The following is a 64,867-nucleotide window of genomic DNA, read 5'->3' on the forward strand; positions in this document are numbered from 1 at the left end:
TGAGGTCAGATCAATGCCCTCTACCCCCAACCTTCCACCAGCTGCCCCCTCCCGTTACGGCCCCGCCCCTCCTAGTCCCGCCCCAGCTCCCCAGGGCACACGGAGGCTGCCCGTTGGGTGCTGGAAGGTGTTTACCAGCTACAGGGACCAATGGCAAGCTGCAGCACCCAGCCTCTTGGGGCCAGGTGAGGCTCCTGTGCCTGGGGGAGGAGGGCTCCCCCAGTGGACGCTGGGCCCACATGTGGGACTCTGTCTCCTCTTCTGCTCCCTCCCCTTGCTGATTTCAGGAGTCCCCCCAGCAGTGGGAGCACTCTATCCCAAGTCTGCCCCCCCCACCCCACCCCGGGTCCTAGTCCCGTCCTCAGAGAGAGCCGGCTGAGAACAAAGGCCTAGTGTGCCCGGACAAAGGAGAAAGGCCCCGCCGGCCCTTGCCCCCTCCTGAAACCCTAGCCGCACCCCCTGGGGACTGCCACCATGGAAACCCCCTCCCACACTTGCTAATTGCCCCCGTGGGTGCCCGAGGTGCCTGGGACAGGAGCCATTGCCAGGACAACGGGGCTGGTTCCGAGGCAGGGTCATGTCCCTGCAAGGCTGTCTCAGTGCTCTGCCTCCTCGGGTGCCCTCCCCTGAGGGTAGAGGGTGGAGGGTGGGGGCATGGTCGGAGTTCCCGGAGAAAGGGACTGTAGTCTGGTTTAAATGGTGGAGTGTTCCATCCACCCTTCTCAATGGCTGTGCTGGAACATGTTGGCACCCTCAGACCCCTGATTCCAAATGGGCTGGTGACAAGTCCACGGCCGCAGGAAGACACTTACTCTGTGTTGTTATTGTTGTTCAGTTGCTAAGTCGTGTCGGACTCTGCAACCCAACCCCGTGACCGTAGCACGCCAGGCCTCCCTGTCCTTCACCATCTCCCGGAGCTTTCTCAAGCTCATGTCCATTGAGTCAGTGATGCCATCCAACCATCTCATCCTCTGTCGTCCCCTTCTCTTCCTGCCTTCAGTTTTTTCCCAGCATCAGGATCTATATATACTTTCCTCCTTTTAATATTTATTTATTTGGCCGCATCAGGTCTTACTTGCAGTACAAGGGATTTCTAGTTGCAGCATGTAGGATCTAGTTTCCTGACTGGGGATCAAGCCTGGGCCCTCAGCATTGGGAGAGCAGGGTCTTAGCCGCTGGGCTCACAGGGAAGTCTCTGTGTATATAGTCTTACGGCACTTACTATGTGACTGGCCCAGTCCCGGGTCCAGGGGCTGACCATCCCACTTTCAAGGAGCCTTTGGTCTGGAGGAGGGACTCACAAGGAGTCCAGACACAGAGCTAAAGTTTGCCTGGGCGGAAACTGAGTTGGCCAGGAGGAGAGGCAGCTGGGCCCGAGCTTTGCTGCCTATGGCAACCCACTCCAGTATTCTTGCCTGGAAAATCCCATGGACAGAGGAGCCTGGTGGGTTACAGTCCAGGGGGTCACAAAGAGTCAGACACAACTGAGCAACTAACTTTCTTTCTTTTGCCGCCTATGGCAGACCCTAGGCTCACCTCGCCCCCGCAGTCAGCCACCATGACTGGCTGCCCTCCGGGGGTGCTCTCTCCCCTCCTGTTCCCGCCCACTCCCCCAGTTTCACTCCAGCCCTGATTCTGAGTGTGGGGCAGCAGCTGGGCCCCTGTGAGTTAAAGAAAATTTTCTGAGCCCCTCTTCCCTCCCAAGCCCCCACCAAGGTGCTCAGTCCCTTCAGTCGGGTCCGACTCTTTGGACCCTTTCTGACTTCATGGACTGTGGCCCACCAGGCTCCTCCATCCACGGGATTCTCCAGGCACCAATACTGGAGTGGGTTGCCATGCCCTCCTCCAGGGGGTCTTCCTGACCCAGGGATCGAACCCACATCTCTGATGTCTCCTGCACTGGCAGGCGGGTTCTTTACCACTAGCACCACCTGGGAAGCACCCCCACCAGGGTACTTGAAGCTTAATAATAACGCCCTCCCCTGCAGTTCACAGACCACTTTCTCAGCCCCACCATCCACCCACACACCCTGTCTCTGCAGGTGGCACTGAGAGCCTCTGTAGAGAAAGGGGGACCCGGCCAGGTTGAGTGTCCAGCCCAGGATCACAGAGAGAGGCAGGGCCAGCTAGACCATGCCTTAGGCTTAGAGCCAGAGTCTGATGGACTCTCAGGCAGGGAAGCAGGCAGGTGGGGCCCTGCAGGGAGTTTATGGGGTCTTTGCCGATAAGTTAGGGGAGCAGGAATAGCAGCCTTGGTCCCGGGCTGAGAACCCATCCGTAAGCTGGAGGGGAGGCCACAAGGCATTCCCACGGATCCAGACCCTGGCAAGGCGGTCTCCAGCAGGGCCCCTCGAGCCGGGGCTGAGTCACGGCCTTATCTACTCAGAGAAGCATTTTCTGGGCAGTCCTTCTGCAGGTCCTGTTATCAACCTGGGAAGCCTGGGCCAAGGGGTCAGGCCAGAAGAGGACCACTCCCTCCTTGCGTGAACACTTTTACACACGCTGTTCCCACAGGGCTGCGTTACCCTTATGGCACCTGGGTGCCAGTTAGGAAAAGATGTCCCCCTCCAGGTACATGCAGCCCTTCAGGACCGCAGGGAAGTGACCACTCAGCAGAGCAACTTTGTGCAGTGAGCAACCTGCACAACCGCACGCAGCCCCAGTTCCCTACACCCCTGCCCGGAAAGGGGCTCCAAGAAGGTCCCCTGCCTTCTGGGGAACCACCCGAGAGCACTCAGCCTGTGGGAACCAAAGCTGGGCTGGCATCAGCCCAGGGGACAGGGATAGGAATGTGGGGGCAAGCAAAGAAGTGGAAGGGCAGACGGACCTCTCGTGGTTGGGGGACATGGTCTCATCTCGACCGCCACCCACCCCAAACGTCCCCCTATGCCCACACTGTCCAGAGGTCAAGCTTGGACTTCCTGTAAAGTCCTGCTCAGTGTGGAGTCCTGTCCCCAGGCCACAGAAGCAGAGCCCAGAACAAAGGTCACCTCTGAAGCTGACTGGGCCCCTTTGTAGCCATTGCCAAAAGCACCCCTGATCATCACTAAGAAGCTTCCTGACTCCTAATTTGGCAAAGATGCCCACTCCAGTAAACACCCTATGATGCCCCAAGCTAACACCCACCTTCCGGCAGGAATTTTCTTTGTCTTGAGGCTATAAAAATTGGCTATTAACCCACAAAAACTGTCGGTGTTCTCTGCTCTGTCAGGAGGTCGGCCTACTGCGCTCATAGTGTCCACTTTCTCTCTGCTCTTTGTTCTTAATAGACTCACTCCCTTCTGAAACGCTCTGTGTCTGGAAATTCTTTTCCAACCCGCGTTCGGACTGCCTCCACACATAGGAAAGGCTCACTCTCTCTGAGCCTCAATTTCCTCCTACAAATAGTGGGATAACAGCAGCTCCCACCCCAGCCCCAAGAGCACTCCGCTGCGGTCATCTTTACGGGGATTACTGTCTAGTGGAGCTGGGCAGTAGCTCAGGCATGGCCGCTCCTCACCCCACCCCTACCTGGCTCTGCTTGGCCTCGGGTGACCTCCAGGCTCTCCTGGCGTAGACAGAGCAAGACTGCCCTGCCAGCCTGCTTGCCCCCACCCCCGCCGAGTCCCAGGGCTGCCACAGCTCGACCCTGATTTTCCTCTCTGTGTCCAAAGGCAGATGCCATCGCAGCTGGTGCCCAGCCAGGGCAGTCTGGGGGTGGGCACAGAACCACGCTGCTCTGTGTGCATATGCTCTGGCAGAGGGAAGACCCCAGCCCTGCCCCTCACCAACTGTGACCCTCGGCAAATCACATCACCTCTCTGAGCCTTGATTGCCTCATCTATAAAAGGCAGAGAATCATAACTGCTATGGGGTAGGGTTAAGTGAGATACGGAACATAAAGCACTCTGTAGTGCCTAGGACAAGTCACAAAACACTTGCTAACACTATTGCCTTCTGCCAGGCGCCCCATGCCCAGCCAAGCCTGGGCTAAAGGAGGCATCATAATCCCCATTTAAGGAGGAGAAAATGGATGCTGCACTGCTTGTGTTAAAAACAAGACATCAGGAACTTCCCAGGTGGTCCAGTGGCTAAGAGTCTATGATCCCAGTGCAGGGGGCCCAGGTTTGATCCCTGGTCAGGGAACTAGATCCCACATGCCGCAACTAAGACCTGGTGGAGGCAAATGAAAAAATGTTAAAAAACAAGAACAAGACAGCAGGCACAAGATGGAGTCACTGATACTAAGCCCTCCATCACCCAACTGAGACAACTTAATTACTGGCTCTGTTGGTAAAGAACCCACCTGCAATGCGGGAGACCAGGGCTCAATCCCTGAGTCAGGAAGATTCCCTGGAGAAGGAAATGGCAACCCACTCCAGTATTCTTGCCTGGGAAATCCTGTGGACAGAGGAGCCTGGCAGGTTACACAGTCCATGGGGTCAAAAGAGACGAACACGACTTAGCAACTAAACCACCACCACCAATACAGTTCCAGCTCTCCTGGAAATTCTCTCTTTTAAAGCAGTCAATCAGGAATCACCTGACCAGCCCTAGGGAGGTCATCTACCTGATACACTCCTGCTGACCCCCCCAAAACAAAGTGACTTTGCAGGGAATTCCTTAGCAGTCTAGAGGTTTGGACTCTGCACTCTCACTGCTGAGGGCAAGGACAAAAGAATAAGGAGGAGACAGTGACCTTGCCATAACCAACCCACTTTTTTGCCTAAGTATAACTTTTGTGTCTGCTCCCTTCTGCCTATAAAAGTTTTTCATTTTGTACAGCTCCTTGGAGCTCCTTTCTGTTAGCCCGATTCATGACGCATTGGATAACGCTGACAAGATCTTTAAAATGTGCGCTGCTGAATTTTGGGTTTTAATACACGTTAAGTGGCAACGCTCATGCTCTTTGGTGATGTCCATGCCCTCATCCCTCATCCCTTCCGTGGATCTCCGTGGAGCTCAGGGTACTCACACAGCAAGAGGATGGATCTTCTAGGGCGGCTGTGCCTCATTCCAGGAGCCTGGGGCGGCCACAGGGAGGAGCAGAGTGGAGATCTGGAGCAGGGGGGCCCAGAGCAGCCCTGGAAAGCTGGGTGGGGGGCTCCAGATAAGTCGCTTCTCCCCCCAGTCCCTGCTTTGGTAGTTGGGGGTGGTCCTCACAGGCTGCTCTGCCTATAGCTGTAGAAAGGGCTCGAGGCAGCCATCTTTGCCCCCACAAGTGCCACGGGGTCATCAGTCCTTCCCCTCCAGCCCGGGAGGCTCTAGGGATCCACCAGGGGGTCTCTGGAGAGAGGGTCTGTGGGGGAAGACCTGTAACAATGGCCTCCCTGTCCTGGGCGCCCAGCACAGGGAGCTGTGATCATTTCCACCCAGTCCTGGGAGGCGGAAACACACATCATAGGAGGAGGAGATGAAAGGGGAGGTGCAGAGGTCCCGCAGCTGGATTGAGGGGGAATTCACTGAGGCGGACACACCTGAGGACAGAGTGTGAATCTCTGGGTGTGTTTTCTGGGGGTGAACATGTGAGTGTGAGCCACACTCTTGCAGTGTGCTTCTGTGGCTGTTTGGATGGGTGTGTCTGGGGGTAAGGATGTGTGTCTTGGGGAGATAGTGGGTATAACTGTGGGTGTCCAGCGGACCTGAGTGCTGATAGGCAGGGCAGATTGTGTAGATGCCCCCTTTCCTTTCCTGTGCTCAGACCCAGGGGAACTCCCAGCCTGGCCACCCCCTTCCCTCCTGGCCCCCACTAGGGCATAGGGCGTCCCAGGGAACTGCGACTGCCCTCATGGGGGCATCTTACCCAGTGGTCACTACTCTGGAGGGTCCGGAGAGGTGAGGAGGGACTCTGGGGATGTACAGGGACCCCTGTTCAAGAGAGCCTTTCTGGGCACGCTATCTGCTATGGGGCAGGATACTCCTTGGCAGACAGCTGTGGTTGGGGTTGCTTGGGGAGTTCAGGATTCCATCCAACGGTGAGGCACCAGACTGTGAGCCTCACCAGCTCTCCTGGGCACTCCACCCCTGGGGACAAGCCCTGGTACCAGTCTCTGCCAGCTTTCCCTCCCCTCCTCTCCCTCCCCCTCTATCTCTTCCACTGTGGGTCTCTATTTATCCCCCTCTGTCCTCTGTCTTTACTGTAGCCCCTAACCCTGTGACCGTCTCGGACACGCTTGCTGTCCGTTAGAACCTGGCCCTCCCTTCGACTCACTGCGGCTCTAAATGTCTCCTGTCTGTCCCCCTGTCTCTCACTCTGTCTCTCCCTGGCCTGCCCGGCGCCAGGTTGGGATGGGTGGCGGAGGTTTTGGCAAGAGGGGTGGGGCGGGTTCCCTGGCCCGAGGCCGGCGGGGCCCGGCCCCTGCGCCCCGCGCCGCCCCCGCCCGGCACTGGGCATGCCCCAGTCGCTTCTATATAAAGCGGCGCCGCCTGGGCGGGGCGCTGTGCCGCCGCCGCCGAGTCCCGCCGGGTCCGCACGGCCCCGCAGAGCCGCTACTGCGCTCCAGGTACCCCGGCTGCTGCCCGCGCCCCGGGGAGAGCCAGGGAGGGGGCTGCAGGGCAGGGGCTGCGGGGACAGTACTTTGAGCGCCCGCGACCCCCGGGAGGACCCGCGACACTACCTGCACCCCGCCACCCCTCCTCTCCCAGACAGCGCGTGCACACACGGGGGACTCGGTGCGCCCTGCCGCTGGAAGGGCTGAGTGCCAGGACCCCCAGCGCTGCCGCGCGCGACTTGGGATGTGTGAGCTCTGGGTGCGCCCCCTTGGGGTCCTGGCATCAGAAATCCCTCTGTTTCCTTGAAGTGGGGGTGGGGCAGCATTGGGCACCTCGGAGCTCAGGCAGGAGAGGCACGGTGCCTGCCACCTCTCCACCCAGAATCTTAGTGGCTGGAGGCCAGGTGGAGACCCTGGCTGCCCTGACTCCCCCTCTGTCTCTTTCCCTCAGCCTCTCCCATCAGTCTCAGCCTCTCCACCTGTACCATGGTGAGTCTCCTCTCCTCCCTCCCCACAAAGCCTGAGACCCTAACCAGAGGGAGGGCCCAGAGGGCAGCAGCGGGCACTAAAAACCTAGCCCTGGCATGGCCTGTGCAGGCAGCTCAGCCCCGAGACCAGCTGCGCCCACACCCCTTGACTCCCCCCCATGCGCCATGGGACAAGCAGCTGCTGGGGTGCCAGGCACTCCGTCTCTCCCCCATCAGCCCCGGGAGGTGGGCACTCTCCGTGCCCTTTGGCATTCATTTATTCTGCCATGTTCATTATTGCCGTGTGCCCTGCCCTAGTCTAAGTTTGGGGACACAGCAGTGAACCCAGTGTGGGCTCTCAGGGAACGCAACTTCTAAGAGGAGGCACCGAGGCTCAGAATTTGGCACCAGGAAACCAGGATTTGAGTCCAGGTTGGAGGCCCAGACCTCTGCCCTCCCAGCTGCCTGCAACAGGCTGTCTCCCGATGACCGAGGGGATTCTCTGGGTCCAAGCCATATCAGGACCCTGGGGGTGGACAGGGAGGGCACCAGGCAACCCCAAGGCCCAAGGAAACCTCATGACTTGTCCAGGGAGGCCCAGCCTTTCCCCAGAGGACGGGCCCACCTGTGCCCCCACCTGTTCACCCTGAGCCTCTGAGCAGGAGTCAGGAGTCAGCCAGCCTCAGAGGGGCAGGGTATAAGATTTCATGCAAAGAGCGCATTTCCATGACTCAGAACATCTGAAAAGAAGGACACCAGCTTTTTTCTTACTGGTGCCTGGCCCAAGACTGGCCGCATAGCAGATCCTCAGGCCTACTTGGGGAAGATGCTGGGCCGGGTTCACCTACGTATTTCGGTCTCAGCAGAACTCCATGATGGTCTGTGGGTCACTGTGGCCAGAGAGAAGAGAACAGCCCAAGAGTGATCATTGGTCTATCTGCTCATTTATTCTTCAGTCATCAAACACTCAGCAGCACGACAGTGTGCCAGGGCTGCCTTGATAAACAAAACAGGCAAAAACCTCTGCCCCTGTGAGCCACGCTGGGGCAGACCTGCGTGTGGGCCGACAGGGCAGCGTGTTGCCTTCTGCCCCCACCCCTTGGGGCACCGCACATAGAGCTTGCAAAGTGCTCCCACCTGCATGTGCCTGCCGACAGGCCTTCACCCTCCAGTCCAACTCCATCCTCTTTGCTTCCCGGGCCCGGGTCTGCCCAAGGTTAGGAGACTGGGGGGCTTAGACCCTTGGGTGACTTAATGTGGCCCTTGCCCACCCTGCCCAAGACCCACCACTTCTGCCCCCCTCAGCTCTCCCTGGATCCGCTGGGTCCCGAGTGGGACTTCCCCCTGGGCTCCAAGGACCTGGAGGAAGAGGAAGGCCCGTGGGGCGGGGGCTCTGGCCTGCCGCCTCTGGGCTGCTTCCCTGGTTCCTGGCGCCACGACGTGGGCCTGGACTGCAAGGGCGCCCCTGAGGGGGCGGACGCCCAGGCCTGGACTGTGTACTACTACAGCCTCCTGCAGAGCTGTCTGCAGCAAGCGGGCCTCCCGGAGACCCAGGACCGCAGCCAGGTGCCCCGCACAGGTGCCCGAGGGCTCCAGGGAGGTGGGGGGCAACCTGGGGGGAGGGGGGTACCCTCAGCCCAGCCTGCTTTCCATCTCTGTCAAGGTCAGCCCCTTCCCCCCAGGCTCAGGCTCGGTCTGAAGCCAGGGAGGTGAGGTCAGTCAAACTCCGGCAGGCAGGCGTTTCAAAGGGCAATTGGCACCAGTCAAGTCAGAGATCAAGGCTCCCCTCCCACCCCCAGAAGATCCAGCCCTGGGATTTGCAATCCACGTTCAGTGGAGCCAGCGCTTCTGTCGAAGTGTCTCGGGAGTTGCCGTGGAGGCAGCTAGCAGCTGGGACCCAGGACTTCTCCCTTGCTTTATCTGTTTTCTGTATCAGGCAGCCACAGAAGAGTCTGTGGACAGAGACTTTACAGCTAGAATTGGTGAACATCACAGACTTGGTCTCAGCGTAACAGACTGGGAAACGGGTGCAGCGACTCCTCACCCTGCTGCACAGGGACCAAGGGTCACACAGAAAGCGGCAGAGCTCAGGATAGAACCCAGGTCTCTAGGCACCCAACCTCCAGCGTCTTCTGGACCAGCTGCGGAGAGAAGAGGGCAACCTCACAGAGCAGGGGTGGGCAGGCAGCCTCCCTTCCCTCTCCAGCCTCCTCTGTCCCCTTTACTGTTCTTATCCGATAACTGGGAAGGACCTGGGAGGCCCAAGGGTGAGGCCAGGGGCATGGGAGCAGGAAAAGGTGGGCAGAAAGACAGCAAGGGGAGCCCCTGGTGAGCTGGGCGTCATTTTCTTCTCTCTCAAGGCTGCCCTGGGGCGGAGGTGACCTTGTGCATTCTGGGGTCCCCCAGCACCTTTCTGTCCGTGCTGCTGGAGGCTGGGGTCCAAACCCCGGGTGAGTGCGTGCCCAAGTTCCCCCACCCCCTCCTACGGAAAGGGCAGCCCTGCCCTGGCCCGGCCACATCCCAAAATACCCGCCGACCCTGGCAACAGCCTGCATTCCACTGGACCAGCTGCCCTGCTCCGGAGGCGGGGTGGGGGGGTGGGTTCTGAGAGCAGCTGCCCCCTACAACCCAGGGGCCCAGGTGGGAGGTGGAGGGCATGGGGGCATCAAGCCTTCCCTGGCCAGTAACCCTCCTCTCTCTGCCCACAGGAAACATGCTCCTTTGCCTGTCCCCTGCTTGGCTGACAAAGGTGCCAGCCCCAGGGCAGCCGGGTGAGGCGGCCCTGCTGGTCTCCAAGGCCGTGAGCTTCCACCCGGGGGGCTTGACATTCCTGGATGACTTTGTCCCCCCTCGTCGGGCCACCTACTTCCTGGCTGGCCTGGGGCTGGGGCCTGGCTGGGGTCGAGAGGCGGCTGAGCTCGCCCGCGACCTGACCTGCCCCACCGGAGCCTCAGCCGAGCTGGCCCGGCTGCTGGAGGACCGGCTGCTGACGAGGCGGCTGCTGGCTCAGCAGGGCAACGTGGCCGTGCCAGCTACCCTGGCTTTCACCTACAAGCCACCAGCACTGCTGCGGGGAGGGGATACCAGCCCGGGACTACGGATGGTGGAGCTGAATGGCAAAGAGGGCCAGGAGACACTGGTGAAGGAGGAAGTGGGGGCCTTTCTGCATTCTGAGGCCCTGGGTGATGCCCTGCAGGTAACCAGCTCTTGCCCATGAGCTTGTGCAGATGCCAATGGGAGGGGACCCCCTGGATGATTACAGGTCATGCCAGGAAGCTGTCCCCAGCTTTGAGCCCCCACCACTGCCCCATTTCTGTGATAACCGCCTGCCTTCCTACCTCTGTGTCCTCACTGGCTCTTATGATATGAGTGTCCCACCCTGCAGAGGCCTGGGTAGTGAGGGGGCCGCCTTCCCCTCCCTGTTGCAGGTAGCCGTGAAGCTAAGCGGGTGGCGCTGGCGGGGGCGGCAGGCCTTGCATCTATATCCACGAGCTGAGCAGGGGCCAGTGGTGGACACAGTGCTGGCGTTGCTGGAGAAACTGGAAGAGGAGGAGAGTGTCCTGGTGGAGGCTGTCTGCCCACCTGCCCAGCTCCCCTTCCCAGGTGAGGGCCGCCTGGACCAGCCCAGGGTGGAGCTTGGCTTGGCCTCCCGGCTGCTCTGTGCTCAGGCCTCACTGCCTCTCCCCAGGCAGCCCTCCTCCCGGCCCTGAGCTGGCCCTGCGTATCTGTGCGGTGGTGTGTCGGACACAGGGTGACAGGCCCCTGCTGAGCAAGGTGAGCCTGGCTTGGATTCAGGTCACGGTCCTGCTGCCGCACCCCAGCTTATTTCCACTGAGCTTCCGACGACCCTTTGGCAGGGAGGACAAAATCTAGGGGGTGGGGACTTTGGTTGCCTCTGGAAGGCCTCCTGGTCTGACACCCTTCTCTCCTCTCCCACCCATTAGGTACCCCTCCCACTACAGGAGCCCTACCTCGTATGCCATGCTGGCTACCAGGGCCTAGGGCTGAATCCTGTTCCCCTGGAGCTCTTGCCCACAGAAGAGACTGACCCAGGGTCCACGATATGCTTTAGGAGGGGTCTCCAAGCTGGGGATATCAGGGAGGCTTAGGGATCCTCCTAGGTACACAGCTCTGGGCCAAACTGAGAAGAAGAGATTCAGCCTTGCCCTTAGGGAGCTTTAGGATTGGACCCACCAGGCTGGCACAGCACCCCCCCCTCCGCCCCCCCAGCACAGGAGCTGAGGACCTAGGAGCAAGCATACTTGGCACCCTTAGGGAACAGAGACCCCCAGCTGGGCCTGGACCCCTGGGGAGAATCCCCCAGGTGGACCAGATGAGCAGTGAGAGGGGAGGGTGGTTTGTGCAGTTTAAGTCACACTGGAGGACAGGACTTGTTGAATGTCCAGGGAGGAGTGTGGCCGGGATCGTGGCATGGGGGAGGTGTGCTGGGGGCCGGGGATGGTCCCCGGAGGCACCAGCCCCCTGAAGTCTCCTCTCTGCGCAGGTAGTATGCAGCGTGGGCCGTGGGGACCGGCCTCTGCGACACCAGAGCTCCTTGCCCCGGACCCTGGAGGCGGCGCTGGCCCAGTGCGGCCTGGCGGAGGCCTCGCAGGTGGCAATCGTGCGGCACCGCGTCAAGGAGGCGGCCGAGGCCGCGCTAGCCGCCGTGCTGACCCTGGAGGCCGGCCTGAGCGCTGAGCAGCGCGGCGGACGCCAGGTCCACACTGACTTCCTCGGTGAGTGCGGGGCCTCCGGGGATGAAGACGGGCGGAGTTTGGGGGGGACCTCCCCGGAGGCCCGAAGGCGGCCTGCACTGAGCCCACGCGCCCTCCTGCCCGGCCAGGGGTGGACTTCGCCCTGACGGTGGCCGGTCGTGCGCTGACCCCCGTGGCCCTGGAGCTGAACGGAGGCCTGTGTCTGGAAGCGTGCGGCGCTCTCGAGGGGCTGTGGGCCGCGCAGCGCCCAGGCCTGGCGGCCGAGGAGGCGGCGGCTGCGCCGCTGGTGGAAACGATGCTGCGGCGCTCGGCGCGCTGCCTCATGGAGGGAAAGCAGCTGCTGCTGCTCGGCGCCGGCGGTGTCAGCAAGAAGTTCGTGTGGGAGGCGGCTCGCGACTACGGGCTCAAGGTGGGCGGGGCTTTGAGTCCCGGTGGGCGTGGCGAAGGCGGGGCCCGGGAGGTGTTGGCCTCGGGGCGGGGCCTATGCAGGGCGGTCCAGCTTGGGCTTCCCAGGTGGAGCTAGTGCTTAAAGAACCCGCCTGCCGATGCAAGAGATGTTAAGAAACCAGGGTTCCGATCCCTGGGTCGGGAAGGTCCCCTGGAGGAGGGCACGGTACCCACTCCAGTATTCTTGCCTGGACAACCCCCACAGACAAGGGAGCCTGGCAGGCTAGGGTCCATAGGGTCGCGAAGAGTCTGACACGGCTGAACCGACTTAGCACAGAGCCTCAGCGTAGGGGCAGGGCCTATTGCCCCGCCCAGGTTAGAAGTCTCAACTTTTTTTTTGGCCCCTAGCTGAATTTTGTTCCCGCCGGGAGTACAGGCTCCCCTCTCGGGCCACCAGGCCACCAGTCCCAAGCCCTAACCCTGTTGGTTTCCCTACAAACCCAGGACAGACTGCCTGCCAGTAGGAGTCGACCAACCCTTTCTGACACCCTCTCCCACCTAGATCACTACCCCCAACCACCTCCCTCCTGCAACTATCTTTCCCCGGGCTAAATCTTATCGGGCTTCCCTGGAGGCTCAGACGGTAAAGAATCCATCTGCAATGCAGGAGACCTAGATTCAATCCCTGGGTTGGGAAGATCCCCTGGAGGAGGGCATGGCAGCCCACTCCAGTGTTCTTGCCTGGAGAATCCCACGGACAGAGGAGCCTGGTGGGCTACAGTCCCTAGGGTCGCACAGAGTCAGACACGACTGAGCGACTAAGCACACAGCAAATCTTACCCAGCTCCCAGTTTAAGCACTGCCTCCTCTAGGTTGCCTTCCCTCCCCTTTAGGCTGCATTAGGCATCTCACCTCTGCACTTTTCACTCAATCTTCATCAAACACGCTTTGAGCGCCTGGCACTGGTGAACCCTTCTCCCTCAAGGGCTAGGACCATATTCCAGGCCCCATCCCACTGCCCAGTGCCCCATACAAGCTGATCTCGGCCTGTTGCCTTCCTGTGCTTTCTGCAGCTACACCTAGTGGAGTCAGACCCGAACCACTTTGCGTCCCAGCTGGTGCAGACCTTCATCCACTTCAACGTCACAGAGCACCGGCGGGATGAGGAGAATGCCCGGGTGCTGGCGGAGCTGGTGCGGGCACGCGGCCTGCAGCTCGATGGCTGCTTTTCCTACTGGGATGACTGCCTGGTGCTCACAGCCTTGCTCTGCCAGGAGCTGGGCCTGCCCTGCAACCCGCCGGCCGCCATGCGCCTGGCCAAGCAGAAGAGCCGCACTCAGCTGCACCTGTTGTGCTGCCGTGGCCCACCCTGGCCCGCGCCCTCCCTCTATGCCGTGCCCTGCTGTCCACTGGAGAGTGAGGCCGATGTGGACAGGGCTGTCTGCCAGGTGCCCCTACCAGGCGTCATGAAGCTGGAGTTCGGGGCCGGCGCGGTGGGTGTGCGGCTGGTGAAGGATGCCTCACAGTGCCGCGAGCACTTTTCCCGGATCGCCCGAGACTTGCAGGGCGAGGCTGACCACCCGGGCATTGGGCTGGGCTGGGGCAATGCCATGCTGCTGATGGAGTTCATCGAGGGCACGGAACATGATGTGGATCTGGTGTTGTTTGGCGGGCGGCTGCTGGCTGCCTTCGTCTCTGACAATGGCCCCACGCGGCTGCCTGGCTTCACTGAGACCGCAGCCTGCATGCCCACTGGGCTGGCCCCGGAGCAGGAGGCGCAGCTGGTGCAGGCCGCCTTCCGCTGTTGCCTGGGCTGCGGGCTGCTGGACGGGGTCTTCAACGTGGAGCTCAAGCTGACCGGGGCTGGGCCGCGGCTCATTGAGATCAACCCCCGCATGGGCGGCTTCTACCTGCGAGACTGGATCCTGGAGCTTTACGGTGTGGACCTGCTGCTGGCTGCAGCTATGGTGGCCTGTGGCCTGCGACCTGCCCTGCCCGCCCACCCCCGTGCCCGGGGCCACCTGGTGGGTGTCATGTGCCTGGTGTCCCAGCACCTGAAGGCACTGAGTTCCACCGCCAGCCCCGAGACCCTGCAGGCTCTTCACGAGCAGGGCTTGCTGCGCCTCAATCTGCTGGAGGAGGCCCTGGTTCCTGGTGAATACGAGGAGCCCTACTGCAGTGTGGCCTGTGCTGGGTCCAGCCCGGCCGAGGCCCGTCACCGCCTGCTGGGCCTCTGCCAGGGCCTGGGCATTGACGGGCCCCACTACCCCGTTGCCTACTTCTTGTCCCACTTCAAATAGCGCTGGGGCCAGAGGGCAGGGGCAAAGTGCTGGAGGGGGCGCTGTGGCACTCTCTGCTCCCTGGAGCTCTCCCTGCTTCTCTTCCCACGGCCCCGCCCCACCCTGGGCTGGTCCACTCCAAGGCCCCAGGTCTTTCCAGAGCCCAGGGCTCTTTCAACACCAAGGCCTCCTGGACTTGAGGGCCACAAAAGAAAGTATCTGGTGAGCCGCCGTGGGGCCTTCTTGCCCTCTCCAAGGCGTCCGTCCAGCCCCACGGCTGCCCAGGACTCTAGCCGTGGAGAAGCAGCACCTGCACACACAGACACACACCCACCCCCTGCCCCCAGGTTGGTGGGAGTAGGCCCAAACCCAGCCCATCCTTCCTACCCCGACAGGTCTGTTTCTCTTTCTGCGGCCTACAGTAGAGAGCTTGGCTGGCCCCTTGCCTTGAACAAATCCCAACAAAACCTGAGACTAAACCCCTCATCCTCCTACTCTCACCCCCTCATTTAACAAATTCTAGATAGTTCTAGAGCCTGCTGACAACTTTTGGCAGTGCCCCGTCTGCCTCATTTGGTCTGAGCAGTAGAAGCAGGTGACCTGGGGTCAGCAGTAACCAGCTCCCCTCCAGGCAGACACTATTGCACCATTCTACAGATAAGGAAACAGGCTCGGAGAGGAGCAGCCACTGCTTCAGTGTCTTGCCACTGTGATTGAAGGGTTGAGGACAAGATGTACCATCCAGATTTCTGCTTTTACTGAGCCGTTCACCCCCACTCAGCTTCTGGGGCCCGCCCACCTCCTTACCCTCATTCACATGTGGTCCTGAGACAGGTGGACACCCCTCCCATGCACTCTGCACCTTATCCACCTAGCCCTGGTGCTTTGGCCTCAGGCACATCTAACTTGCAATGGCAGAGGAGATGACACTCCTGTCCTCCTTCAGGGGAGGCTCCCCTAAGGACTCTTTCCATGAAGCACAGGAGCTTGGACAGCTCCGCAAGCATCCCTCTCCGAATAAAGGGTTATGGACTAGTGACATGTGCAGAGTCTGGGCCAGGTTTTTGCCACTAGGACAACACTTCTCAAGCGTAGGTAGATAGGGGATGTGGGAGGGGGAAGAAGAGGTAGTTAAGGGCTACCTGTAGCATCTAAAAAGTGAAAGTGCTAGTCGCTCTGTAGCCCGCCAGGCTCCTCTGTCCATGGAATTCTCCAGGCAAGACTACTGGAGTGGGTTGCCATTTCCTTCTCCAGGGGATCTTCCCAACCCAGAGGATTGAACCTGGGTCTCCTGCTTCGCAGGCAGATTCTTTACTGTCTGAGCCACCAGGGAAGGAGAAACTGCTACACTGTCAGGCCTCTGGGTTCAGCACTGGCAAGGGGCGTGCCAAGAGCACCCACACCAGGACCCAGACCTGAGGGTTTCCTGAAGATGGAATTACAGCAAGGGCCAACCCCAACCAGATAACCCTTCTCCAGGCTGGAGACTCAATTCTGTCCATTTGAGTTCATATCTAGCCCCCACGGTCCAACTGGAATGCACATCCAGACAGCTTCCAAATTGTTGGAAATCATCCAAGGTCTGGTCTGGCCCAATTCCCACCCCCAAAACCCCATCCAACAAGAATCCGTGCCCACATCTAAACTGACAGGCCGGGTTTGGCATGTTCATTATTGTAGTGTTGCCAAATACAAGTTCTTGTGCCTGATGCACAGCCCAAGCCTGTATTTATGGGTGGGTTGATGAGACTTGAAGGAATGAACCCTTTTGGGGAGGAACCTGTGGCTCAGACAGTAAAGAATCTGCCTGCAGTGTGAGAGACTCAGGTTCAATCCCTGGATCGGGAAGATCCCCTGGAGGAGGGCATGGCAACCCACTCCAGTATCTTTGCCTGGAGAATTCCATGCACAGAGGGCCCTGGTGGGCTACAGTCCCGTTGGCTTGCAAAGAGCTGGACAGAACTGAGCGACTAACACTTTCACTGGCAACAAAGCCCAGCAGTGAGTTGAATACGGAGCAGTAAATGCTCTGACTTTCAAGTCTTCCAGCCGAGAGGCACATTAGGGAAGCCGTGTTGCAGCCGCCGGCTCCCTTTCAGCGTCGAACAGAGATAACGGTACCTGCCTCTCGCCGCCACCCAGACAACCCGGCAGCACAGGGCTCCAACGGGGCTGGGAATTGTGTTTACGCTCAAACCTGCATGCACTTCCGACTATGTCCCATCCATGCTCAAACTCGCCCCAGAACCAAAACAGTCGCCTTCCAGGAGGCTCTGGTCTGGTGCCGCCCCCCGGGAGCTGTGTTGGGAAGACTGAGCGGCCGCCCGAAGCCTGGGTCCGGCTGGATTCGGCACCTCAGCATTCTGGAACTACCATTCCCAAGATGCCTTACTCCCGCCGCCGACTCGGGGGCGGGGCAGTCTCTTGTGTCACAGGTGCGCGAAGCTGTCGCGGAGTGATGACGTAAGGCCCCGGGCTCCCGGACTGTCAGTCAGAGCGCAGCTGTGTACTCGCGGGTGGGCCCGCTGGGCCGGCGCAGCCATGGCTGCGGTGTTTGACCTGGACCTGGAGACAGAGGAAGGCAGCGAAGGCGAGGGCGAGCCTGAGCTCAGCCCTGCGGTGAGTGGTCCGCCCGGGCGCCGCTTGATCCCGGCTCGATCCCGTCGTCCAGGCGGTGGGATCGCCCGGGCACCCCCTAGCAGAGAGGGCTCGGGTCCCGCAGACGCTGGTTTGTCTCAGATCCCAGCCAGTGTTAAGATCTGACCCTCCCCACACCCCGATCTATCCTGCACGCTCCCAGCCCTTCCCCTGCGTCTCCTTATTCTGCCCTCGCCTCTCCTCCTCCATCGCCTACCAGCTCCCATTCCTGACCCTCTCTTCTGGGCTAAGCAGTCCAGCTTTGGGGAGAGGGAGCCTGGCACCTCCCTTGGCTCTTACCCCTCGGTTTCTCGCAGGACGCGTGTCCCCTCGCGGAGTTGAGGGCGGCTGGCCTGGAGTGAGTGAGGGTCGTGTTGGGGGAGGGGGGAATGGGCTGGGGAAGGGGACCTGAGGAGCGCAGGAGCGCATTGCCCCCGTTAACCTCCTGTGCCTGCAGGCCTGTGGGACACTATGAGGAGGTGGAGCTGACTGAGAGCAGTGTGAACCCGGGCCCCGAGCGCATCGGTCCCCACTGCTTTGAGCTGCTGCGTGTGCTAGGCAAGGGGAACTATGGCAAGGTACTGGCTCTCCTCCTTCCTGACTGGCCTCATAGCCTAAGTTTTGCTGCATCAAAGCGTTTCAGAACTAATTAGACTTGTAGGGACTACCCTGGCGGTCCAGTGGTTAAGACTCTGCATTTCCAGTACAGGGGTGCAGGTTCGATCCCTAGCCGGGGAACTAGGATCCCACCTGTGGAGCTGCCAAAAAATTTAAAAAATAAAATAAAATTAGACTTGTAAACCAGTGGAGCCTCTGACTGAACTCAGAGGGAAGGAAGGAAAAGCAAATCCTCTCAGAATTAGACTTGAAATCTTTACTGCCCCACCCCGGGGTGGGCCTGGGCTTCTTGGTCCCAGTACCAGAGCTTCAGGGTGGAGCTTTTTGAAGATGGGTGGGTATGGAGAGGGAGGTTGATCCTGTCTCCCTTGCCCTACAGGTGTTCCAGGTGCGAAAGGTACAGGGCAGCAATCTGGGCAAAATATATGCCATGAAAGTCCTGAGGAAGGTGAGTCATTCATTTTGCCAACAGCTCATCACCGAGTGACTGCCATTCCCAGTGCACTGTGCCAGGCTTTTCGGGGACAGGAGTGAATGTGCGAGAGGAGATGGTCACTGTCTTGAACATTTGCTTGTTTATCGTCAATTTCGATTATGTTGTTTTGCTGCACTTCTCAGCTGTGGACCCTATTGCCTCCCAGGGATCATTTAGCAGTGTCTGTGTACATTTTTGAGTCATGACTAGAAGGGGGAATGCTACTCAACCCAGTGGGTTGAGGCCAGGGATTCTGCTAAAGATCCTGCAGTGCAAAGATAGCCCCCCACCACAAAGAACCGTCTGCCCCAAACATCATGAGAGCGGAGGTTGTGAAACACCATGTTGTTGTTCAGTCGCTAAGTTGTATCTGTATGGGTTCTGCTTCTGTGAAGAACTGACTCACTGGAAAAGACCCTGATGCTGGGAAAGAGCGAAGGCAGGAGGAGAAGGGGACGACAGGATGAGATGGTTGGATGGCATCACCGACTCAATGGACATGAGTTTGAGCGAGCTTCAGGAGTTGGTGATGGACTGGAAAGCCTGGTGTGCTGCAGTCCATGGGCTTGCAAAGAGTAGGACATGACTGAGCAACTGAACTGAACCGAAGTCATGTCTGACTCTGTGACCGCATGGACTGCAGCACACCGGGCTCCTCTGTCTTCCACTGTCTCCCGGAGTCTGCTCAAACTCTTTTGAGCATCAAGGTCTTTTCCAATGAGTTGGCTCTTTGCATCAGATAGCCATGCTACTACGATAAACCAGTCCCTGGAAAGGCTGGTTGCTGATAGCGGTAGACTGTGGAGAAATGTAGCGGGGTGCTAGAGGCCGGCCAGGGAGGGTCATGACTTCAGGGGGGCTGAAGGAGTCCTGGGCACCCACCTTCTAACCCATCCCTGCCTCTGCAGGCCAAAATTGTGCGCAACGCCAAGGACACGGCACACACGCGGGCTGAGCGGAACATTCTGGAGTCGGTGAAGCACCCTTTCATTGTGGAACTGGCCTATGCCTTCCAGACTGGCGGCAAACTTTACCTCATCCTCGAGTGCCTCAGCGGTACAAACGGGGACGCAGCCGGGGGGTGGGCAAGGCCAAGGAACCAGCGCAGGGAGCTCTGGCGGGGGAGCCGGGAGAGATGTGGGGAGCAGAATGGCGGGGGGCCCTCACCTCACCCATCCCTCCATCCGTCCATTCATGCGTGCATACATTCATTCATTCAGCAAACGTCTGTCCAGCGCCTCTTGTGTTCCTCCCCTGTGTTGGGGTGGATGGGAATGGTGGGAGTTGGTAGAGACGTCCAGAGGGTTGTTCTGTCCGTTTCCACTGCGACTCCGTCACATCCTGGTCCTCTCTCCTGCGTTCCCTGCATCCAGTTAGACCCTAGTCCAAGTGGCTTATTCTCTATGGTGCCCTCCGTCCGTCCTCTCTGCTCTCTGGGGGAGGGGAGGAGCCCCAGCGCTTTCTTCACTGGCCTCGAAGGCTCCAGCTCACTCCCTTCCTAGTGTCTCCTCCACGAACTCCCAGGGTCAGCATCTCAGAGCACAGGATTGTCCCTGCCCTCCTGCTCAGAGCTCCATGCCTCCCCATACCTGCCTGGATGGCCTCCTCGGGCTGGGAAGTGATCGGGGCCTGTTCTTCCCGCTGACCCCAGCTGTACCCACGAACCCCAGGGACTTCATTCCCTGCATGCCATCTCTTCATGCCCTTAAGTCTCACCGCTGTCATGGACTTTCTCTGTCTGCTCACGTGGGGGTGGATTGTGTCCGCCTGTCCCCTCTGTGAGGGTTTTGGGGTTAGGCTCTTGGAGGTGTAGCCTCGGGCTGGTGTATCCGAGCGTCCCTGTGCGTCCGTCTCCCCATTAGACTGAGCGTCCTGAGGGCCATGGCTGGGTCTCTTCATCTCTGTCCCCAGCTTCACCCCACACAGGGCCAGGCACCGAGTAGGCGTCGGTAGATGTTTGCTGAATTGAATTGAATCCCCACGGCAGCTCTGGGAGGCAGGTAGGGCGGGAATTCCGAGCCCCACTCTCCCCGAGAACAAACCGAGACTCGGCGAGCAGAGGAGCTTGGTCCCAGCACGCAGCTGCTAACATGTTTGTGTCACAGGTGGTGAGCTTTTCACGCACCTGGAGCGAGAAGGCATCTTCCTAGAAGACACGGCCTGGTGGGTGTTACCTCTTGCCTCCCTCCTGAGCGGGTCCAGGGCCTAGGCCTGGCTCCAGCCCCGCCCTGGCCTTCACTTTGTCCTGTCCCTGCAGTTTCTACCTGTCAGAGATCACACTGGCCCTGGGCCATCTCCACTCCCAAGGCATCATCTACCGGGACCTCAAACCTGAAAACATCATGCTCAACAGCCAGGGTGCGCTGGCGTGGGGAGGGCTGAGCCCCGTGGAGGGCAGGGGGCTGGGCCCTGACCCTCTAACATTCTCCCTCAGGCCACATCAAACTGACGGACTTTGGCCTCTGCAAGGAGTCAATCCACGAGGGCGCTGTGACCCACACCTTCTGCGGCACCATCGAGTACATGTAAGTGGCAGCTGGCTGGGCCCAGGGGCGGGCAGCACAGTCAGGCAGGGCTTGGTCTGACTGGCGGTTCCACCTGGCCCCCAGGGCCCCTGAGATTCTGGTGCGCAGTGGCCACAACCGGGCGGTGGACTGGTGGAGCTTGGGGGCCCTGATGTACGACATGCTCACTGGATCGGCAAGTCCAGCCTCCTCGGGAGGGCGGGCGTCGGGGCGGGAGGGGGGACCCCTCCCGGGGCAGGGGCGGCCCGTGGGCGGCCTGCAAGGCGCCTCTCACCCTCTGCCTTCTCCAGCCGCCCTTCACTGCAGAGAACCGGAAGAAAACCATGGACAAGATCATCAGAGGGAAGCTGGAGCTGCCCCCCTACCTCACCCCGGATGCCCGGGATCTTGTCAAAAAGGTGGGTTCCCTCTTGCACTCGGTCCTGCCCCATCTTCTCTCCCAGGCCCTGCATGTGTGCCTGAACCCCCTGGGTTGGTGTTGCTGGACCCCCCACCCTGCTGACACACACACCACTGTACGTTTGGAAAGAGAGCACTTGCTGTGGGGTCCGAGACGTCAGCTGTGATGCAGACCAGCTGCCGATCCTGGGCAAGTCTCTGCACCTGCGTGCTAAGTCGCTTTGGTCATGTCCGACTCTTTGCGACCCCATGGACTGTAGCCTGCCAGTCTCCTCTGTCCGCGGGATTCTCCAGGCAAGAACACTGGAGTGGGTTGCCACGCCCGAGTCCTAATCAGTGAGACTCGCTGCTCTCCTCAAAAAGGCAATCTTTGGGGATGGAGGTTGGGAGGGCAGGCGCCCTATCCAGATTGCAAGTTGCACCCCCATGAATTTGTCCTTGGGGCGATGCCAGCAACCAGACACCTTTGCAAAGGATTCGTGGAGAAGGGGGTGCCTTTGGACCAAACCTTGGAAATCCTGAGGGTGTCAGCAGGGGGAGACCACACTCCAGAGCTGCCACCACAACCCCCAACCCCCATGTCACTTTTCCCCACCCCCTTTCTGAACACTCTGTACCTCTGCCCGAGACCCTGACCCTCTGCCCCTGTCCTGCAGTTCTTGAAGCGGAATCCTACCCAGCGGATCGGAGGCGGCCCCGGGGATGCTGCTGATGTGCAGGTGAAGCCATCGTGAGGGGCAGGCCGGGCTCCCAGGGCACCTGGGTGCAGGAGGGGGGGCCCAGGGCAGAGGGTGTTTCCAAGGGAGCCGGGGTTTGAAATGTTGGCATGTTGCTGGGCACTCTACTCACAGAGGCACCCCTTCTTCCGGCACATTAATTGGGATGACCTCCTGGCCCGCCGTGTGGACCCCCCTTTCCGGCCTTCCCTGGTGAGTGGAGGCCCCGCTGGCCAAGGGGCAGGTGGGGGCGGGTGGGGCCCCCTTCCTGAATGCCTCTGACCCTCCCTCCTGGGCGCCCACAGCAATCGGAGGAGGACGTGAGCCAGTTTGACTCCCACTTCACGAGGCAGACACCAGTGGACAGTCCAGATGACACAACGCTCAGTGAGAGTGCCAACCAGGCCTTCCTGGTGAGGTCGGGGGCCTGAGGGGTGGGGGCTGGGGCCGGGGCCGGGGAGCCACTGACCCCGACTGTCGCCCGGCCTCTGCCCCCAGGGCTTCACGTACGTGGCGCCCTCCGTCCTGGACAGCATCAAGGAGGCCTTCTCCTTCCAGCCCAAGCTGCGCTCACCCAGGCGCCTCAACAGCAGCCCCCGGACCCCTGTCAGGTACTGTGGGGGCGCGGCCGGCTCTAGCCGGGGCTCTGCTGCCAACCCCGGGGCTGCCTTGGCCGTCTCGTGACCAGCCTCAGCCTCTGCTTCTTCGTCTACTGTGGGGACTCCTGTGGGTGGGCACATGATCACACGGCCTGAACCCCAGGCGTGGGGACGGGGAGCGGGGAGAGTCGCCCCTCTTGGCCCCAGGCCAAGAAGACGCTGATTTGGCTTTGATTTCCCCTGCAGCCCCCTGAAGTTTTTGCCCTTCGAGGGGTTCCGGCCCAGCCCCGGCCCACAGGAGCTCGTGGAGCCCCCGCTACGTCCTCTGCTGCCACCGCCGCCACCGCCACCGCCCTCGAGCACCGCCCCCCTCCCCATCCGACCCCCCTCAGGGACCAAAAAGTCCAAGAGGGGCCGTGGGCGCCCTGGGCGCTAAGAGCACGGGTGGGGATGCGGGCGGCGGGGCCCTGGGCCAGTTCCAGAGAACCGGGGCCGTGCCTAGGAGTGCAGGAGTGACTGGTGTGAGTCAGTCTTGCTTGGGGTGACCATACCCCGGAATCATGACCACCAAGGGCTGTAGGCTATGGCTGCTGGTTGAGGGGGCGCCCACCTGGCCTCCTGCAGTTGAGCCGTGCCCTTGGAGAATTAAAAGGATCGAATCATGGCACCAACCTGGCTCTTCCTTGGCTTCCAGGGCAGAGGTGGTGCCATGGGTGGACGAATCCCAGCTCAGGGATAGGAAGGATCATGACAGGACCACAGATCCGTGGAGTTGGACGGATTTTATTTCCGTTGATTGCCTAGAGCACCTGGGGACGGATAGCCTTGCTGGAGGGGCCAGGGGTACGCAGACTTGGGGACAGAACTACGGGGGGGGGCTGGGGCGAGTGTGACAGTCCAAGGCTCTCCAAGCGGGGGTGACCTGAGTCCAGGGCAGCTGTGTCCAGCTGCGGCAGCTCGGAAGCAGAGGGACGCTGGCTGGGGTGTGGCCGCAGGGCCTGTGCCTACAGTGCAGTGACATGGAGGCCCTGGCCGCTGGCTGCCCGGGAGCTGTCGTCCCAGGCCGCGCTCCCAGCGAAGGCATGCAGGTCACTCAGCAGGGCCTCAGCGCTGCCCCCTGAGCCTGCCGGCCCCTGGCAGCTGAGGCCCAGGCCGCACTCTGTGTCGTCGTCGTCGCGTGCTGCCCCGGCCGGCTCGGGGGCCTGCGGTGGGCTGGGCCCCTCTCCCCGCCGCTCCTCTTCCTGGGATCTGCGCTCCTCTTGGCCAGTGAGCAGATCGTAGTCGTCTTCCACATCTGGCTCGTCCTCCTGCCGCTCCGGGTCCTCATCTGGTGAGCCCAGCTCTGCCCGGAGCCATCGGCCCGGTGGGCTGGCCCAGAGCAGGCGACGAGTGCGGCCCCAGAGCGCAGCTCCCAGGCGGGCCGGGTGGTAGTAGCCCCCCGAGTCCCGGCTAAGGCGGCGCCAGGCCAGCGCCAGGCCAGCAACCAGCAGCAGGAGCAGCAGCAGCAGCAGGACAACAGTGACCGAGGAGTTGGAGCCCTTGCCCTTGTTGTCCAAGCCCAGGGCCCCGGGCAGGGCCAGCAGTGTCCAGAGCCCTAGGGCACAGGGCAGATCCTGTGGGAGACAGGCAGAGGCTCACTGCTTGGGTTGGCTGTCTCTTGGGCAAGTTTGGGACAGTCCAGCAGAAAAGCCCAAGTGGTTACTCAGTCATGAAGGCCTGTCCTGGGTCTGTGATAGCCGGCCACATGGCCCCCCCCCGCCCCCCACTGCACCACAGAAGCCTGCTCCTGCCTGGGGCCTGTACCCTGGCTGCGCCTTCTGTCTGGAATGCTCCGTCCCCAAGTGCTCCCTGCTCACCCTGGCTCGGGGCGCCTTCAGTGAGGCCTCACCTGGGTGGATGCCTACCTTGACATTCACCCCTGTGGCCAGCCCTATTCACCCACCCCTCCCCAACACAGGGATCGCTCTGCTTGTGTGCCATGCTTATCGTTTTATCTTCCCACCAGGAAGCTAAGGATCTTTTTGGCTTAAGCACCTAAACAACTCCTAGCCCAGAGTAGGGGCTCAAGAAATATTGGCTGAGTGTGTTAAGACTCTGCCCCCTGCCCCAGGAGGCGGGGGGGTCGGGGGATGGAAGGGAAAGAAGGCAAGGCTGGCTCTTCCTGAGGCTCAGGAGGGAGGCACCCAACCCCGAGGCGACTCTTTCCTTCCATTTGGCCAAGTCCCAGGATGGGGGTCACTGAGACCCCTCTTCCTCCCAGCTGTGGGACGGCCCCAGCTGTAGCGTTTCCGTTTGACTGCGTCCCAGGGGGCCTCAGGCTTTCAGGGCCAGGGGCTGGGGAGGCGAGTGCAGCTGCCGGAGGAAGCCTGCGGTCGGAACAAGGCAGGTGGTGGGTGTGAGGGGGGAGGGAGGGGTGCCGAGGTGCTGGCAGGCCTTTCCCTACCCGGGCTGCCTGCCTGGCTCCAGGGACGTGCGTGTGTTCCAGGCTCCGGAGCAGAGCAGGGGAGAGTCCCTCTGCGGGGGGCGGGGGGGGGGCTTGGGGAGGGGCCGGGAACAGAGTGGGGTGCTGAGGGCCACCTCCTGAATCCCAGGGAGGCCCAGGTCTAAGGTGAGGTGAGAGAAAGGCCCAGTCTCTGCCCTGTGTTTGTCCCACCTGGGTCCCTCTGGGGGGTCTTGGGGAGGGGCCGGGAACACAGTGGGGCGCTGAGGGCCACCCCCTGAATCCCAGGGAGGCCCAGGTCTAAGGTGAGGTGAGAGAAAGGCCCAATCTCTGCCTCATGTTTGTCCCACCTGGGTCTCCCACCTCCAACCCTACCCTGACTGCTCAGTGTCCCCAGGCCCGTGGGGGGTCCTTCCCTAGCTCCCAGGGGGCCCAGACATTCCAGCCCTGACCTCCTGCAGCCCTGCCCCCAGGACCCAGTCGGCTCCATGCTCACCATCAGTCGGTCGCCTCTCAGCACTGGGTCCCCACTTCCAGCTCTGGCTGGGTCGAGTGCGAAATGAGAGCTCTCGCTCTCGACGGCAGCTGCTGTTCATCGGCACTTCCGCTTCCTGCCCAGAACACCCTGCCCAGCCCTCCCACCACGGGCCCCTGGTGGGCCCCTGGGGTCTCTCAGGACCACCCTGATCCACAGCAGATCCTCAGCAGCCTCTTCCCCGGCCAGGCTGGGGCCATGGGGCCTGTGGCCTGGCCTCCGAGAGGAGGAGGAACTGGGCACCCGGCTCAAAGCAGGGCAGGCCCTGGAGGCGTCCACAGGGCTTCTGCCTCTGATCTCCTACCCGACAGAAGTCAGGGAAGACTGGGGGGCATGCTCAGGGCCCCCTCTCTCACATCTGTGAGCCTTGGGGGGTGTCCCGTGTCCCCAGGTACCCAGACTTCCTTTCCCAGCCCTACCCTTACAGCAGAAGGGCCAGCCTGGCTTTTTAGAAAGAGCATTTTATTTGGAATGAAAATATAGAGCCCAACCCTCCTGCTTCCTCAGAGGAGGGAGCAGGAGGGCTGGCGGAGGGGGGGCGGGGGAGGTGGTCCCTCACAATATAAGTGCTCCTTGGTACAAAAATCTTCCAACAGTAACAAAGACCAAAGCCCAAAGCCTAGCGGTGGCTCCAGCCTGGGCCCGAGGGAGGGCTCCCCCTGCCCCCCACCTCCGCCGAACCTGCCCCAGAAACCCTCAGCAGGGGGCAGGGGGGCAGCCAGCCTGCAGTCGGTGTGACAGAGGCTGAGTGAGAAAGGGGTGGGGGGAGGAGGTGACAGGGAGCAGCGTCCTCGGGCCGGGGACCTAGGCATCTCCATTCTCCAGGCGGCTGAGCTGCTCCTCCAGGCGGCCAATGCGCTCGCCCTGCTCCTGGACCAGCGCTCTCAGTGCCTGCAGCTCCTGCTTCACCTCCTCCAGCTTCCCGGCCTCCTGCAGGGACACCAGCAAGGGGCCCAGCGTCGCGGAGCCGCAGCCCTCCCCAAATCGACCATCGGGCAGGGGCCTGGGGCCCAGAGAGGGCAGTGAACTGTTCAGGCGGGCACAGCAGACCTGGGCAACACCACTCTGAGCTGTGAGGCACATACCCCAGCTCCGGCGAGGCTGCCACTGAGCGCGGCGATGTTGGTGGAGGCCGCAGGCATGGAGGGTCCCGGGCGGGGGGCACCGGGGGCCGCAGCAGGCCGGCTGTCCGACAACACATTGCGCCGGTTGACCTTCAGATCCCGCTGTTTGCTGGGCACGTAGGCCTCCCGCAGGGAGATGAGGATGGGGCTGGCGTCCCGCCCGCTCACCCACTCCTCTGCCTCCAGGGCCGCCTCAGGCCCTGCCGTGTCAGGATACAGATCATCCTGGAAGAGGTCCGACTGCCCCGGGGGGTGGCGGAGGGAGGCCTGGGTCAGCTGGGGGCCCACCTGCAGGGTCCTCTCATCTGGACCCTGAGCAGCCACCTCCTCGCCACTCTTCTGACCTCCAGGCTGGCAGCAGGCTGGCAGCCCGTCAACCCGTCTTTCAATGGCCTGACCCCTAGTGACCTTTCTAAAGCTCCAATCAGTCCTTTCACTTCCCTTCTGGACGCCACCATCAACTCCCTCTGAAGACTCTTCCCACTTCCCCAAGCAGGGGCCAGCTATGTGCTTCGTGGGACTCCGGGACCCACGTCTGTGCCCTGTGGATTGTGAAATGGGGCAGGCCCCGCTCCCTGGACGGGCTTGGTACGCTACATACACGGCACTCAGTTAACGCTAGCTGTAGAGAAACGGAGCTTGTTCAAGGCTCTCAGCTGGGGCCCCGAGGCCAAGCCACACATGGCCGAATCCTCGCCTCCTGGGAGCCTCCACTGGAGCCAGACTCCCTGGCTCTCACCGCTCCCACCTCCGTGCCTTCGCCTGGCTTATTACCTACCCCTCATGGAGATCCTACCCCAGCCGGGTGGTGGGTCTTGCCATGCCTCCTACAGGGCAGACCTCCAAGGCTGCCCCGCGTCCGTCCAGAGCAAGGCCTCAGCTCACCCTGTGTCTCATCGCTGCTTGCCCCAGCAGGGCACGCTGGCGTCCATGCGGCCCACTGATTATACTCGCACTTAGCCATGTCCTACTCACAGGCCTCACCTCGGTCACCCCCGTGTGGTCTGTCTGCTAGAGAAGGGAGCAGGTGGGCAGGGAACAGGGTGGCCTCACCTTTCTTGGCACAGTCATGACGATGGGCTCACACTTGCGCTCGTGCAGTTTGTAGAACCTGGGGAAGGGGGCGGAGGGAGGACCCATGGGTGGAACCTGCCTCTCTCCCGGCTCTCCCGGCTCCCTCTGCTCTCCGTATCCAGTCCTTCCCCTGAGCCCTCCCATGGGCTGACCCCGACTCCAGAGCCTCAGTGGGCCAGTTCCTGTTTCTGAGCAGCCTCCTGTGATCTGACCTTTCACCCTGGGTGCGTAGGGTCCAGCTCCCACCCCTACCCCACCCCGCTACAGCCGGCCTCCTCAGCGGCCCTTCTTACCGGGCAATCTCACACTTGCTGACCTCCAAGCCCCTCTTAGGCATGCTCCCCATGCCCCTCTGGGGCTCTTTGCTGGTGAATGTATTCAGGAAGTGGATGTAGGGGGGCTCGTCTGTGATCTCAAAGTACCGGATGCTGGAGTCGCCCTGGAGGGTGGGAAGGGCAGGGGTCAGCACGAGGGCCCACCTCTGTCTTCCCTACCACCCCACCCCCGCCCTGCCCAACCCCACCTTGCCACAGACGTAGACCACATTGGTATCAGGGTCGTAGAAGGGCAACAGAGCTCCGTTGCTAGAGTCCAACTCCTGCAGGGCCATGGGCTCCCCGAAGTTCTCCTGGCACGTGGGTTGAGGGACAATTGGGCCGGGTCAGAACCTGCCTCCTCCCCTCATCATCCCAGCCCTGCTTCAAGACTGGCCCCGACCAGCCTCACACGCCAGCCGGCACTGCCCCTAATACTCTCACCCTCTAGCCACACGTTGTGCCCCACTGGGCCTCACTGGCTCCCCTCTACTCCACGGTCCCATTTTTCCCTGCCTATTCCAGGCCTTCAGATGACTCCCAGGCCACCAACCAGGTGCTGAGAAAGTCCCCACACTTCGGGAGCCAGGCTGCAGGGTAGCACTAGCCCCTTCCCTGAGGGGCCCTGGAGGTCACTTACAGGATAAGGCTGGGGGACAGAGCACTTCAGAGGAAGGGCTGGGAGGCTTTCTGGAGGAGGGGGCCTCTGCACTGGGGCTCCAAGGATAGCCAGAGTGGAAACAGACAAGCAAAGGAGGCAGGGGCCTTTCAGGGGCCAAGAACGCTGCTGCGGGCAGATGTGTAGGCAGGTGGGGGAGGCCAGAGAGCAGGGACAGGGAGAGAAGAGGCCGGCAGGGCTGGGGTCCTGGGTGGCCTCAGGGGCCAGGCTGACAACCTGGGAGGAACAAGCCTCTCCAGGACTTCACCCAGGGTGGAGCCTGTCCTGCGTCCGCCCCTCAGGACGGCCACAGCCACTCACTGGATCCCAGAGAGCCAGTTGCCGCTCGCTCATGCGGCTGAAGCCCGTGGTGAACACCTTGCCATCGGCCAGGAAGATGGCCCGCATGGGCCGGGCTCCCTCGTGAGCCTTCTCCCGCTCCTGCGGAGGAGATGGAGGGATTGGTCTGTGCAGTGCACCCAGAGAGCCCTTGGCCAGTCCGCGGTTGTCCTCACCCTCTGGGGCCGCATACCGCCACCAGGGTCCCCCGGCGGGGGTCGATGACGCGCACGCTCTTGTCCTTGCACGCGGTGCAGAAGAGGCTGCCATTGCGGTTCCAGCTGACGTTGTAGATGAGGTCGGGGTGCAGGCTGTCCAGGCGGTACAGCTCCTCCGCCGTGCCCACGTTCCAGATGAGCACCATGTTGTCGCAGCCTGCCGGGCGGGGGCGCTGTCAGCTCTGACCACCCTTTGGGGACCAGAACCCGCGTTTCGACCTCCGACTCCATAAGCCTCAGCTTTCACGTGTGAGGGGGCTGGGAGAGGCCGTGGTGAGGGGCGGGGCCACGGGGCGGGGCCACGGGGCGGGGCCACGGGGCGGGGCCAGGGGCCACGGTGCAGACCTGCGCTAAGCAGCACGTTGCGGGCAGTTGGGTGCCAGGTGACGATGCCCACTCTCTTGGTGTGCCCCTCCAGCACCACCACCGGCTCTGTCAGCGGGGAGACCAGCCCGTTCTCCGGGATCTGCCACACCTGTCGGGGCGCGGGGGTGGGGTGGGGGAAGCGGGGAGGTCATCGGAAGCCCATGCTCGCCCCGCTGCCAGGAAGCTTGAATCAACTTGAGACTCCCGGCCCGCCACCGTCCCACGCCTCACCATGACCATGCAATCCTCTGAGCCGCTGGCGATGACTTCGTCATTGTGGGGGCACCAGTCGATGTCCAGAACAGGTCCTGTGTGTCCACACACTGTTGGGTAGGCCTTGTCAATGCGACCGGTCTGCAGGCATGAGGAGGGGCAGTCAAGGGGGCCCCAGGAAGCTCAGGCTCCGTCCCTCCCAGAGCTGAGTCCTCCCCTCCGTGGATGGGGAATGACGGGGGTGATGTGGTCCCGCCTGGCACACAGGTGCCCAGGTGTGACTCTCGCTCTGCCTGCTCCTGACCCACCTCCTCCTCACAGGTGTCACCGGGTGAGCAGGAAAAGTTGCCTCTGACCCTGATTCCTTGGCAATAAAAAAAAAAAAAAAAAAAAAAACCACCTTCTTCAGGTGTGTTAGCACCTCCTGGGCAGTAAATCTGGATTCTAACACCTGCCCAGCAGCGTGGGGATGGGCACTTTATGGGCTGTGAAGTGAGCGGAGACCTGGCAGATGTGACCAAGCTGCCTCCAGTCTCTCCCCAGCTGCAACGTGGCCCACCTTGCTTAGGGGGAGCACCAGGAAGGCACCGCCCCCGCTGGCCTCCACAATCACTGCCAGGAACTTGGGGTTGACGGCGCAGAAGGTGCTGTCCCAGGTGACACGGGACACTCGGATGTCCTCATAGCACTGGTCATTCTTGACAGGCTGCCCAAACACATGTCGGAATTTGCTCTGCCGGACCACTTTGCGAAACATGACTGCAGAATGGAGAAGCATAAGTCAGCCTTTGCCCATCCTGACAACCCCTAACCCTCCCAGGGCTGCATGAGGGGTGGTGGGGAGGATGCAGCCGGCGATTTGGTCCTTATAACCTGCCCGGCTCTCAGTTTCCCCAGTTACAAACAAAATAGGGTCACAGAGCAGGTCTGGCTGCCTCTCTTCAATGGGGATCTGAAGGTGGAAATGCATTGACCTCCAGCAAAGCCACTGCTGAGACCTGAGGGGTTTGGGGGGCCTCTCCCAGGCTCTGGTATGTGTGGGGGAGGTAGGAGGTGCCCAGCCAGTGCAAGCCTAGCTTCTTGGTGGGTCTCAGTCGCCAGCAGAGCCCTTCCCCCCCAGGATTTGGTAGCAGGGTGATGGGGAGGACAGACAGAGGAGGCAGGAATGATCTCCGCTGGGGCGCTGCGTTAAGCCACAGTGCTGGGTCCCACGGAATGTGCAGTGCCTGCAGGAATGTGCAGGGAGCCCCAGGCCGGTCCAGGGGGTCTGGCAGGACTGGGCGCGGTCAGGGCGCCGCTCCCAGCCACCGGAGCTCAGCTCGGAAAGGGGTCCGAGGTGAAGCAGGAGTCTAACTTCAAGGATTCTGGCTCCTCAGTGGGGAGACTGAGCAGCCAAGGGGAGTTGGGACTGACGGTGGGGCACCGCGGAGAGGGAGTGCTCCTCGGACTTGCGACCCCCATCCCAGCTCCCCGCGATCTGCCCCCGAAGTCCCGCCCAACCCCTACGCCCGCGCCCCCAGCCCCAGTCCATCGTGCTCACCAGGGACGCCGAGAGGCTGCAGCACCGTCCTCGTCCTAGGGTGGCTCCGGATCCCAGTCTCTGGGAAGCAGGAAGCGGGAATCAGGAAGTGACAGAGAAGCAAGAGGCGGGGGACAGGGGGCGGGGCGGGGCTCACGGGGGCGGGGCCGAGGTCACGCGTGGAAGGGCGGGGCTAGAGGCTGCAGGCAGGAGCTTGGTGGCCAGGAGCACGAGGAGCGCGGGGCCGAAAACTGCAGGGACACGGGGGCGGGGCCTGGGCGGGGCCTGGGCGAGGCCCGCCCCTCGGACCCCAGGGTCCCTCTAGGGCAGAGGGGCAGGGGCCGGGATGAAGATGGGGCCGGTGTGGTGCAGCCTGGCCGCAGACTCGAGCCGGTTTCCCGTCTTGCTCCTCTTGTCGGCCTCCTCAGGAGTCGCCAGGGTCGGGTGCAGCCCCGCCCTCCCAGTCCCCCACCTCAGTGCGTACTTCCCGATGGAGTCCACGTTGACTCCAAAATATACCCTGATGCTGGGAAAGATTGAGGGCAGGAGGAGGAGGGGCGACAGAGGATGAGAGGATTGGATGGCATCACCGACTCAATGGACATGAGTTTGAGCAAACTCGAGATGACTCGGGAGATGGTGAAGGACAGGGAAGCCTGGCGTGCTGCAGTCCATGGGGTGGCAAAGCCAGACTTCGCGGCTGAAGGACAATGTATTCGTGTGCCTCTTAAGTTACAAAGGTACCTACTCTTGGTACAATGTAAATGAAACAGCGGTGTTTTATGAGGCGAGTGGAAGGCCCAGCCCTCCCATTCTTCCTGGTACACACCTTTGGGTCCTGCCCAGCCTCCTTATTAAAAAGAGAAATAGTGCTATGACCTCCAGACCCCTCACACCCTTCTTGCTTTCCTCAACCACCTCCCTGTGAAGCCTGGAAGTTTAGCCACAGACACCTCCCTCCTCCTGGCCAGCTCTTGAGACTGGCCTCCCCGATCTACCCATCCCTCTCCCACCCTGGGAGGCTTCAGTTCAGTCACTCAGTCGTGTCCGACTCTTTGTGAACCCATGGACTGCAGCACGCCAGGCCTCCCTGTCCATCGCCAACTCCCGGAGGTTACTCAAACTCATATCCATCGAGTCGGTGATGCCATCCAACCATCTCATCCTCTGTCGTCCCCTTCTCCTTCTGCCTTCAATCTTTGCCAGCATCAGAATCTTTTCCAGTGGGAGGCTTAGGCATCCCTATAAGTCCCACAGGCAGGATCTGCACCCTCCAATCGGGTATTCAGTCTCTGTTTGATGCCAAAGCCCTTGCCTTTCCCACTGCTCCATAACTCCTAGGACAGGCCAGTCCTTCCAGCCCAGGACAGAGTGTGGGAGGCTTGGAAGAGGGAAGGCAGTCACGAAACTTCCTTCTCCATCGTGTCCCCCCAGGCAATAGCCAGGGGTCTGACTAAAGCCTATACCAGATCCCCGGCCCCTCACCCTGCCCTTCCTCACCACTTGATGCAAACCCCACAGTCATCGCCCCTCGTCCACCTGTTACCATCCTCCATCCTGCCTGTGCATGCGGTCCAGTGACACTGACCCTCCTATCCCTGCAATATGCCGCCTTCCTTCCCACTCCAGGGCCTTGGCACATCCTGTTCCTCCATCTGGAAATTCTCCCCACCCCCCAACTTGAAAAGGCTCCATCTCTCACTTCCTCCAGGACTCAGCTCAACTGTCTTCTCCTCTGAGGGCCCTCCCTGACCATCCCCCTCACCCATCACTCTCTGGTCCTAACTTGTTCCCCCCGTATGTTCTTAATCACTACATTGTGTTATATTATATAACTATTGTATATTTGCTTTCATTTATTTTTTATTTTTGGCCACACTGAGAAGCTTGTGGGATCTTAGTCTCCTGATAAGGAATTAAATCCACACCATCAGTAGTGAAAATGAGAGTCCTAGCCACTGGACTGCCAGGGAATTCCCTAATTATCTGTGTATTTGCTGTTTGTCTGCCTCGTCCCACTAAGATGTCAGCAAATTGAGGACCACACTTGGCCTTCTTTCTCTCTGGATCCCCGGTACCTAGAACAAGACCTAGCACACAGTCTGTGTTCAGTTAGTGTATATTGAATGAATGAATGAATGAATGAACAGCAGCTCTGAATGCATAATTGAAAAATGTTCATATTCGCAGCTCTCAGAGTCCATGTCTGGCCCCTCTGAAGGACAGGGAACTGTGTCTCTCACCTGTAGAAGGCATGAGTCTTCCAATGGGCCACAGGAGCCCAACCCCATCGAGTGTGTTAGGCGTGAGGTGGAGGGGCTGTGGAATGTGGGGGATAGGCCTCCTTTCATCCCCTCTGGCCTTGGGGGTGCATGTTCCTCCAACACAAAGCCCTCCTTTGTGGGCTAGCAGGAGAACTCCTCTTTATCTTACAAAACCCTTCATGATGCTGCTCTTTCTCCTGGATAGCAAGTACCCATTATGAGTGGGGGGTCCCTCCTGGGACCTTGAAGGAGGGATTCTCCAAGAGGTGGGGTTAGGAGGATGGACCAGAGTTGAAGCCAGGTGGCTGGCACTGAGGATTTAATCCCTGATCTGCCTGTCATATGGAAAGGCTTTAGGATCCCTACCTGGGAGAAGGAGGAGGGGCACTCTGCAAGGGAGCCACAGCACAGACTCTGCCCTCAGGAAGTGTACAAGTCCAATGGGGTGGGAGCGTGAAAACATTTGGAAAGTGGAGGAGGAGGCTGTGTGGTGGTGGGGGCAATGCCTGGTGGGCAGGATGCCGCCACATGGGCTCTGGTGGGTTTGCACTGTCCTGGGCCTGAGTGAGGCCCGGTGATGCCCACTGGCATAATCAGACTAACGGCTAACAATTATGAAGCACTTACTCTGTGCCAGGCAAGGATCTTTGAACTTCACAGGGATTAACACTCAGAAAATGGAACCATTAGTATGATCCCCATTTTACAGATGGGGAAGCTGAGTCTCAAAGAGGCCAAGAGCCTTGCTGAGGATCACACCCCTGGTGAGTCGTGGAGAACCAGGATTCAAACAACCTCTGAGGGGCACTGGAGGCCATGCCCTAATCCCATTCAAAATGGAAGGCTGGCTGGAAAAGCACTTGACAAGTGCTTGATAAATATTTGCTGAATGAATGAGTTCAACAAATTTGTGCCTGTCCAGAATCCTCTCTCCCACCAGCTTCGGTGGCCAGAATTCCAGGAAGCACTATGGTTATGCTGCTCATATCACCACCAGCAGCACAGCATGCTTCCAGCCCTGGGTTTGGCTAATGATCACAACAGCCAAATTTGCAAAGGGAACATTATCACCCCATTTTACAGAGGAGAAGACTGAGGCAAAGACAGGCCTGGGAACCAGAACCCAGATCTCACTGAACCACTTCAGCCTGCCTTTGTAGCAAGCACTGCTGGGAAGGGTAGCACTTAAAAGGTCATTGTCCTTTACACCTACTGGTAAGGGCACCCCTCAGCTTCTAAAGGTCACAGTGCTGAGCTTAAGGGAAAGGGTTGCGGGGCGGGGCGGAGCGGTGAAAGGAGAAAGAGTTCATGGTTTTAGAACCCCAGGGACTGAGAGAAAGCTGGGTGGAGTGAACGCCAGAAGAGAGTGATGTGTATGAAAAGGAAGTGGGGTGGGGGAGTCTGAAAATAGACCTTCAGCACTTCCTAGTTTTTCTTGCAGGGTCTGCAGCTGCAGACGGAAGAAGGCTGGCTCTGCTTGGAGACACCATGTGACCTCCAAGGGGCCTGTGCTGTCCCTGGAGCCACTGGTCCCCAGAGTTCTCTGCTGGGACAACTTCCCATCTCTGCATCTGGGCTGAGAGTATGGAAGGGGCTGAGGCAGAGGCAGGACCAGGGCACTCTGTGCCTCCTCCGTGGTAGGGGCTAGGCAGGTGAACACTCATTGAACCCTCAAACGTAGCAGACCTTGAAGTCCCCTGGAGCTGCCCAAGGCACAGAGGTGGCCCCAAGCTCTCTCAGGCCACCTGGCCGTCTGCAGCCCAGAGCTGGTCATGGGCATGCTGATCTGCCCGGAAGCTCACAGGATCGCAGGTGCTCCGGCCAGGTGTCCCCTCCTTCCATCATCCCCAGCCCCTGCATCCCTGGATGTCTACGAAGCATCTGCTCACTGAGCCCCTTCTGTGTGCCAGTTCCTGCCAGCACCTCACACACCTTCTCATTTAATCCTCACAATGCCAGATGCAACAGGAGCTCAGAGGGTGAAGCGGCTTGTCCAGAGTCACCCGGAGCTGGACTGGAATCCAGTCTGGCTGGCTCTTGCCTCTGTGCTCACCACCGTGCTGGAGGAAGTCGGACCCCAGCCTCACTGCCTGTCTGGGTAGGGACTGGAGGGGAAGGCTGCCAGGCCCGCTGTGGGCCGCTAGGGCCCAGGCTCCCAGTGGCTCCGGAACGCCTCCCTTGACTGCAGGGACTTCCTCCTGGGCTCCTTGTATTCAGGTGAGAGGTCGGGATAGGGAGGAGGGCAGGGAGGGGAGGACCGAGGGGAGGTCAGATCAGGCCTGGGGAAGTAGCCCTGCCCGTCTTTCTCCTGCAGGACCGAGGCTAAGGAGGAGGCTGTCCGTGGGGTCTGGGGGGCATTGGAGAGCCGAACCCACAGGACACCATCACCTGTGGTAGCTTGGAGGGCGGTGCTGGGCCACTGTGTGGGGGCCAAGTCTGCAAGAGCTTGCTGGGACCAGGGACATGATGTTCAACAAACCGTACAGGACTTTGGCTGCTTCATGTTCACGTCCCCCAAGCCCTGTCTGCCAGTCCCAAGGGACTCGGTGGGGGTTTTCCACGTGAACTTCCCCCACGTCCTCTTCTCTGACGGGCTGGTTCCTCTGTCTCCCCCAGCTCTGCTGCTGTCCTGGCGGGCCTGGACTTTCCCGAGCCCTCACGTGGGGCCCGCACCCGGGGCCTCTTCTCGGGGAGTGCCGCTGGGGCCTTCTCCCTCAGAGGCAGCAGGTGTGGCCGGGTTCACGGGGGCCTCTAGGGTGGAATCCATGGCTGGGGTGGAGGAAGCTTCCTCACAGGCACTGGGGGCTGAGCTGGTAGTGGGCCCAGGGGGCTGGGCCTTGGGGCCTGCCTGTGACTGGGCCCCAGAATCCAGCTGGGGTGGGCCCTTGTTGTCGTCCCGTGGCTGGGCCTCGGGGTTCGCCTGCTGCTTGGCCTCGGGGTTTGCCTGCAGCTTGGGCTCGGGGGTCACTTGTGGCTGGGCCTCAGCCACTGGCCCTGGTACCGTCTGATCCCCAGAGTCCACTTGGGTCTGTGGCTCAGCTGGCATGAAGCTGCCCGGCCTCTCCTCACAGAGAGCGGCTGCAAAGGAGATGAGCATGGTGCGCAGCAGGGCCCGGAGGTCGGTGCTGGCCAGGAGGCAGAGGAAGGGACTGAGGCAGCTGTTGAGCAGGATCAGGTAGTCAGAGTAGACCAGGGCCTCCCAGAGCAGGTAGCCGGGGTAGAAGTCCCACAGGAAGGCCAGGTACAGCAGCTGCGCCAGCTGGTAGGGCAGCCGCAGGACCACATAGGCTGACAGAATGGTCTTGGCCACACGGGCGAAGCCGCAGCAGGCCGGGGCTCCAGGCTGGTGGCGGCGGCAGGGCCGGCAGGCGGCGGCCTGGGTGAGCAGGTGGCAGACGAGCAGCACGAGGAAAGGAAGGAAGCCCCCCAGGATCTCCAGCATCCGCAGCGGCAGCTCCTCGCTGTCCCAGAAGTCCAGGCAGATGACCAGGTCGTACCACCAGACGGCGGCCTCGGGGAAGACCAGCCAGGGCACACTGAAGAGGGTGGCCAGCACCCAGACCCCAGCACAGACCCAGAGGGGCAGGCGGGCTGGGCGGCGCCCCGGGTACCAGCGAGGGCACAGCGCCAGCAGGCAGCGGTCCAGGCTGAGGGTGGCCAGCAGGAAGAGGCCGGAGGAGTAGGACACCCCCCAGAGGAAATAGTAGAAGCGGCAGGCGGCCGTCCCCAGCGGCCAGTGCCCGCCATGCTGGATCTCCATGATCTGGAAGGCTGCTGCTGCCAGGAACAGGAAGTCAGAGAGAGCCAGGCTGAGCAGGAGCAGAGCGAGCCGCGTGCCCGCGCCCTGCCGGGCCTGCGAACCAGCCAGCCACGCCATGAGCCCGTTGGCCGGCAGCCCCAGGAGCAGCAGGGCCACCAGGAAGACCGTGTCCCAGCCGCCCTGGGGGTAGTCCTCGTCGTCGAGCTCTGTGCGGGGCCAGCGGCCGGGGGCACCCAGGCTGGCTTCCATAGCAGTGTCTATCTGGGGTCCCCAATGTCTGACTGGACATGGAGTGGGCACCTGGTGAATCAATGAAGGCATGAATGACTGAACAGGAGAGAGAGGATGCTGAGCATCTCCGTGAAAGTCGCTGTCCCTCTCTGGGCCATCATCATCACCTTTGGGGTGGTCAGCCTTTGCCAGAGACTTTAAACAGATTACCTTACCTAGTCTTCCTGCAATCCATCCTACAGGTAAGCAGAGAAAGGTGCAGAGGAAGGTGACTTATGCAAGGTCTGAGATAGGAATATGGGCACCAGGACTCTAATTATTTTGCTGCCCAGAATCCCGCTGCATCCACGCAGACCAAGCCAGAGGCTTTCAAATTCATTTCAATAAGATACTATAGCAGAACTCCTATGTGAACAAAAAGGGTGTGCTCAGGTTAAAGGAGGGAGAGCACCCTTAGAACTCCAGGGAACACAGTTTAAAAACCACTTGGGAAATCCCTAGTGGTCCACTGGTTAGGACCTGGCCTTTCCCTGCTGTGGGCCTGGGTTCAGTCCCTGGTGGGGGGACTGAGATCCCTCAAGCTGCATGGTGCGGTCAAAACAAAACAACCCCAAATGGTCAAAGCATCGCAGGCTCCCTTTTTGTCCGTATCCTGGGTTCAAGAGTTTGAGATTCAGAGTTCCTTGGTGGTCCAGTGGTTAAAGATCCACGCTTTCATTGCAGGGGACAGGGGTTCAATATCTCGTAGGGGAACTAAGATTCTGCAAGCCATGTGGTGCAGCCAAAACAAACAAAGGTTCCAAAGGGAAAGGCTTAGGGTCCCCTGGGCCCAAGAGTGGACAGGGAGTCTGGGGCTGGGGCGGGGGGGCCTCTCTTGCCCCCTGGGGTTACTCATTAGGAAAGGGGGTAAGGGGCTCAGCGGCACGATGAGGATGAGGGTGGCTGAGTCCCAAGAAGCCTGCTGCCCTCACCCTACCTCCTTAGTGGGGGGAGGCAGGCTCCCTCTGAGGCGGAAAAACCAGATGTCCCGGAAAGCCTGGGTCCTGCCTCTGGCTCATAGCTCAAGCCATTTGACCTTTAGCCTGTGGTCTCCCCACCCCCAGGGCCCTTACTCAGGCAGACGCCACTCTGCAAGCTCCAGTCCTTACTGAATCAGAGCCCAGGGCACCCCCTGAGGCTCCAACTGGCAAGGCCTGGCTTACCTGTGAGGTGCAGGCCACTGGCTGGAAGGAGCAGAGGTGTCTGCCTGCCCAGAGGTCCAGTCGTCCACACAGCCCCACGCTGGGGCCTGCTGCATGGTGCCCGGCGGCACTAAGGCTGCTGGCATGAAACCCAAGCTGAGAGGACATCAATCTTTCATGGGGCTGCTCGCTGGGGAAACCCTAACCCCAGCCCAGTGGGGCCAAGTGACCAGCCAGGGCCCCCTATCCTTGACAGGGCCAGATGGCTGAAAGCCCTCGGTCTGGGCCCCTCCAGCTCTGAGCAGGCTCTGGGTCCCCCAGGGTGTGCCTCCTCTGATGTCACCCCTGTGACCCTCAATCACCCGTGATTCCAAGCCCCTGTGATCTGGCCTTCTCTTCCTTCCTTTCACACACCCCTGCTCCGGTGGGGATATTGCCTCTCTCCCACCTCCCACCTTTGTACACACTTTTCCTGCTGCCTGAGATGCTTCCCCATGTCCTGTGGTAGCTGAGTCCTGCTCATGTCAGACAACTGGGCTCTCTGACGCTTCAGCAATACTGCTCCCATTTTATAGATGAGGCAGCTGAGACTTAGAGAGGTGAGTCTGCTGGGTCTCCCAGCTCGTGAGTGGCAGAGCTGGAGTCCGAAGCTCACTGCGGCCACTCTGTCCTGGCACCCGTGTTGCTGAGGATGGTTCCCTTGACTGATCGGCTCTGCCTATCTGGACACCCGCAGGCAGAGGGCGGGATTAGGGCCTGGGCTGCCTGACTCACTTACCCTAATCCCCCTCAGGGCCCGATCCCTGAGCATCAGCCCTCGGGGTGGCAGAGTATAAGCAGCTTTATGGGTCCTGAGAAGCAGGGGTGCTCCCTGGTGCTGCTTCTCTGAGCCCTGTCACCCCCCTCCACATGGCCGAAGAGCAGGGGAGGGGGCGCCATGGCCCAGACCCGGCCCCCGAACCACAGAAGCCCCCCGTGGGGGTCCTGGCTTCCAGTAGTGGCGCTGAGGGGCCCCCCTTGACTAGGAAGAGAAGCAGCAAGAAGGAGAAGGGGCTCCGAGGGTCCCGGAAGGGCCCCAGCAGCTCTGGGGAGCAGACCCCCATGCAGGGCCCTGAGGCCCCGGGGAGCAGCAAGAACCCTTCCAGGACCAGAGAAGGGCAGGAGGGGCCCGTCCCCTCGGTCCCTGGGCCGGCCCCTCGTCGCCAGTCCCACCGGCACCGTCCTGGCCCCCAGCACGATGCTGCTCAGAAGACATACGGGCCCCTGCTCAACCGCATCTTCGGGAAGGTCAGGTGGGCCCGGGCCAGGGTTGGGGGGCCTGGGGGTGGGGTTGGGACTCATGGGCTCAGGTTCAACCCACCATTCCCCTGATACTCAGGCCTCCTTCAGTTTCTGCTCCAGACTCAAGAGCTGGACTGTGGGGGCAGGGTTTCTGCAGCTGGGGGGCAGCTTGGGCAATGGGTGGAGCTAGACCACTAACCCAGGGGTCTGTGACAGCTCAGGGCCCCTAGGAGCAAGAAGGGGGTCAACTCTTCTCCTGGGACATCAGCTGCTTTCTCCTGCCCTTGTGGGATGGGCCCTGCCCAGGCCACCGTGGCCTGGGGCTGGAGGAGGAAGGCTGGCCAGAGCCCCGACTGGCCCCGGGGACATGCTGGTCTATGCCCCTGCAGGACCGAGAGTTGGGCCCCGAGGAGCTGGATGGTGAGTGGCCCCCGCTGGGAGCGGCGGGTGGGAGATGTCCCAGAGCCTGGCTGGCTGCCTGAGCCTGACCTCTCTCCCCTGCAGAGCTTCAGGTCGCCTTCGAGGAGTTTGACACGGACCACGACGGTTATATCGGCTACCGGGACCTGGGGGAGTGCATGCGGACGCTGGGCTATATGCCCACCGAGATGGAGCTCATCGAGGTCTCCCAGCACGTCAAGATGCGCAGTCAGTGCTTGACCCCGGCTCCCCGGGGTGGGGCGGGGCTGGTGGGCGGAGCCACCTGGCTTTGCCGCCGGGGTCCTTTTCCAGCCTTAAGGTTCCCAGAACGGAAGGGTGTTGGGCGGTGGCTCTGGCAATCAGAGAGGGGTGATGGTGGAGTGAGGGGGATCGGGTGGCAGTTTCCAGGACATTTTGATGACATTGGCCCCAGGACACGGAGGGTAGGGGGACTAGGAAGGCACCGGGTGATCCACGAGAGGCCCACGGGACTCAGGTTGGGGACCTCCATCTCTGACTGAGATAAAACGGTCTTTGCTGGTACCAGCCACCTGGGCTGTCTCTGCCTCTCTTTTATCATCCTGAAAAGTCTTTTAAGGTTTGTTGATGAGGCCGAGAGGGACAGAACCCTGGCCACTCTTTGCGATTAAATGTCTGACGGGCAGCCCTTGTGTATCAGTTCAATTCAGTTGCTCAGTCGTGTCCGACTCTTTGCGACCCCATGAACTGCAGCACGCCAGGCTTCCTTGTCCATCACCAACTCCTGGAGCTTATTCAAACTCATGTCCATCACGTCAGTGATGCCATCCAACCATCTCATCCTCTGTTGTCCCCTTCTCCTCCTGCTTTTAATCTTTCCCAGCATCAGGGTCTTTTCCAATGAGTTAGCTCTTTGCATCAGGTGGCCAAAGTATTGGAGCTTCAGCTTCAGCATCAGTCCTTGCAACGATTATTCAGGACTGATTTCCTGACTGGTTGGATCTCCTTGCAGTCCAAAGGACTCTCAAGAGTCTTCTCCAACACCACAGCTGATTTATCAAATATCAGGTTCCTTTCATCCCAGGACACCAGCAAATTTTTTTCCCTTACAGTTCCCAAAATGGGATGTGATTTACAATTGATGTGAATATTTAGTGTCATGCCTCTTTCTTTCTCCCGAAGCTACTCATGGACCATTGGTGCTTTTTATAATTGATGGCCTCTTAGAATCCAGGGACTACCGGTGTATGCTTCTAAGGTGTTTTTACTGCTACCTGTGGGGTTCCGGCACTTTATAGTCATGAACTCCAACCGCAATAGCACCCTGTCCTCCAATGGGGAGGCAGGTCCAGCGAGTGATCCGAGGTCACAGCATTAGTGGGAGAGCCAGGCTTTGAACCCGGGGCTGTCTGGTTCCCCAGCCTGGTCTCAGTGCCCCACATCTGGTGCTTCACTGACAGCCCTTGAGCATCTTGCCCCCAGCAGAGCCCCGGGCTGCAGCCTCCTACCCCTGGGGACATGGAAGCTGGTATCCTTCCTGGACGCAGAGCGGGTGGGGGGCTGGGGTCCCTCCTTGGGCCCCAGTCCTCAGCACTGTGACCCTCTGCCTGGGTCTGCAGTGGGTGGCCGCGTGGACTTTGAGGAATTCGTGGAGATGATGGGCCCAAAGCTGAGGGAGGAGACGGCGCACATGCTGGGGTTGCGGGAGCTGCGAATTGCCTTCCGTGAGGTGCGGGGCCCCCCGGGGGGCCGGGGGGTGGGTGGGTGCCGGGTGGCATCCTTCCTGGCCTCAGGGGAGACTGGGAGCCTCAGCCTCTGGAGGCCCCGAGCCCTGCAGCTGGTGGGACTAGGACTGGGAACGGGGTCGGAGAGGGTTTAAGTCACTCCCGGCTGAGGGGTAACCTAGGAGGACTCTCCCGGGGGCAGGGGGTTCACGGCCTCAGTCAGGAGGAGGACGAGGGTTTGGATGGAGGAAGTGGGGGTGTCCAGGCAAGGTGGCAGCGGGCGCAGGAAGAGGGTAGGAGGGCTGAGTCCTGCCGGAATCGCAGTTTGACAGGGACAGGGATGGGCGGATCACGGTGGCAGAGCTGCGGGAGGCAGCACCGGCTCTCCTGGGGGAGCCACTGGTGGGTCCCGAGTTGGACGAGATGCTCCAAGAAGTGGATCTCAATGGGGACGGCACCGTGGACTTTGACGGTGAGCCTCCTCCCAGACCAAGCCCGATCCTTCTGGCTCCTGGGCCGAGCCCAGTGCCTCCTGGGATCGCTGGACCGGCTCAAGCCCCGCCCCTTCTCTCCTGCAGAGTTCGTGATGATGCTGTCCCGCCACTAAGGCTCCTCTGGCCCCAGACACACCAGCAAGGTTCATGACGCACGTCCTCCCTGGGAGGCCCCAGGATGAAAGAGACCGAGCAGCCCCTGGGCTTCTGCTCTGACAACCTCTGGCTGGAGAGCTGGCTTGTGATGTCACCTGTCCATCCTCATCCTGGCCTCCCTTCCACCGGGGTGGCCTGGAGGAAACCTGCCCTCAACTGCCTGCCATTCCCTAGTGTGACAAGGTTTGACTCTCTCCAGCCCCTTGGGAGGTAGGGAGCTCCCTGCCATCAGCAGCATTCAGAGATGGGACAGTGGAGGGGGTGGTTCTGGTAAAATGGGGAACTGAGAAAGGTGGCTGGGCTCCTCTCACTCCTTATACGTGGGAAAAAAAATTTTTAAGCTGAACTTGAAAGACAGGGATGATCCCAGGTACCAGAGACAAAGAGAAAATCCAAAGCTGAGTGGTGGGAGGAATCAGAGGCCGTGGGAGCTTCAGGTGTTCGGGAGTCTGGGCTCAGACACCCAAGAGGGACCTGTAAGAGGCTGGAGAGCAGGACATGACCTCCGTACATTCCAGGGTCTCAACAGGCTACCCTGTTCTTGAAAAGGGGGCCAAAATATACCGCTACCCACAAGCCTGAGAAAGTGACAAGGTGCAGATGTTCAACCTTGAGTGGAAAAAGTTACCCCAGTGAACCTGAACCTGAAACTCAGGTCTGCATGTCAAGCAGGAGTGTGGTCTATCTCTGTGGTGTGAAAAGCAGAAGAAATAGGAAAAAAACAACAACAAAAAACTGCTGAGAAAGACACTCTTTCAACCCAGGGCATGTAAGCCTTTAAAAAAAACCCCAAACACCCCTGTCATGTCTGAAGATGAACTCATGACAAAGGATGACAAATCACAAAAGGAAACAAGTCACCATGAGGGAGACACAGCAGATGCAGTAAACAGGAGAGTCAGCGCTCCAAAGTGGAGATATAAAACACTCTAAAAGAGAGCACGAAGTAAAGGCAAAAGCAAACAAAACTGGGACAAAATCAACAAGAAAGACCCTTATCCGTAACAGCATGGTATGAAAACTGAATAGAAAGATTGAAAAAAAAAATAACCCAATAAAACGTCTAAAAATAGAGGATATGGCCATTGGAATGAAAAAAAATCAAGGGCTAAATTAAACAGATTGGACACAACTTAAGAAAAGATTAATGAACTGGAAGCTATATCTGAGAAATCTCCCATAGGTAGCATTGAGGGATGAATGACAGAAAATATTAAAGAGCAGTTAAAAGTTAGGTGAAAGAGTAGAGTGAAAAAGCTGGCTTAAAACTCAACATTCAAAAAAACAAAGATCGTGGCATCCAGTCCCATCACTTCATGGCAAATAGATGGGGCAAAAATGGAAACAGTGGCAGATTTTATTTTCCTGGGCTCCAAAATCACTGTGGATGGTGACTGCAGTCATGAAATTAAAAGACACTTGCTCCTTGGAAGAAAAGCTATGACAAACCCAGACATTGTATAAAAAGCAGAGACATCACTTTGCCGACAAAAGTCTACGGTCAAAGCTATGGTCTTTCCAGTGGTCATGTACAAATGTGAGAGCTGGACCATAAAGAAGACTGAGCACCGAAGAATTGATGCTTTTGAACTGTGGGGCTGGAGAAGACTCTTCAGAGTCCCTTGGACAGCAAGGAGATCCAACCAGTTAATCCTAAAGGAAATCAACCTTGAATATTCACTGGAAGGACTGATGCTGAAGCTGAAGCTCCAATACTTTGGCCACCTGATGTGAAGAGTTGGCTCACGGAAAAGACCCTGATGCTGGGAAAAATTGAGGGCAAGAGGAAAAGGGGGTAACAGAAGATGAGATGTTTGGATGGTGTCGCTGACTCAGTGGACATGAGTCTGAGCAAACCCCAGGAGACGGTGAAGGCCAGGGAATCCTGGGGTGAAGGACAGGAAGTGCAGTCCATGGGGTTGCAAAGAGTCAGACACAGCTTAGCTACCGAACAACCACCACAGTCATTAGGAGTCCCAGAAGAAGAAAATGTAGAAAATGGGCATGAGGCAATATTCAAAGAGATGATGGTTAAAAACTTTCCATAAAGACTTCCACAAAGACAAGGGCCCAGGCTGAAGGAGCACATTGGAGCCAGAGAAGGATAAATAAAAGGAAATGTATATCTAGATGCATCCCAGTGAAACGCAGAATACAAAAGGAAAATCTTGTAAACCACTCGAGAGAGAAGTCACTTACCAAGGATTAGCAACCAGACTCTCCAAAGACTTTTTTTTTTCATTGACAATAGTAGATGCAAGAGGAAAATGGAATAAATTGTTCAGTGTGCAGAAGAAAAAGAAGTGCCTGCTGAGAAGCCTACACTTAGCTCATCTTATTCAAGAGTGAAGATGAACTATAAACTTTTTTCAATAACACAAGGCAGAAAGGGTTTCTCACCCATGAACTCTTGTTGAAGGGATGGCTTCAGTAAGAAGAAAATTCAAGGCAGAGTGTATACTAATAATAGTCAGGAAAGAAACCAGTAAACATACTGGTAGCTCTAAAGAAGCATTAACTATAAAAAAAAAATAATTTGGGGGATTTTAAAACAAGGAGGGACTAAAAATTAGACAAAAATAAAATGGAAGATAGGAAAGAATATTTTAGATATGCTGAAACCTTTTTCTTGTTTTTCCTAGAGTAGAAAGATTCATTGAGATTTTGTTAATGATGTAAGGGTAACCACCAATATAACAGAAATAGAGATAGAATGTTCCATTCTCAACAGTTTAATCAATAGAGGAGGAAAATGGAGAAAGTGAAGAATTCTTGACTAAGCTAGTAGAAGTCTGGGAAAGAGGAAGAAAAGCAAAGAAAAATCTACAGAAAACATTAAAACAGAAGGTAGAAATAATTCTTTAAAAAATTACAATAAGTATAAGCAAGTTAAGTGTTTTTTGGTTAATAGTTGGAGTTTCAGTCCCAGAAGAAAACATCAGTATTAGACTAGGGTCCCTGTCAGTGATGGAGACCCCAAATAACAATACCTTATAGCAACCCACTCCAGTATTCTTGCCTGGAAAATCCCATGGATGGAGAAGCCTGGTAGGCTATAGTCCATGGGGTTGCAAAGAGTCAGACATGACTGAGCAACTTCACTTCACTTCAAACTGGATGGACATTTATTTCCCTCACAGGAAGAGTCTTAGTTGAAATCCAGCTGTATGGTCTTCAGGCACCTAGGCTTCTGCTGGCTGCTCTGCCTTTCTGAGGGTGTAGCCACATTTGTTGGTTTCCCACGGGACAGAATGGGAGCAGAAACAAAGAAAAGGAGCAATCAACCTGAGCCACTTATACCCCCAGGGCTCTGCAGCTGGGACAGCTGGTTGCAAAGGATGCTGGGAAATGCAGTCTTTATTTTGGGGGACCTTGTGCCCAGCTAGAAACCAGAGGTTCTTCTACTACAAGGGCAGAGAGCAGATCTCAAAAGGCAGATAGCCAGGCTCTTCCCCACAGCTGAGTGCACATATAAGAGACACATTCAAAGCATAATGCCAACTGAAAGGCTGAAACTGACAGCTTGGAAAAAAGATTGACCAGTGTTCTTGCCTGGAGAGTCCCAGGGACGGAGGAGCCTGGTGGACTGCCGTCTATGGGGTCACACAGAGTCGGACACGACTGAAGTGACTTAGCAGCAGCAGCGGCAGGAGAGAATTAACCAAAAGAAAGCTAGTGTGACTACAAAGTGGACTATGGGGGGGGAAAGTGTCAGGGGTCAATGGAGTTACAATTCACTAAGGAAATCTAATGTTCTTAAGCTGCGTGCAACTATTAATGCACTTTCCAACTAAAAAGAAATCATATTTAGAGTTTGGAGATTCATTATTTCCTGAGGATGGTCTTGCTGTCAGTCCAACTTGGATTACATAAACTAACTAGCAAAGATCAAGCACATTGGTCACATTAAAACTTTAAACCTTGCGATTCGGTGTTCTGTCGACACGTTCATATGAACCAAGGGTTGGCATCCTTTTTCCGTGAAGGGCCAGATAGTAGAGTTTAGGCTTTGTGGACCATATTTCTGTTGCTCTTTATAGTAGTTTGTATGGCTGAGCAGCCAAAGTCAATATACAAGTATGGCTGTGTAGGGAATTTGACAAATAATAATTAATTGAATGCAACTTACTGACACCAAAATTTGAATTTCATAAACTTTTTTGTGTCACAAAAGCTTATTATCCTTTGGCTTTTTTCCCAGCCATTACAAAAATGTGAAAACCATTCTTAGTTGGGGGCTATATCGGGCCTGTGAGGTATAGCTTGCAGATCCCCGAAATAGTCTTTTTTAAAAAAATTTATTTTTGGCTGTGCCAGCACAGTGGCTCTTTCCTACATGGCATGGCCTTCTGTCTGGTTGTGGCGCACCAGCGTAGTTGCCCCGCAGCATGTGGGGTCTTAGTTCCCTGATCAAATCCGCATCTCTTGCATTAGGTGCCTTCTTAACCAGTGGACCAGCAGGGAAATCTCTGAGGTAGTCTTATGGAGAATCACCACTTCTGGTTAGAGAAAAACTTCTAACAGAATCACTTAAGACTGTGAAGTGACAAAAAATGATGAGCATGGCAACAACTCTACGTTAATTGCTCATTTGCCCCTTTCAATGAATGGTTTTTATAACTTTTTTTTTTCCCATGTTTGTTCTGATTGTATCTATTGAAATGTAATTCTCTGATTAGCCTGCTAATACAAACTGTGGGCTTTTATCTTACTAAAGCATTGGTCCACAATACATTAGAAATGAAAACTGGTCCTTTTCCTCCAGCTAACTTGAGAATCACTCATTTAGGAATTCCTGCATCTCACTGGTGCCCCTCAAAGTGCCTTGATTGGTGGCTGAGAGTGGGAAGTCTGGGTTGGCCAGATCAGGTGTGAGAGCAGGGGCCTTGGTGTTCATTCAACAAAATCACAGAAATCTAAAGGTACTGTCCTTGCTGCTGCAGACACAGTAGAGGCCACATCAGACCAAATACCATCTTAGTGGCACTCATGTTTTACTGGGGGTGGAAGACTGTGAACACATAATATGAACAGGGTCCACTCGGCCCACACGCATTCAGCCACTTGGTTAGCTGGGGACCACACCGGCTTGCTGACACCCCTCCTGCTCAAGTCACAGAAGCCCTGGGTTATGTTCCTAACTCTGCCCTTGGCTGACCCAGTCTCTCTGGGCCTCGGTTTTCTTGGAGGATGACCAGAAATAACCTGTGTTAAGTGCTTAGCACACAACCTGGTGCCTTCTAAGAGTCTGATAAATGGCAGCTATTATGATCTCAGATTCCAGGGTGCTCAGATTGTTTCCTGGTTATTGAGATAAGGAGATGCTTGGTCCTCCCAGAATTCCCCTGTGGTCTGTTTCCAATGTTCTGTGATTCTAAGTCTTTGATCACTGAGGCTGTCTGTCATACGGGCCCTGCTTCCTATGTCCTTTGCCCCTGCTTTTCCCAACCCCTGGGCCTGGGAAGTAGGGCAGTGGGTGGAGGAGTCTGGGTGGCTGCCTCTTGGTGGCCCACATTCGGAGCTGGCTGTGGCAGCCCAGGGCCCCAGAGCCAGGCTGGAACCAGGATACCAGCCTCCAGGCCCCAGGCCTGCGTCACCAGATTGCCCGTGGCCAGGGCCGGGGGGGTGGGGGGTGGGGGGGGGATGGGGGAAGGCACCAGTGCTGCCTCTTTGAGTGGAGACCCAGCAGGACCAACTCAGCTAAGGGCGGGGAGAGCCTTCACCAGGCTTGCGGGGCATAAGAGCTCAGGTCCAGCTCTGCTGCTAATGAGCTGTGTGACCTTGGGCAAGTCTTGGAGCGTCAGGGCTGTATGTGTACCATAGGGAGGAAGAGGCCCAGAGCCCTTCAACCCCATGGTCAGTCCTTCTCTTGGCCTTTCTGGGAGGAGGCTGCGGCCAGCCCGGTGGGCCGGTGGCAAGTAAAAAGCCAACTGTGGGCTGAAATTAAGCACCGCCTTTATTAGCACAAAATATCACCAACCCAGCAACCCCAGGGCCCGAGAATAAGTTAAGGCACAGAGAGGGAAAGGGCGACTTTCCCAGGCTCAGGTAGTGGCCAGAGACCCACATGCCCTGAACTTCCTGAGCAAACTCCCGAGAGGACTAGCGGGCTTGAGGGTCCCGACGGGGCTTTTCCCTTGAGATGAAGGAACCGAAGCCGGGCGCAGACCCCGGGAGTGCCCCTCTAGGGGTGCGAGGCCGCCGCCCACACTGGGGCCTCTCGGCGCTGCCGCCGGATGCCGCTGTCTACCGCCGGATGCCGCCGTCTACCGCCGGTTGCTCACTTCTCGAAGTAGGGCAGGTAGAAGAACTGGAAGCCCCGGTGACCCTTGACGGCGCAGTAGATGAAGATCACGTGGTAGACTGCAAGGCGGGGCCTGTCAGTGGCGGGCCCCGCCCACTGCCCGGCCTGTCCACAGCCTGCCCCGGGCCCCGCCCCGCCCATATCCCTCCCTTGCCCACCGCCCACTCGCACCTCCTGGGACCAGCAACAGGAAGCCCGGCACGAAGAAGATGGCGCTGGAGACACCTGCGGGAGGGGAGGAGGGGTCGGGTCAGGGCAGGGAGGCTCCCGGGCTGGCTCAGTGCTTGGGCGAGTCTCCCTCTCCGTGGTCACAGGGGCCGTTTCCTGCTGGGAGGGTGCTGACCGCTGGAGGAAGTGGAAGGGCTTGGCAAGGACCCCTGGGCCCAAGTGGGGAGTCAGCGCTGCCTGCAGGGGTCGGAGGGGCCGCTCACCTGGCGAGGGGGCCACCTCCAGTCCCACGCCGGTCAGGATCAGCACTGCACACAAATGGAGGCGTGAAGGTGAGGGCAGGCGCCACAGGAGGCAGAAGCTGGTGGCAGGGTGGGGACCTCCACCCGCAATCTCCCACAAGGCTTAGGTCTGAGGAATGGTGTCTCCCACCTAAGCTGAAGGCCCCCTGGGTAGAGAACCTCCAGGGGAAGCTCACCAAGCTGTGTTTTCAGGGCAGGACACCTGGCAGGCCCTGGGAAATGTCCGTGAAAGGACATTTTTGTCTGCTCCTTGGTGTGGCTCCTTTAGTCAGTCAGCAAACACTTATGGAATTTAACTCGTGAGTGCCGTGCCTGATACTGGGAATCCCACCGGGAACGGCAGATGAGGTCTCTGCCTCCAGGCCCTTCCAGAGTGGAGCAACCAACAAGAACCTCCAAGCTACAACCCCTGTGATCAGGCAGCTCAGGAGCCTGGGGAATCAGAGAGGGCTCCTTGGAGGCAGTGGCATCCAAGCTGAGCAGGGGTAGCAGTAGCAGTCACCATTTAGTCATCTTTACCTGGTGCTACCAGGCACTGGGCTAAGGGTGTTACATGCAGTGCCTTATTTGTCACCTTGATTGAATGAGATAGGTATTATCATCCCCATTGTGAAGAAGAGGAAACTGAGGCACAGAGTTTGGGGTGGGGGCGGAGTAACTTGTCCCTGGCTGTATTGGGAAGGTGGAGGTAATCTGACTTCAGAGGCTTTGTTCTGGGCATCCCATACGCAGAAAGGGAGAGCAATGTTCCAGATGGGGGAACAGCCTGGTAAAGGCCCAGAGTCTGGAGGAACTTTGTAGGAACTTCCAGCTTTTGGGGAGACTGGAGAGGCAGGGTCCAGGTTTCAGGAGTTTGGCAGGGCCTGTAGGCCCTGGAGAGGGATGTGGACTTTGGTTAATGACAGCGGGCACTAGGGAAGCTGAGATCACGGCTGGATCAATTTTTCAGATGCTGAGAGAGTCCGGGGTCCCCAGTTATAGGATGGGATAGGCACGGAGATGGGGAGCTGGGCTCTGCAGCCCTGAAAATGGGGGGGGGGTACAGCAGAGGCTTGAAGGACCACCATGGACTGCTGTGTGGTTTGTGTCCTGCACAGAACACCTCAAAAAGGACGAGATGCAGCTGAAACTCACTCTCGGTGTCCTGGCTCATGGCTGTGGGCTCTGCCCACTCAGAAGAGGCATCTTTTTCTAATTCCTCTTTCTAATTTATGGGTTCTGGCGGCCCACAGGCCTGGCAATGTCACTGATGTGGGTTTAAATCCCAGCTCATCTACCCCCCAGCTGTGACCTTTCACCTGTGTCCTTATTTTTGAACTGGGATAGTAATAATGTTTGCCCTGTTGGGTGATGAGGATAAAATGAGGTAAGGCAGGTAGCCAGTGTGACTTGCAAGTATTGGGAAGGTGGCAGCTCCCTCCCCTGCACACTCACCCCGAGCTGAAACAAGGATGCTGCCCAGCTTTCCTGCTAGGGGGCTCTGACCTTCCTGGAGGACGAAGAGCAGCTGCCAGTTGGGCCCACGTTATGGGCTCCTCTTGATCCCAACCCTAGATTCTTTCAGGGGGACCATGATTGCTCAGCCCCACAGCATGAGGAGAAAAGGAGTCAAAACATCTGGCTCTGGTTTCTCCCTGCTCTGAGCCTCAGTTTACCCATCTGAGTAATGGGTGCAAGGGAGCGGCCCTTGTCAGCTCTCAGACTCCAGAGGAAGGGAACTGACAGGTACCCTGTGGATCGGGCTGGCAGGGTACTCCGCAGTCCTGGCCACTGGGACAGGCGTATCCTTGCTCACCTGCCCCTACATTTAGGTTCTGAGCCGTGGCCCTACCTCTCACTTGCTGTGGGACCTCGGTAAGGAAGCCTCCCCTGCACCTGGTTCAAAGTAGACACAGAATAAATAGTAGCTGTTACTTTCTCTTCCCTAATGGATTAAACAGACTGAAAAAAAAAAAAAAAGGAAAAGTTTGGAGCATGGAACCAGGTTCCATTTTCAACTATGTGTGATTTCTTGGCTGTGTGACCAGGAGGCTGCACCTGCCCCTCCAAAGGCCTCAGCTTCCTCATCTGTAAAATGGGGGTGGGGTCATGCCAGCCAGCTGCCTCCTTAGGGTGCTGGGTGGTTCACAAGGGGTGCAGAACCTGAGCAAAAGGAGGGTGGAGCCCTGATGGGGGTAGGCAGGGCACTCACCCAGCCCCAGCAGGAGAAGCAGGAAGGAGGCCAGCACTACCCGGTGGTTCTTCTGGATCAAAGGGTGCTGAGTCCAGCTGGATGGCAGCAGAGCAGGAAGAGTGTGGACACGGTGACAGGAGGCCCACCTCCTCCGGTGGGTACCCTCCCCCGCCCGGAGGACCGAGGGGGAGTAGCCGGGGCTGCCTGTGTGGGGTCAGGGGCCACTGGTGGTGGGATCAGGGCAGAGTCTCACCTGCAGCACGCATTGTAGGAGCGCTGAGTGCTGCTGCTGATGCTGCTAAAGGACCACTGGGAGCTGCGGATGGATGTTCGGCCAGAATCCCTACAGGACGAGTGGGCCCAGTGAGGGGACAGGGGAGGTGAGGAAAGGGACCCTTTGGGACAGGAATCATGACGACGTTGTGGGGGATGGTGTGGAGACTGGGGCCGGGTGTTCCTCCAGGAGAAGGGACCCTGAGAGAGCACCGGGGTGAAGAGGAATTCAAGGGCGGGGGGTTTCTGCAGGACAAGTCACCTGTGAGAAGACAGGGGCAGCCCAGGCCGGGGGTTTCTGCAGGATAAAGAGCCTGGTGAGGTGGGCGGGCAAGGTTGGCACTAGGGTAGGGTGCAGGACAGGGACCCCACACAGGGGTCTCTTTAGGACAGGACATGAGAGAGCTGAGCGAGGTGAGGTGCACAACTGAGCAGGGCCTGGGGACAGGAGCCAGAAGCATGGGGCTAGGAGTATGGGGTGGGTCCCCACCTGGCCCTGACCTGGTGCTGACTCCCCCATCTGGCTCCGGAGAGGCCTGGGCTCCATCCTCATCGTTCTCCAGATTCTATTCCAGAACACAGGGCTCAGAGGGGTTACTGGGCTCAGGCCCTTCCTCACTCCCCTCTGGTGGAGAGGAAGAAAGGGAGCCCACATAGCTGTTTGCCTGGCCGCTTGACAGCTGCTCCCTCCTCCCTGCCGAACGGGTTTGGTGATTCACAGAAACTGAAACCCAGGTAGGAGTATGTGCTGGGGGCCTTGGCAGGGAGGAGCCAGCAGGGGCCAGGAGATCTCCCAAGCTTTGGGAGTCAGGGTGGAGGTGTCAGGATGGTATTTCAGGAGCCCAGTATGGAGGCCCTGGATTTGGGAGGCCAGGGAAGGGCAGGCCAATCCTTTCTAGGTTTGGGGAACAGGAATCTTGTTCAGGTTCCCAAGATAAGGAGTCTAGAGATGGTGGAGGTCCTCTGGAAAAAGGGGGATTTCCAGTTTAGTGGGAGCCATGGCACGGGCAAGGACTCACTCATCATGTGAGTCAAGGCCTTCAGCTCTGGAGGAAAGGATGGGGTGGGGACTTCCAGAACAGAAAAGGGGGTGCTAGTTCCCGTTGGATTATCTGGCTTGGGGCTCTCGGGGCTGCTTCTGAGTATGGACAAAGTTTGGTTCAAGTACAGAAGAGTTCCCCATCCCTGTGGGGTAAGGAGAGGGAGGGTCAGTAGCCAGGATGAATGGGGACTCAAGGTTGGGGTCTCCAGCTGGGGTAGGGGCGAGCTCCTAGGTGTGGGCTCTCCAATAGTGGCTGGGGGCTGAAATCAGAGCGGAGAGGGTCTGGGCAGGAATTTGGACCAGTGGCCACCTCCCGGGGACGGTCTCCCGCTCCGGCCGAGGCCTCTAGGCAGATTCTCGAGTTGGGGTTCTCCGGGGTCCGGCCTGGGGTCCGCCCAGACTCAGGCGAGGGCTGGGTGAGGTGGGCCGGGCGATTCACCTGGTAGCGCAGCCGGGACTGCTTGTCCTCGTCGGCCACCTCGAACCGGGCCCGGCGCTCGAAGTGCAGCGGCCCGAAGCGGGCGACCCCGCTGGGCTCGAGCCCAGGGCCCGCGTCCTCCAGGGACAGCTCGAAGGCGTCATCGATGCTGAACTGGGGCCGGGAGGCACTCATGGCCCCGGCCCGCTCAGGCGCGCTGCGCAGTCGCCTTCTGCGCCCGCAGGCCCCGCCCCCGCGCGCAGGCCCCGCCCCCGTGCCGTCGTCTAGGTTGCTCGACGGTCCGGGGCCTTGGCCGAAGCCCCGCCCACACATAACGGCCCCGCCCCCGCCCGCCTTCAGCAGGCCAGAGCTACCGAGCGCCGAGCAGACCGATGGACTGGGCCCTCTCTCGTCCGGAACGAGCTGGGCTCGCCGGGCCGCCTAGCGGCCGCCCCAAACACCACTCTCGGAGGCAATCCCTGGGTGTATACAAGGGTCTTGGAGGGGCTGCCACGCGCCAGCCTTCCAGGCCCGAGATAGAGCTGTCTGCATCCCAGCCCTCTCCTTGAGTGCCGAGGAGACTCCTGAGGACTGTTTTCCCACCCTTACTCACCACGGCCTTGCTCGGGAGAGGGATTGTCACCACCGTGCAGTTCAGTTCTGTCCAGTCGCTCAGTCGTGTCCGGCTCTTTGTGACCCCATGGACTGCAGCAGGCCAGGCCTCCCTGTCCATCACCAACTCCCGGATCTTACTAAAACTCATGTCCATCGTGTCACTGATGCCATCCAACCATTTCATCCTCTGTCGTCCCCTTCTCCTCCTGCCGTCAATCTCTCCCAGCATCAGGGTCTTTTCAAATGAGTCAGTTCTTCGCATCAGGTGGCTAGAGTATTGGAGTTTCAACTTCAGCATCAGTCCTTCCAATGAATATTCAGGGCTGATTTCCTTTAGGATGGACTGGTTGGACCTCCTTGCAGTCCAAGGGACTCTCTCAAGAGTCTTCTCCAGCACCACAGTTCAAAAGCATCAATTCTTCAGCACTCAGCTTGCTTTATAGTCCAACTCTCACATCCATACATGACTACAGGAAAAACCATAGCTTTGACTAGATGGACTTTTGTTGGCAAAGTAATCTCTCTGCTTTTTAATATGCTGTCTAGGTGCAAATGTGGGAAAAGAGAGCTTATGCGGCTTGCACTGGCTTCCACGCAGCAGGCAAAGTGGTCTTTTAAAATATATCTGGTCCTTTTCTGTGTTAGTCTTCAATAAAACTTTTTTGTTTTTTAAATATGCTGTCAAGTCGTTCCTCTGCATAAAACCATCCCTTGGTTTTCCATTGTGATTAGAATAATACCTGAACTCTTGACTAAAGCCCACACAGAGCTCTGAACGGTTGCTGCCTCTCTCTCCCAATCTCATCAACTTCCCCTCTGCCCCTCTTTCTCCTCATTCAGCCACACAGGCCAAGCTCCTTCCACCTCAGGGCCTTTGCACGCGCTTTTTTCTATGCCAGGAAAGCATTTAACCTTGCTCTTTCACCGGGGTGGGGGTGGGGGGATTTTTTTCATCATGTGTGTCTCTGCTCTAATGTCGCCTCTCAGAGAAGCCGTGGCCGACTATGCAATCTAAAGTCAGTTTCATATCACACAGCACTTACCTGAAATTAAGTTGTTTTACACTGTCTTATTCAACACTGTGTCCACTGTGCCCAGAACAGTGTTTGGCACTAAATAGATCCTCAATAAATATTTGTGGACAACATGAACGAGTGCTTCACCCCCAGTTCCCACATGCTTGTGAGTAGTAGGAGTGGGATTTGAATGCAGGCTAGGGGGGCTCATGCTCCTCCATCCACCCACCCTCGTTCATCCTGTGACTCCGTGTACAGAGCTGAGTCAATCCTGCACGGTTTGTGACATACCATCACTATGAACAAGGCCCGTCTTGCGTTACGGAGTATTGAACTCATCTTGAGTTATTTTCCTTCCTTTGCTCTTGTTTTTCCTCCTGCCTTCCGTGGGACCCCCACATCAGTGTGCTCAGTCCGCTGCTTTGAATCCTGCCTGGGCCTCTACTCCACGTGGCATTGGCTCGTACACGGGTGTGTTTGCAATTTACATAGTATCGTGTATAATACTCATTCTGTTGTTTACGTTTTTATACTCAGCACTAACGTTTTCCACCTTCACCTCATTTTTGCTTCTACTAACTGCATTCAGCATACCGTCTTGAGCATCCAGCACTTTTATTATCCACCACAGCTCTCAATGATATACGCATAGCTTGGCCTCAAAGCCCCATCACATAAGTCGCTGTTGGGAACATCTTCACAATGTCCCCTTACGAAGAGTGGAAAAACCCCTCTTGAAATAGAACTCCCAGGCCATAGGGTACCTGCGCCACTGACTTCACAAAGTATCACGGATGGGCTCTTGAGCAGCTGCACAAATTTGCACTCCCACCATACAGGTTCCAGTTTTCTCTAGGCCCTCAGTATTCCAACTTTGTAATGGCCGATTAAGTTAGATTTTCTGAGGGAGCTGCACCCAGAGGCACGTGGGATCTTTGTACCCTGACCAGGCCCCCTGCAATGGAAGCATGGATTCTTAACCACTGGACCGCTAGGAAAGTCCCATGGCTGACTTTTCTTTTGGGTCTAAAGTTGGGTTTCTTTTTCATCTGGTGTCTCTGACAACAGGAGAATTGAACAGCTCTTTGGGCACATGTCAGTTCATGGTGGTTCCTCTTCTGCGAATTGTCTCTTCCTACCCTTCATCCATTTTTTCCTGTTGTGTTTCAAGCCTTTTTCCTGCTGCGTTGCATGTCCGTACATATCTAATTATTAATCCCTTGCTGGTTTTTGTTGCATATATCTCTTTCCTGTTTGTCTTTGTCTCCTTACTTTGTCTAAGTTGCCCTTAAAGAACCATCCTCATTTTTGTATAGTCAAACCCATCAGGTTTGTCGCACTGGAATTCCAGCCTTCTCTGCACTAGCTCTGGGATCTTGGAGGGCCAGGACTAGGTGGAGGGGAGTGAGGCACTCATCTTGGGTGACACCAAAAAACTCAGTAAGCAAGATCAACAATATTTTAATACATTATTTTTAAATATTTGTTTGTTCAACTGTGTCATGTCTCAGTTGTGCGTACAGGGTCTTCCCTGTGGGATGTGGAATCTTTTCACTGTGTGTGGGCTCCAGAGATCCAGGGCCAAGTAGTTGTGAAGCTCAGGTTTAACTGCATATAGGACCTTAGCTCCCTGACCAGGGATCAAACCTGTCCCCTGCATTGCAAGGCAGATTCTTCACCACTGGACCATGAGGGAAGTCCTTAATGCACTATTTTTTTAAAAAATAAAATTGGAGGTAAAAATATCAAAATTTGTGAACGATGAACAAAATATCAAAAAAAAATTTTTTTTTCAAACTTTTGAATAAAAATGGGATTCGATCTTACATGACCCACTGTACCCTGGTCATGACCTTGCTTTGGGCAAGTTACATGACCTCTCTGTGCCTCAGTTTCCTCCTTTGTCAGATGGGGCTAATAACAGTGTGTTTCCTTCTAAGGACATTAATTTAAGATTAAATTAGTACACAAGCAGCAGCATAACACAGTGTCTGGCACGTGTCAATACCTGATCAGTGTTAAGGATTAAAGCAATTCCTGAGATCCTTAACCCTATAGTTTCTACCTTTGCACGGGGTAGAACAAGAAGACATCCAGATTTATTTCAGTGTAGAGTGAGTTTGTTTCCTCAGCACTATCTACCGAAACCATCAGTTCTTTCTCCTTCTGAAAGGTGCCGTTTTCATCAGACATCAAGTATGCTGTTGCTAACATATATATCTATTTTAAGGTCTGATTTTAGTTCCTTTGGTTCACTTGACTAATTCTCAGCCAGTACCATGTGCTTTTTATTACTATGGTTTGCCCTGCGGTTTAGTATGGCAGGGAAAGTCCCCTGCTTTGGTCAGCTTTTTCAAATTTGATCTAGCTTTTCACAAAATTTTATTCTTCTACAAAAGTATTACAAAAATCTTCTATAAATATCCTCCAAATTATCACTGGGATTTCACTTAATTTTTAGATTAATTTCAGAAGAAATCACAGCTTTAAATGTTAAACTGTTCTAGTCATTAACAAGGTATGCCATTTCAGTTATTTGTATTTTCTTTTATGCTCTTAAAATTTTTTTTCTCCAAAAAGCTCTGGGCTGTGTTATTTCCTAAATGCTTTCTGATTTTTATTGCTGTTTATTTCCTACTACATTTTTGGGTGGGTTATTGATAATCCCAAAGAAAAGCAATGCCAAAGAATGCTCAAACTACCACACAATTGCACTCATCTCACACGCGAGTAAAGTAATGCTCAAAATTCTCCAAGCTAGGCTTCAGCAGTAGGTGAACCGTGAACTTCTTGATGTTCAAGCTGGTTTTAGAAAAGGCAGAGGAACCAGAGATCAAATTGCCAATGTCCGCTGGATCATCAAAAAAGCAAGAGAGTTCCAGAAAAACATCTATTTCTGCTTTATTGACTATGCCAAATCCTTTGACTGTGTGGATCACAATCAACTGTGGAAAATTCTGAAAGAGATGGAAATACCAGACCACCTGACCTGCCTCTTGAGAAACCTATATGCAGGTCAGGAAGCAACAGTTAGAGCTGGACATGGAACAACAGACTGGTTCCAAATAGGAAAAGGAGTCCGTCAAGGCTGTATATTGTCACCCTGCTTAGTTAACTTATATGCAGAGTACATCATGGGAAATGCTGGACTGGAAGAAACACAAGCTGGAATCAAGATTGCCAGGAGAAATATCAATAACCTCAGATATGCAGAGGATACCACCCTTATGGCAGAAAGTAAAGAGGAACTAAAAAGCCTCCTGATGAAAGTGAAAGTGGAGCGTGAAAAAGTTGGCTTAAAGCTCAACATTCAGAAAACTAAGATCATGGCATCTGGTCCCGTCACTTCAGGAGAAATAGAAGGGGAAACAGTGGAAACAGTGGCAGACTTTATTTTGGGGGCTCCAAAACCACTGCAGATGGTGATTGCAGCCGTGAAATTAAAAGACACTTACTCCTTGGAAGAAAAGTTATGACCAACCTAGATAGCATATTGAAAAGCAGAGATATTACTTTGCCAACAAAGGTCCGACTAGTCAAGGCTATGGTTTTTCCAGTAGTCATGTATGGATGTGAGAGTTGGACTGTGAAGAAAGCTGAGCGCCGGAGAACTGATGCTTTTTAACTGTGGTGTTGAAGAAGACTCTTGAGAGTCCCTTGGACTGCAAGGAGGTCCAACCAGTCCATCCTAAAGGAGATCAGTCCTGGGTGTTCATTGGAAGGACTGATGGTGAAGCTGAAACTCCAATACTTTGACCACCTCATGCGAAGAGTTGACTCATTGGAAAAGACCCTGATGCTGGGAGGGATTGGGGGCAGGAGGAGAAGGGGATGACAGAGGATGAGATGGCTGGATGGCATCACCAACTCGATGGACATGAGTTTGAGTGAACTCCGGGAGTTGGTGATGGACAGGGAGGCCTGGTGTGCTGTGTGATTCATGGGGTCGCAAAGAGTCGGACATGACTGAGCGACTGAATTGAACTGAACTGATTGATAATGTTAAGAGCATTATTAATTTTGTAACATTGCTGACTCTAATTTATTAAAATTATCTGTAGATTCTGTTGGATTTTCTATGTAGATATAATTACTCATTTCTTTTTCTTGGTTTATTGCTTTGGCCAGGACTTCCAATACTTTGCTAAACAACATCATTGATAGGGAGCATTCCTTACTTTGTTCCTGATCTTGAAGGGAATATGAGTATTTATCCATCATATTACTTGCATATGGCTTGTGTCATTCTGATAAAGTTTCTCTTTTCCCCTATGAGTTTTTATCATAGTCATCAAAGCAAATTTAAGCAAATACTTTTTCTGCATATTTTGAAATAATTATATGAGTTTTCTCCTTTAATTCACTGATCTGATGAATCATAATAATGGATTTTTTTTTTTTTTTGCTAAAGGACGTGGCACGTGGGATCTTAGTTCCCTAAACAGGGAGGAACCGAGCCTTCTGCACTGGAAGTGTGGCCTTAACCAGTGGGCCACCAGGGAATTTCAGTGATGGATGTTTCTAACGTTAAACCATTCATACATTCTTGGAATAAGTCCTACTTGATCTTTTTTTTTTTTTCTGTTTTTAAAAAGTTATTTATTTGGCTATGTGGGATCTTAGCTGAAGTGGGCTCCAGAGCACACAGGCTCAATAGTTGCGGCGTTCAGGCTCAGTTTCCTGTGGCATGTGGGGTCTTAGTTGCCCAGCCAGGGATTGAATCCACTTCCCCTGCATTGAAAGGCAGATTCTTAACCACTGAACCACTGGGAAGTCCCCCCCCACACACACCTTTTTTTCTTTTGAGAAAGCATTTTAAAATTTTAATTGTGGGTAATACACATGAAATTTATTATCTTAAACATTTTAAAGTGCAAAGTTCAGTAATGCTTTGTTGTTCAGTTGCTAAGTCATGTCCGACTCTTTGTGACCCCATGGACTGCAGCAGGCCAGGCTTCCCTTTCCTTCAATATCTCCAGGAGCTTCCTTCAATATCTCAAACTCACGTTCATTGAGTCAATGATGCCATCCAACCATCTGATTTTCTGTCACCCCCTTCTCCTTCTGCTCTCAATCTTTCCCAGCATCAGGGCCTTTTCCTGTGAGTCAACTCTTCACATCAGGTGGCCAAAGCTTCAGCTTCCGTGTATTTTGAAGCTTCAGCTTTAGCATCAGTCCTTCTAATGAATATTCAAGGTTGATTTCCTTTAGGATTAACTAGTTTGATCTCCTTGCATTCCAAGGGACTCTCAAGAGTCTTCTCCAGCACCACACTTGGGAAGCATCAATTCTTCAATACTCAGCCTTCTTTATGGTCCAATTCTCACATTCATACATGACTACTGGAAAGACCATAGCTTTGACTATAAGGACCTTTGTCAGCAAAATGATGTCTCTGCTTTTAAATACACTGTCTAGGTTTGTCATAGCTTTTCTTCCAAGCAGCAAGTGTCTTTTAAATTTCATGGCTGCAGTCACTATCCACAGTGATTTTGGAGCCCAAGAAAGTAAAATCTGCCACTGTTTCCATTGTTTCCCCATCTATTTGCCATGAAGTGATCGGACTGGATGCCATGCTCTTCGTTTTTGAATGTTGAGCTTTAAGCCAGCTTTTTCACTCTTTTCTTTCACCTTCATCAAGAGGCTCTTTGGTTCCTCTTCACTTTCTGCCATTAGGGTGGTGTCATCTGCGTATCTGAGATTGTTGATATTTCTGCTGGCAATCCTGATTCCAGCCTGAGCTTCATCCAGCCCAGCGTTTCTCATGATGTGCTCTGCATATGAGTTAAACAAGCAGGGGGACAGTACAGAGCCTTGACGTATACTGCAGTAGCGCTTGTAGCGGTGTGCCGGTGCTATTGAATACATTCACAGGGATTCCCTAGCGGCCTAGCGGTTAGGATCCTAGGCTTTTGTTGCCACGGCCTGGGTTCAAACCCAGTTTGGAGAACTGAGATCCTGAAAGCCATGTGGCAAAAAAGCAAAAATACAACAACAAAAAACTATGTTCACATTGCTGTATAACCCATCTCCAGGATCTTTTCATCTTGCAAAACTAAACCATACCCATTAAACAACTCCTTATTCCTTCCCTCCCCCCACTCAACTACCATTTAACTTTGTCTCCGTGAATCTGACTAGGTACCTCATATAAATGGAATAATGTATTAATAATATTTGTCTTTTTGTGAATGGCACTCATTTAGCACACTGAGGCATTTTTATATATTCTGCTGCTGCTAAGTCGCTTCAGTCGTGTCCAACTCTGTGCGACCCCATAGACGGCAGCCCACTCGGCTCCTCTGTCCCTGGGATTCTCCAGGCAAGAGTACTGGAGTGGGTTGCCATTGCCTTCTCCAGTGCATGAAAGTTATATATACTAGTGGATTCATTTAGGATTTTTCATATCTATGTATGTGTGGATGCATGCATAGTCATGTCAGACTCTTTGACACCCCAAGAACTATAGCCCTCCAGACTCCTCTGTCCATGGCATTTCCCAGGCAAGAATACTGGAGAGGGTTGTAATTTCCTACTCCTGGGGATCTTCCCAACCCAGGGATCAAACCTGACTCTCTTGTGTCTCCTGCATTGGCAGGTGGATTCTTTACCCCTGCGCCAACTGGGAATCCTTCATATCTATATTTATTAGTAAAACTGATGTAGACTTGTCTTGCCTTATGGTTTAAGTATCTTTTTCAGAATCAAGATTAAACTAGTCTCATAAAATATGTTGGTTGACTTTCCCTCTTTTTCCATTTTCTGGAACAATCTGTGTAAGAATACAGACAACTCGTTGCTTCAGAATTTGGCGGAACTTTCCTGTAAAACTTCCCATGTGAGTAAAAAACAAAAGCTAAAAACAAAACATGTTTCCCTTTCGCCGCAGAGGTTCCACCTCTCTCAGGGGACTTCTTTGGGGAAATGAACCAACATAAATATCTGAAGCCCTCAGCACGTGGGTCAAAGGGGACAGACAGTAATTCTTCCCAGTTATGAAGATGGAGTGCAGACAGTGCACAGGCCCGTAGACATCCCTTTATTCAGTTACCTAAACCTTGGGCTGCAAGGAGATCCAACCAGTGCACCCTAAAGGAAATCAGTACTGGAAGCCTTTGGAAGCACTGATGCTGAAGCTGAAACCCCAACACTTTGGCCACCTGATGCAAAGGGCTGACACACTGGCAAAGACCCTGATGCTGGGAAAGATTGAAGGCCAGAGGAGAAGGGGACGACAGAGGATGAGACGGTTGGATGGCATCACTGATTCCATGGACATGAGTTTGAGTAAGTTCTGGGAGTTGGTGATGGACAGGCAAGCCTGACATGCTGCAGTCCATGGGGGTCGCAGAGTCGGACATGACTGAGCCAGTGAACCGAACTGAACTGAAACCTCCAAAGTGGGAGAAGACGCTTAGAGCTATTCTTCATAACTAGTTTCCAGAGGCGGAGAGAAATGTTTTACCTCTGAAGTGCCTCATTTCTATCACTCCTGTATTCCCGAATATTCGCTGGGCACCTACTATGTGCCAGACACCGGGGTGGACGACATGGCTAGCCCGGACACCACAAGGGGCTGTCAGTTATGAAGATGGAGAGCTTAGAGTTTCCACGGGAATACAAAAACCCTCCTTCCCCTCCTTCTTACACCCAGATTGACTGACTGATGAGAAAAATTCAGGATGGAAAACTCACGAGTATTGCGCTAGGCAAGCTAAAAGAAAAAACAAAAAGGAATACACAAAAATAGTAGTTTTAGGAGGTGGCCTTACGGATGCCAACCTTCCCTCCCCCCACTTCTGTAATGCTGTCGTGCTACTTTTACAACTTTAAATAGCGTGGCACACGGCCACTTGGGAGGGCCCAAACCAAATCGGTTCAAGGACACAGTTCCTAGGGACGCCCCCGCCCCGCCCCGCCCCCGCCCCGCCCCCGCCCCGGCCCGCCTCTCTCACAGGCCCCGGTCCCGCCCCTGGACAGTCTCAGGCCCCGCCCCTAGCCTGACCCGCGCGCTCAGCCGCGGAGCAAAGAACCAATCACAGTCCGCTTCTACGTTCGGGCTCTTTTCGGCGTCTGCCCTTAGCCAAAATGGCGCCAGCTCGGAAGTTGCCGAAGTTCTAGAAGTTGCCGAAGCAGGTCCGGAAGCTGCCGAGCGAGTCCGGAAGTTGCCGAAAGAGAGCAGCGGGGAAGGAGGATGGCGGATATCATCGCAAGACTCCGGGAAGACGGGATCCAAAAGCGTGTGATACAGGAGGGCCGAGGAGCGCTCCCTGACTTTCAGGATGGAACCAAGGTTCGTGTCGACCCGCTTCCCCTTAATCCGTCGGTGGCGCTGTGCGCATGCGAGGCGGGAGGAGGCCTTAGGAGATAGATTGCGCATGCCCAGACAGCAGTGGTCGGTGCCCCTACTGCTCACATGCCGAGCTCGACGCTGATTGGCCTGGATTTAAGTAGAGCGTGAATTGCATGCGTGAGCTCCGCCCCCTGCCTTGGCCGAGTGGCTACATAGGTCAGGGAGGCCGTCAGTCATCAGTAAACATTTTGCGGGAGGTGAGAGGGTTGACCCCATTGCTTGCCCAGACCCAGCGCTGGAGAGGACCCCAGATGAGAAAGCTGGGCTCTGGGAGGAGCCCCTGGATTGCAAGGTTCAAGGTCTTCTATGGATGGAAGGGCCTTCTGAAAACGTAGACCAGCTCCTATTGCTTAGGTGGGAAAACTGAGGCCCTGGGACGCACAAACCCAGAGAACAGGTCAGGAGGTCGGGTCTACCAGAGGAGAACCCTTTTGACAGCTTTCCTACTGCTCTTCGTGGCATTGGGTCGGGACAGATAAGGGCTAAGAAATAAAGAGCCTCCCATCTTCCTCCTTTGAACATCCAGGCCCCTAGCTCCAGCCTCTTCCACCCCTCCCCACCCTAATAATGTACGTCTCCAGGCTTACCTCCTGCTCATGCAGTTCCTTCTTCTGGAGGGCCTTTCCCAGTTGCCACTTGTTTGTAGAGTAAGGGCTTCCTGGGGGCAGCCCCTGTGCCCAGCAGAGCAGTCACACAGGACGTGCATATTGAGCAAATGAGTAAAGATCCTGGCCCTGAAAATGAAGCGACACATCTTGATGACTAGAACAGCTGAACATTTAAGACATGCTGGGGACACCCAAAGTAAGAGCTACTGTGCTGACAAGAGCTGTGCAGAGATGGCGAGGGTGAAGCTCCTAGCCTGGCTCGCAGGAGTGCCCTGAGGCAGAGCTGCGTGCCCTGAGGCAGAGCTGCGTACCCCTAGTGATCAGTGATACATAGAGGGATGCTTCTGGAGATGAGGGAAGGAATGTGGATGAAGTTCCCCATGGGCTGGGGTGGGGGTAGGGGGGTGGTGGTGGCCTTGAAGAAGGTCTTGGCAAGGGAGATCTTGGATGGAACAGACACCAGTTGGAGAAAACAGCAAAAATAGTAATGATCTGTGAACAATGACACCGAAAGAATAGGGACAAATAAATTAAACAAAAATAAACAATCACCGGCATTGATTGAGGGTTCACAAGAGCATGGTGCTCAATGCTTCACAGGTTTATTTGCTTTCATTCTCATGCGGTAAGGTGGGTTACAAACTCCATTTTACTGATGCGGAAACGGAGTTCAGAGGGGTGGCTAGGGGTGGGAAAGAATGTGGGTTCCTCTAACCATATCCTGTGGAGGGTTCAGTCTCGAGACTTCTCTTCACTCACCCTGAGATGATCTCATCCAGGCTTGTGTCTTTTAAGAAACTCTGCACGCATGCCTGGACCACTCCCAAATGTCTGTGTCTAGCCTTCCCTCCCCCTTAAAGTTGATACCCAGTTCCCTACTCACTGTTTCCACCTGGATGTCTCATTGGCAACTTAACCTGCTCCCCTCGACCCTCTCATCTCAGGGTAGGGCCCCTCCAGCCTTTTGGTTGCTCAGGCCAAAAACCTCCCAGTCTCCATGCCTCCTCTCATACACCCC

General features: G+C 56.8%; 8 protein-coding genes across 16 annotated transcripts in view; 4 read left to right on the forward strand and 4 right to left on the reverse strand.

Moving 5' to 3' along the window:
* The first annotated feature begins 6,427 nt into the window (after nucleotides 1-6,427).
* On the forward strand, nucleotides 6,428-15,354 carry CARNS1 (carnosine synthase 1). 2 transcript variants are annotated; one of them, XM_040256442.1, is made up of 10 exons: nucleotides 6,431-6,482; nucleotides 6,922-6,959; nucleotides 8,243-8,516; nucleotides 9,298-9,387; nucleotides 9,646-10,133; nucleotides 10,366-10,540; nucleotides 10,626-10,711; nucleotides 11,442-11,673; nucleotides 11,781-12,061; nucleotides 13,113-15,354. In XM_040256442.1, the coding sequence occupies exons 2-10, from the start codon at nucleotides 6,957-6,959 to the stop codon at nucleotides 14,337-14,339; spliced, it is 2,856 nt and encodes a 951-aa protein (XP_040112376.1). In that variant the 5' UTR covers nucleotides 6,431-6,482; nucleotides 6,922-6,956; the 3' UTR covers nucleotides 14,340-15,354. The 2 variants fall into 2 exon arrangements, with proteins under 2 accessions (XP_040112377.1, XP_040112376.1); XM_040256443.1 differs by lacking the exon at nucleotides 8,243-8,516 and having other exon boundaries at nucleotides 6,428-6,482.
* On the forward strand, nucleotides 14,645-22,954 carry RPS6KB2 (ribosomal protein S6 kinase B2). Of its 2 annotated transcripts, XM_040256445.1 has the most exons (15): nucleotides 14,645-16,937; nucleotides 17,273-17,313; nucleotides 17,413-17,533; nucleotides 17,953-18,021; nucleotides 18,957-19,104; nucleotides 20,154-20,211; nucleotides 20,306-20,406; nucleotides 20,483-20,573; nucleotides 20,658-20,748; nucleotides 20,864-20,971; nucleotides 21,629-21,691; nucleotides 21,824-21,901; nucleotides 21,994-22,101; nucleotides 22,187-22,299; nucleotides 22,534-22,954. In XM_040256445.1, exons 1-15 carry the CDS (start codon nucleotides 16,860-16,862, stop codon nucleotides 22,721-22,723), a joined length of 1,458 nt encoding a protein of 485 aa, XP_040112379.1. In that variant the 5' UTR covers nucleotides 14,645-16,859; the 3' UTR covers nucleotides 22,724-22,954. The 2 variants fall into 2 exon arrangements, with proteins under 2 accessions (XP_040112379.1, XP_040112381.1); XM_040256447.1 differs by lacking the exon at nucleotides 17,273-17,313.
* A 96-nt stretch (nucleotides 22,955-23,050) lies between these two features.
* Nucleotides 23,051-25,616, reverse strand: LOC120874777 (protein tyrosine phosphatase receptor type C associated protein). Its single transcript, XM_040256448.1, has 2 exons — nucleotides 25,224-25,616; nucleotides 23,051-23,900 (listed from the first exon to the last, which is right to left on the reverse strand). Exons 1-2 carry the CDS (start codon nucleotides 25,224-25,226, stop codon nucleotides 23,292-23,294), a joined length of 612 nt encoding a protein of 203 aa, XP_040112382.1. The 5' UTR covers nucleotides 25,227-25,616; the 3' UTR covers nucleotides 23,051-23,291.
* Nucleotides 25,617-25,706: 90 nt separating this feature from the next.
* On the reverse strand, nucleotides 25,707-31,203 carry CORO1B (coronin 1B). The gene is made up of 11 exons (XM_040256444.1): nucleotides 31,109-31,203; nucleotides 30,128-30,327; nucleotides 29,587-29,709; nucleotides 29,335-29,464; nucleotides 28,965-29,146; nucleotides 28,754-28,873; nucleotides 27,984-28,088; nucleotides 27,754-27,899; nucleotides 27,440-27,497; nucleotides 26,348-26,626; nucleotides 25,707-26,192 (listed from the first exon to the last, which is right to left on the reverse strand). Exons 2-11 carry the CDS (start codon nucleotides 30,323-30,325, stop codon nucleotides 26,067-26,069), a joined length of 1,467 nt encoding a protein of 488 aa, XP_040112378.1. The 5' UTR covers nucleotides 30,326-30,327; nucleotides 31,109-31,203; the 3' UTR covers nucleotides 25,707-26,066.
* Nucleotides 31,204-36,007: 4,804 nt separating this feature from the next.
* GPR152 (G protein-coupled receptor 152) lies at nucleotides 36,008-38,639 on the reverse strand. The gene is made up of 2 exons (XM_040255208.1): nucleotides 38,545-38,639; nucleotides 36,008-37,388 (listed from the first exon to the last, which is right to left on the reverse strand). The coding sequence occupies exons 1-2, from the start codon at nucleotides 38,637-38,639 to the stop codon at nucleotides 36,008-36,010; spliced, it is 1,476 nt and encodes a 491-aa protein (XP_040111142.1).
* A 793-nt stretch (nucleotides 38,640-39,432) lies between these two features.
* On the forward strand, nucleotides 39,433-42,534 carry CABP4 (calcium binding protein 4). Its single transcript, XM_040256449.1, has 6 exons — nucleotides 39,433-39,810; nucleotides 40,194-40,224; nucleotides 40,309-40,452; nucleotides 41,823-41,932; nucleotides 42,252-42,399; nucleotides 42,506-42,534. The coding sequence occupies exons 1-6, from the start codon at nucleotides 39,433-39,435 to the stop codon at nucleotides 42,532-42,534; spliced, it is 840 nt and encodes a 279-aa protein (XP_040112383.1).
* Nucleotides 42,535-48,515: 5,981 nt separating this feature from the next.
* Nucleotides 48,516-53,512, reverse strand: TMEM134 (transmembrane protein 134). 6 transcript variants are annotated; one of them, XM_040256452.1, is made up of 7 exons: nucleotides 53,279-53,512; nucleotides 52,299-52,363; nucleotides 51,778-51,867; nucleotides 51,543-51,619; nucleotides 49,313-49,357; nucleotides 49,053-49,106; nucleotides 48,516-48,940 (listed from the first exon to the last, which is right to left on the reverse strand). In XM_040256452.1, exons 1-7 carry the CDS (start codon nucleotides 53,450-53,452, stop codon nucleotides 48,858-48,860), a joined length of 588 nt encoding a protein of 195 aa, XP_040112386.1. In that variant the 5' UTR covers nucleotides 53,453-53,512; the 3' UTR covers nucleotides 48,516-48,857. The 6 variants fall into 6 exon arrangements, with proteins under 6 accessions (XP_040112386.1, XP_040112387.1, XP_040112384.1 ...); XM_040256453.1 differs by lacking the exon at nucleotides 51,543-51,619; XM_040256450.1 differs by having other exon boundaries at nucleotides 49,053-49,357.
* Nucleotides 53,513-62,936: 9,424 nt separating this feature from the next.
* LOC120874781 (aryl hydrocarbon receptor interacting protein) overlaps nucleotides 62,937-64,867 on the forward strand; it is a 7,046-nt gene continuing 5,115 nt past the window's right edge. The window contains exon 1 of one of the 2 annotated variants that reach the window (XM_040256458.1): nucleotides 62,937-63,181. In XM_040256458.1, the coding sequence (XP_040112392.1) occupies nucleotides 63,083-63,181 (99 nt within the window). In that variant the 5' untranslated portion in view covers nucleotides 62,937-63,082. The remainder of the gene's footprint in view (nucleotides 63,182-64,867) is intronic. The other variant, XM_040256459.1, reaches the window with a different exon arrangement.

This window comes from Oryx dammah, unplaced genomic scaffold (assembly GCF_014754425.2).
Source record: "Oryx dammah isolate SB20612 unplaced genomic scaffold, SCBI_Odam_1.1 HiC_scaffold_15, whole genome shotgun sequence".
NCBI classification, from domain to species: domain Eukaryota; kingdom Metazoa; phylum Chordata; class Mammalia; order Artiodactyla; family Bovidae; genus Oryx; species Oryx dammah.

Coding starts and splice junctions, on each gene's coding strand:
- CABP4 (XM_040256449.1), top strand. CDS start 39,433: ATGGCCGAAGAGCAGGGGAGGGGGCGCCATGGCCCAGACCCGGCCCCC. Junction 40,453..41,822: donor CCAGCACGTCAAGATGCGCA/GTCAGTGCTTGA, acceptor CTGGGTCTGCAG/TGGGTGGCCGCGTGGACTTT. Junction 41,933..42,251: donor TGCGAATTGCCTTCCGTGAG/GTGCGGGGCCCC, acceptor CCGGAATCGCAG/TTTGACAGGGACAGGGATGG.
- CORO1B (XM_040256444.1), bottom strand. CDS start 30,325: ATGTTTCGCAAAGTGGTCCGGCAGAGCAAATTCCGACATGTGTTTGGG. Junction 27,900..27,983: donor TGGTCTACGTCTGTGGCAAG/GTGGGGTTGGGC, acceptor CCCACCCTCCAG/GGCGACTCCAGCATCCGGTA. Junction 26,193..26,347: donor GCAGCCTCGCCGGAGCTGGG/GTATGTGCCTCA, acceptor GTGTCCCTGCAG/GAGGCCGGGAAGCTGGAGGA.
- CARNS1 (XM_040256442.1), top strand. Junction 11,674..11,780: donor GGTCCACACTGACTTCCTCG/GTGAGTGCGGGG, acceptor CTGCCCGGCCAG/GGGTGGACTTCGCCCTGACG. Junction 12,062..13,112: donor CTCGCGACTACGGGCTCAAG/GTGGGCGGGGCT, acceptor TGCTTTCTGCAG/CTACACCTAGTGGAGTCAGA.
- RPS6KB2 (XM_040256445.1), top strand. CDS start 16,860: ATGGCTGCGGTGTTTGACCTGGACCTGGAGACAGAGGAAGGCAGCGAA. Junction 19,105..20,153: donor CATCCTCGAGTGCCTCAGCG/GTACAAACGGGG, acceptor TTTGTGTCACAG/GTGGTGAGCTTTTCACGCAC. Junction 20,749..20,863: donor ACGACATGCTCACTGGATCG/GCAAGTCCAGCC, acceptor TGCCTTCTCCAG/CCGCCCTTCACTGCAGAGAA.
- TMEM134 (XM_040256450.1), bottom strand. CDS start 53,452: ATGAGTGCCTCCCGGCCCCAGTTCAGCATCGATGACGCCTTCGAGCTG. Junction 51,868..52,298: donor GATGGGGGAGTCAGCACCAG/GTCAGGGCCAGG, acceptor CTCGTCCTGTAG/GGATTCTGGCCGAACATCCA. Junction 51,620..51,777: donor TCCTACAATGCGTGCTGCAG/GTGAGACTCTGC, acceptor GCTGCCATCCAG/CTGGACTCAGCACCCTTTGA.
- GPR152 (XM_040255208.1), bottom strand. CDS start 38,639: ATGCAGCAGGCCCCAGCGTGGGGCTGTGTGGACGACTGGACCTCTGGG. Junction 37,389..38,544: donor CAGTGGCCTGCACCTCACAG/GTAAGCCAGGCC, acceptor ATGTCCAGTCAG/ACATTGGGGACCCCAGATAG.